Below are 68,266 nucleotides of genomic sequence, written 5' to 3' on the forward strand. Positions count from 1 at the left end.
AACCAAGCCCACATCTGCTGAGCTTCAACCAGCAGTACATGTTGGTATGGCTGCCAACAGGTATATTTAGAGGAGATTGGCATAGCCAGGGCTCATGACTGGCCAAACACAATAGGACGACTGAGAATAAGGTCAGTGGATCAAAAATGAAACTAGCATTGGCATTCCTGTAACACATTCTGAGAGAGACAACCAATTAAATTTTTGGTGCCACCAAGGAGTATCCAATTACTTTAATTTGTACTGGGAAAAATGACAGGTAAAATAGTAGGGAGACAAAGGCTTTCATAATGGCATATGCCCCCACCTGGACTGGAGGGGAATAACATAGAAAATGTTTTAACAGACTTAAAACTTCCGAGTTTTCATCAGCGATTCTGCTTCCTGATCGGATCTCTTGAACGTAAATTTCAGGACCTGCTGCTGTGTTCCCGTTGGGAAGACCGGAACCGTCTTTCCAGATCCAGTTGCATAAAAATATGTTGGAGACTTCCAAGATCTTGTGCTGAGTTCAATGTCACCATCTCAGTGTTACTCAGCATTACTCTGAAGAAAGAACCCTCTGGTATCTCTGTATAAATTACCATGTCTTAGAGACGCATACTGGGGTGGGGGTTGGGGGGGGCTCATTAGTGAGCTTCAGGTACCAGAATAGACATCATTGTACATATTCACAGACAGTGAATACTGCATTCTGTACATTTTGTTTTTTATAGCCAAGCTCAGGGGAATTCTGACATCATGTTCACTGAGACTGTTCAGAAATTGAAAACCATGCCATAGCATATATCAGGCTATGAATAAGAATAACAAAAATCACTGAATCTTCAATTAGAGGTGTGCTCTATGACACCTTGGATCCTATTTTTAGACTGGGGAACAGCTCGATGTTAGTGCTTTTTTTTTGTTCTTCTTTTTTGTTGTTGTTTTTTTATTCAGTGCATTTGTTTGCAGTACTGATCCATTTTCACTATACTGTCAAGTTTGGTTGTTTACACAGTCTAAAAGAAAAAATATTTGCACTTGTATTGGAGAGGGGTTATTAACAGGGATGTCTTATTAAAAATGATCTGATTAAGTGCTGGTTTTACCCAATCCACCTGATGGAAACAAAGCTTTACCATGTAACTGCAAGATCACTGTGTTATATTCTGTAGTCATAGGTTGAATCTAAAATGAATCTGCTTAGCTTACTAATAGGTTAACAATACTACTTTAAAGGCACAGTAACAGTCACAACATTGTGGTTTCAGAAGATGGGAGGTGGTGTAAGTGTGCCAGGTTTTGTAGTTTTGTCAGTAAACCCAATTCCATCAACGGGTTGGGTGGGGCCATAGAGGGTCTGTCAATAGTAGCATTCAGCACTGTGCATTTGCGTTTAAACACATTTTTACTGGGGTCAGGCCATGACAGGTTACAGGATCCGGAGACTGAATGTTGGATGGGGAAGGAGAACAAACAGTGCAGGCGGGCAGGTAACTCCTGTCCTGTCTGCCTCACCAAATCTGAATAAACCTCCGCTCGTCTTCAAAGGCTTACCCGGCTCAAAGCGGCGTATAACCAACCCCCAATGGAGATCACGTATCCTCCCAGGATCGCCTTGAAAAATAATAAAGGAAAAATAATAAAGCAAGATAATATAAAATAATAAATTGTGTCCCGATTGAAGGATGCAATCCAGCTGAAGACACACCAATCCGGAAGTCTGGTAATGCTAGCACATTATGACATTTTAGTGGTGTTATGAATGGACACATTGCAGGACTTTCAAACAAAGAGAGGCAGTTGCATGTGGTGACTGTGATGGAGATTTTACTACTGCAATGACTGGAGCCATGTAATTATCTTTTTGGACACACTCTAATTTGCCAGTGCAGTTAGATACTGCTATAGTGTTAGGCATTTCTGCATTCACTGCAAAAAATGCCCCTCTGTTGTCAATCATCAAAATAGTGTCCAATGTATACTTTCAGCCATACATACTATGGCACTATTATAGGAAACATACCTTCAGAGAGAGAGAGAGAGAGAGAGAGAGAAAAAAAAGAAGACAGACCGAAGGAGGGAGAGAAAGAAAAAGAAAGAGATGTAACATAGCTGAAATGCTGGTTCATATTTTATTGATTATAAGTTTGCATATATTAATATTTAATAGACATCCGGCCTCATAAAACTTTTCTAAATTAAAAAAATCTGGATTGGTTTTAACTTTTCTGTGCCTGCGGCTCGAGCTGCCTCTTTGGGTTCTGGTGTCCAGAATATGAATCCTCACTTTCCATGGGAGCAGCACATCATCTCTGTCTCCATCACGCTGGGGGCTATTGACCAGCCCTCTGCACCAGGGGACCGGAGCTGTGAGCCTTCTTCTGGGTCCCCCAGGACCGAGTCCAACACTGAAAAAAACTCACATCGCTCCAGTCTCTGCAGGTAATGGAATTCCAGGGACACACCACAATACTCTGAAAATGGGCAGACATAAAAAATGTATCTTTCTTCAGTAGCACAAGAATGAAATAAGTTACAGTCTGTCATAGTTCATTCAGATTTCTCGTGTGCCATTATCCAACCCCACCTCGGTGTGCCATACAGGTTAATTAAACCACACAACAGAAACTTCGCACGAGCCTGTGAATGCATCGAGCAACACTTCAACAATCTATGTCTAGTCAATCCACCATAAAAATAATACAATAAAATCAGCACATACAGTACTTTCTCAGTTTTCAAAGCTAATCATCGATTTATGCAATCCTTATTCATAAAGTAAGCTAGTACATTTCACCTATTTCATCGCTGGTTTTAATCAACGTTGTCACTGCAATTCAACCTTATTTCTCCACCTGTGTTAGGCCCTGTGGTAGTTAGACAGTGAAGACTTTTGGTGATTCTATGGGCCCCGCACCAGTTCATCACTATGGAAAACAGTTTCACCAGCGGGTGTATGGGCCAGTGATCCCAAATGAGGGAATAACAGCTATTATTGTTATGGATGGAGCGAAGATCAAAGCGAGACTCACCTTAAATAAATCACAGTATCAGTTATCAAAAAACCTATCTTGAATAATTGGTACAGAAATGTCACCCTCGGATAAAAAATTGTTCTTCGTAATTAATTTCATTTGGACTAGTATTTTCTCCTTTTTTTTGTATGTAAGCATCCATGATTTAAAAAGTTTTGAGACAGTGGTGGTAATTAACATGTTGAAAAGTAAGTATGTAAGCATATCTGGTTCAAGGCGAGCATGGAAGAATACACAAAAAGGAGCTAGGCCAGTGCTTCAGAACTGAAATCAATGTGTACAATATGTTTCCTCTCCTCTGACTCATTCCAAAAACCATGGCATTTCTAGATGGAATGTCAAAGGCAGCCTTTCCAAATTAGGGTGGAATAGCACTGAGGCACATCGTGTTTGCCAAAAGCAGACAACAAATTAAAACAAAGGTTTCACGCCATCGACAATTTTCAAAGCCTGCTTAGAGCAATTGACCTTACCAGTGGCCTTTCAGCACCCATCCCTCCATGTACGTGTCCGCAGAAAGAGAAAACACTCTCGCTGTGAACGTGGAGGGCCTGCAACTCCCACGAGGCACGAGGCCTCATTTATAACACTGTTCTTGGATTTAAACCTAAACGGGACATAATTGCCCGTATTGTGCTCGCGTTTGATTTATTTTTAGAAACCTCATGGTTTATAGAGGCATCTGCATCTTACACACCTGCGATATACAGCAGGTGATAAATATCAAATGAACATCAGTCGACAATGACCCGAAGCATACAGCCAACACACCGCTGCAGTGGCTTCAGGGCAAGTCTTTGAATGTTATTGAGTGGCCCAGCCAAAGCCCAGACTTAAACCCCATAGAACATCTGTGCAGAGACCTGATGATGGCAGTTCACAGACACTTCCCATCCAATCTGACGGAGCTTGAGAGGATCTGCCTGGAGGAATTAGATAAACTGCCCAAATCCAGGTGTGCAAAACTTGTAGAGATTTACCCAAGAAGACTCAAATCTTTAATTGCTGCCAAAGGGGCTTCTACGAAGTACAGAATTAAGGGTCTGAACACTTATATAAATGAGAGATTTCAGTTTTTGCTGTGCAAAAAGTGAAGGGGTCTGAACACTTTCTGAAGGTATATAAGTATAAATTATGTAGGGATACAATCATATGCATATCATAGTGATAATTTTAAATGCATATTTAGTCATGGTTGTCTGAGTAAGCCATTATTTCAAATACAATTTGATTGTAAGACCATTTCATAACTGAGACCACTGGTAGGCCTATTTGACTTTTTCTATTCTTTCTTGCAGAAATGAGATATAGAGTATGGTGTCTACGTTTAGGGCTATTTTGCTGTTGGGCAAGCTGTTTGAATGGAGAAATGCTGAGCAGCCATTTACAATCAAAATTTGCAGTTCATTTTGTTAAAGGTGTCCGTGCCAACTCAATATACTCCCGCAACCTGACAGCCATTCAGAACCCAGCCTTGCCACGATATAGGCTATTAACATTGGCCAATGCTATTTAAATTTGTAGATGGTGAATGGCTTCATTTACATAATGGCTTTTTGTTTGGCAAATACATCGCTAACCTGAGAACAAGTGGCTGCACAGATTTCCGCAACACTCACAACGATTCACAGCATGGAATGGGTCTCTTGACGCACATTCCCCCAAATTCCACGTTGAGTATTTAGACACAGTCAGAGAAGTAGCCATAACTGTCCTCCGCCACACTTAATGTGCGTTCAGCCAAACTGCTATACACATTAGTGTTAACATGTATTGCGGTTTACTGAATAGATGCAAACTGAATTTAAATTGGATTGTATATCGAGGCCTTCAGTTCTTTCACCTCACATGCCTTTTCCTTCATTTAAGTCTCATGAAACTAAGCTGATCATTTTACATTTGAAAAATTAATTGTGTGTGAATGTCAGTTAGACAGTCAAGCACCAAACAATATTATTTACGTCATGCTGCATAGAGATTAGCCCATAGAGCAATTATTCTATCCATTTATACCATGATCTATTCTAAATCTCTCGGGTCATAATTAAAAATGTCAAGGCCATTCAGTCTCTCAAATAATTGGTTGCAGTTATATCAATCTACCCCAATCTTGAATGGGTGGTCTGGAGTTTAGAAGAAATGTTAAATTGTGATGAACTGTTCATGATGGAAAACAAAGCAGTAAATTATAGACCTTTAGGTTAGCCAGAAAGCTGTTAGGAGAGTGCAGAGCCAATCCATTACCCAGATGATATATGGTCACTGATGACAGCTGTAGGATTTGTACCTATGGCTGAAAATGATGTGCCCTCACTCAGCCGCCAGTTCAGCGGAGGGCTTTCAGCAGCCGGAGAGAGGCGTGTGGAGACTGCGGAGGTGTCTCTGCGATGCAGGCAGATACGGAGGGAGAGACTGCGTCTCTCCTTCGGGGGTCTAATCCACTATATGCACAGATACAGAGGGAGAGACTGCATCTCTCTTTCTGGTGTCTAATCCCCTATATGCACAGAGACACAGATAAACAGAGGGCTACTCCTTGACCTGAGATGGTGGAAGGATTTATGAGTGGCGCTGTAGAGATTTACTCCCCCTAGTGTCCCATGCGTGTATGACCTGAGATAGGGAGACCCTTGCAATCAATTATTCATTGCTGAGGTATTATTCAACTGTATTACACAGTCCACTGTTGTGTTTATGCCTGTCACTGTGCCTTGGAAATGCAGGAGATTGTTATAGGGATGCCTTGTCCACACCACACTTATTGACATTCACTCTAACTAAAATTAATTCCTCATACAAGACAGGTAATCGGAGGATTTTCTCAAGTTATAATTTGACGGTAACTGAGTAGTACACAGAAGGTGCGTAAATTTCTAATGTTGGCAGGGGACAAGAAATAATTGAGACCTGCAGTACAGTGGCTGCTGAACAGTACAGCTGTAGAATTAGTCTAGACGCTGGATGAGATGACTGAAGGAGACAAGAGAGCAGAAGGAGTTGGGAAGCTGAAGATAGAGGGAAAAAGAGCGATAAAGATGGGAAACGTTACTCTGTGTTCTCAGTGGACAATGAAGAGCCCTTGGCCCAAGTTTAGCAACCGAGAATTACGTGAAATAGGCAAGGGAGAAAAAGGCGGAGGAGGGAGGCAGAATTATGTAGAATCGAGTTTGACGTGACGCTGAACATAACGTTTTATACCAGGGCCTCAGTGGTGTGTAAACAGACACTGAAGGAGATGGGTTTGATAGAATGCAGTCAACCGTTCTGCGAGTTTGTGGACCGCACGCCATGGTGCCATATTGGGTTTTAGTACTGTGTGTCAATGCATGGCCGCGTGATACACCCAATCGGCTACAGTCGGCTACACCCAGTCGGCTACACCCAATTCTAATATTGGCATTTTTTTAAGTGTACATAAAAAATGAAATCTTTTTTAAAAGAAAAAATATATCCAAGAGATTTAATTTTAACAATATTTAAAACTTAATCAAAACGACTTTGCAACTCAGCAGATTTTATTTATTTATGTATTTATTTATGACAATGGAGTTCCAGTAAATTATCTAGCTTTAATACCCATGTCTGATTTTAAATGACTTTTATTCAGAAGTATTGTATATTCCATATAAATACATCTTTGGTAACTCATGAAACAGGTCATGTTTACTTCTTGATTAAAACATTATGATAATGTGATTGCCTAATTTATGCTGATTAATGATTATTTAAAGAAGCACTGTCATTTGCAATTATTTACCTTGTTTGCATGGTAACGGGATATCTTATGGATGACCCATTTTCTGTACTTAATTAGCAGATGGATTTGTTTAATAAATACACATAAATACAAAGAGAGGTATGGAGAAAATATCTTCTTTGTTTCAAGGGTAAGTGAATCAAACTTTCAGGATGGCTATGAAAAGCCAAGGTGGTAGGAATCACGATTTATTGCAATCTATCCAGGAAGGCAGGGTTTCAAAGGGGAATGAGTTTATAAAGTGATATCATAAAAGTATCTTATCTCTCATAACCAACAAAAACCAAAACAGAGTTTTATATTCCATCATGAAAAGCTCAAAGTTGCATTGTTCTTCATCAAATTAGACAGCTATATAATAAAAACATTTCTTACAAATATTTATAACAAAGCATACATCTGACCTAAAAAGACGAAGATCAACAGAGCTGTTCTGTTGAATCCCAAGTTTACAGTAGTGCGCTACATATCGCTTCAAAGAACAAATGCCTTGGGACCTAATTTATTTAGCTTTCGGTAGACCCACTGTTATTGTTTTCCACAGTGCATCTGCATCACTGAAATACTGTATAAGTTTTCCGTGTGTGCTTTGATACCTTTATGGAATGAAACATTTATGTTTGACTTCCTTTCCTACAAAAAGTGTAAAGATCAATTTAGGTAGGAATTGTTCATACAAAATATATGTGTCCCAGGATAGCCCGAAAATGCACACACACTCGCACTCGCAAACACACGCACACACAAACACACACACACACACACACACACAGCGACCCCCCTTCAGGGCTCTGAGGCCAAACTTTAATAATGGAGGCGAAGTGGCAGATTGGGAACAAACAGAGCTTGCAGCGGTACAATGGCAGCCTGGCACCCCACTAGAGACAGATGTCATTGTTCCTGACTCATGCAGCTGGACTGACCTGCTGTTTCTGTACAGTTCAAAAGTCGATCTTAAGCAACCATCGCTACAGTATGCTCCCCTACGCTCCTCACAGTCGAGATGGGCTGGGGCAATCTGTAGTTTTCTCACGCATGTCAAATCAGCCATTTTGTTTGCTTCTTTTTTTGGTAAATTCGCTCTGCAATTATATCAGCCAATTCTTTTAAATGCAGCTGTTTTATGACAGTAACTGTTCATCATGCACAAATGTATGAGGTTGAGTTAAAAATGCTTTTTTTGGCAATGTTTCTGCATGTGTAATATACAGAATAACGGTTATACTATAACTATGGCTGTATGTGTGGTTTATCAGTTAGAAGTCATTGCAGGTACATGAACCAGACAGGCACCATTAAGTTTCCTGATAAACTGGTTCACGTAATTCATTCATTCATTATCCTAACCCGCTTATCCTGAACAGGGTCGCAGGGGGGCTGGCAGGAATACACCCTGGACAGGTCGCTAGTCCATCGCAGGGCACACACACCATTCACTCACACACTCAATTAGGCAATTTAGACTCTCCAATCAGTCTAACATGCATGTCATTGGACTGTGGGAGGAAACCGGAGTACCCGGAGGAAACCCACGCAAACATGGGGAGAACATGCAAACTCCACACAGAGAGGCCCCGGCCGACTGACCAAGATTCAAAATAATTGGCTTGTTTATGAGCTTTTCAGGCTTTTGAATCATGTGATGAGCACACAAATACACACACACACACACACACACACAAGCCCTCACATGTGCACATACAGCACATACACATGTGTTACAATACAGTATAAGAACCTGCAAGCAGGTAGCATATCCTCACTCATTTAACAATACCCACACAGGTCACTCGTGTGTACCATCAGTAAGTACTTACACCAGTAGCAGGGAGGTTAATTGCATGCACAATGGATGCCTTTAAACTGAAAATGTACCAAGAGCCAAAATGGAGGAGATATGCTGCTATAGTTAAGGTTGAAAATGGCTAATCCTGAGGCGCGATGAGAAGTAAATGAAGCCTGGCGGATGCATATCAGGGAGGCGCTGAGAGCAGGCCATTAAAAGATTTTGCCATTACTTAGCCCAGTTGGAAGAGAGCAACATTGATGGGAGGTATTGACAGGGCTACCCACCCTGGCTGTGCTGAGATGATTGATTTGGGAGACAAAATTTCAGGCCTCGCTGCCCCCCCACCACCACCACCCCCCCATGACTTCACTTACACACAGGCCACACTTCAGTGATCTATCTTTTTAATATCCTCCAAAGCCAGCAAAATATCCCTCAGGCCTTTTAAGTCTATGGTTCACTCGGAAGTCCACTAAAACCGTGTCCCTCTTTGATCCAGGAAATTACGGTCGCTTCGGGAATCTTGCTTGTCCGGGGGTCTTTGCTGTCGTAAAAGAAAACAAAACAAAAAACAAAGAAAGACCGGACGCGACGTGTTTGTGTGGTGCGGTGGATTTTTATCGGTTCTCTTGAAGGGTCTTTAACCGCAGTCTTGGGAGACCGCAGTGTCTATGGGTGTCTCATGGGTTTCCTGTCAGTCAGCAGCCATTTTGGGTTTTGGAAACGAGGTGTGTGGTCCAATCAATGACTTAAATTAGGCACCTGAGAGTGAGAACACGCCAGAAACCAGCAGCCATTTCAACTCGAGATCCCTGCTGCACAGCGACTGATATATAAAACTTGGAAAGAGGCCAAACTATGTTTTGCATGCTCTTGCTTGACAATAGAAGGTGCTGGAATTGTGGAAACACCTATTAAACTGAAAAGATTTTACAGATGACTAATTTTAATGAACATAGCCACTCAGTTGGAATTTTAAATTTTTAAGGTAGTGCTTCAAATGACAATATTAAAAAAGCCTGAAGAAAAAAAACATTAATGAGGAAACATTTTGAAACAAATTGAAGGGACCCTATTCCGAGGAGCCAGGCAGAAATAATGTTATTGGTGGTAAGAAAGGAAAGAAAAATGATCACGGATGTTAAGAGTAACTTCAAATATGCGTTGCATTTTGATGCAAAGCCTAATATTTCTATTATTGCCTCCTCTTATCAAATCCATTGTCTTCATGCATTGTGTTAATCCATTTCCGCAGCTCTTACACACTTTTCATGCTCCGTTATTGAATGGGATTTTGAGATATACGTACGTGTAATTATTTAATTCCACAGCACGCTGCCACCAGCAACAGATGGAGGGAGCAGAGAATAGAAAATTGATTTCATATCATACAAAAAGGCATTCACAGCATCCAATGACTTCAAAATACAGTTTGTATTTTGGAAACGCACGGTGGATATTGCCTGCAAATTTCATCTTTCATTCCGCTCACTCCACACAGAAGCTAAGCTCGATTCTGAAAACCCTCTTCCTTTTCATTTTCAGTACAAGAACTCGCTCTCCCTCCGGAGACAAGTAAACCAAATATTGAAGCGAAATAACAGAAAAACTAAAAAATAAAATCAAAATTATATGCCCAACAGGCTTTTCCATTTTTCATTATTAGCCGTTATGACACCCCACCCACCAGCATCCTCAGAACTGGGAGCGGCAGGAAGATATTATTAAGATGTAATGATCCACTTCAGTGAACTGTTCCTCTCCACTGGCACCAGTATGAAAACAGTAAGGGGGGGGGGGCTGGGATGCTGTGTGGGATTTGGGCTGGGCTGGGCAGTGGTTGACTGCACCATGTAATTCGTACGCTGAAAGAGCAGTGGGCTTGTTTCAGCGATTCATTCAAAACAAATTAAGTTAAGCACAGCCAAATTAGAGGAAATCGATCAGGCTATCCATACAGTGAGGCACTGCAGCTGCCCAAATTTCTCAAGAAAAATACCGAGAGAGCAACATTAGGTGTGAAAAAAAATCATGATTCAATACGATTATGCTAAAAACCAACACCACGCATTTTTTAATAGCACTTGTTACATTCTGAAATCGGAAAACATTTAGGCTACAATTGAACAGGAGGGGACAAGTCAGACCTTCCCAAAATAAATAAGTGATTGAATTTTTAAAAAAAAGTTTAAAAAAAGAAAAAAAAGCCGGGGCAGGCTGGAGGAAGCACAGGGGGCTGGGGGAAGCACAGGGGGCTGGGGGAAGCACAGGGGGCTGGAGGAAGCACAGGGGGCTGGGGGAAGGACAGGGGGCTGGGGGCAGCGTGTGGGCTGGGGGAAGCACAGGGGGCTGGGGGAAGCACAGGGGGCTGGGGGCAGCGTGTGGGCTGGGGGAAGCACAGGAGGCTGGGGGAAGCACAGGGGGCTGGAGGAAGCACAGGGGGCTGGGGGAAGCACAGGGGGCTGGAGGAAGCACAGGGGGCTGGAGGAAGCACAGGGGGCTGGAGGAAGCACAGGGGGCTGGGGGAAGCACAGGGGGCTGGAGGAAGCACAGGGGGCTGGAGGAAGCACAGGGGGCTGGGGGAAGCACAGGGGGTTGGAGGAAGCACAGGGGGCTGGAGGAAGCACAGGGGGCTGGAGGAAGCACAGGGGGCTGGGGGAAGCACAGGGGGCTGGAGGAAGCACAGGGGGCTGGAGGAAGCACAGGGGGCTGGAGGAAGCACAGGGGGCTGGGGGAAGCACAGGGGGTTGGAGGAAGCACAGGGGGCTGGAGGAAGCACAGGGGGCTGGAGGAAGCACAGGGGGCTGGGGGCAGCGTGTGGGCTGGGGGAAGCATGTGGGCTGGGGGCAGCACAGGGGGCCGGGGGCAGCATGTTGGCTGGGGGAAGCGTGTGGGCTGGGCTGGAGGCAGCGTGTGGGCTGGGGGAAGCGTGTGGGCTGGGCTGGAGGCAGCGTGTGGGCTGGGGGAAGCGTGTGGGCTGGGGGCAGCACAGGGGGCTGGGGGCAGCATGTGGGCTGGGGGAAGCGTGTGGGCTGGGCTGGAGGCAGCGTGTGGGCTGGGGGAAGCGTGTGGGCTGGGCTGGGGGAAGCGTGTGGGCTGGGCTGGAGGCAGCGTGTGGGCTGGGGGAAGCGTGTGGGCTGGGGGCAGCATGTGGGCTGGGGGCAGCGTGTGGGCTGGGGGAAGCGTGTGGGCTGGGGGCCGCGTGTGGGCTGGGGGCAGCACAGGGGGCCGGGGGCAGCATGTGGGCTGGGGGAAGCGTGTGGGCTGGGCTGGAGGCAGCGTGTGGGCTGGGGGAAGTGTGTGGGCTGGGGGAAGTGTGTGGGCTGGGGGCAGCACAGGGGGCCCAGGCCGCACGCTGGGCGGAGGGACGGAGTGGCATCTGTGCCCTGTCCCCTGCCTCCTTTTATCCTGGGCTCCCGGCTCCACACCTGCATCGACACGCCGTTTAATTAGGGCCCGCCGCTCCCCGGGACCCCGGGAACAGCGTACACACGCAGCGAATCACAGCACCACGGCGGTCACCGGAACCCCGCCGCCCGCGGCCCTTCTGCGGCTAATTACCGCGAACCGCGGCTCGCCATTTTACATCTCCCGAGAGCCCCCTGCTTCAGCCGGCGGAGAAATGTTCCTGAATGCATTTTTCATTAAGGGTCATTCAGACTGACCATTACACTAACAACACTCTGAGGTGCGGTCCTCAGAGCATTGCGCCTGTTACAGAGATGAAGATTAGACTTCACGGCAGGCGTGACCAGGACCCCATATACAGGGCATAGACTAACGGTGATGCCCCAAGTTTACCCGAACACATCTCCCGGGAGCCCCCTGTTTGAGCCAGGAAAATGTACCTGAGTGCATTTTTCATTACAGGTCATTCTCATTGACCATTACGCTACGTCTCTGACTTGAGGCTCGGTCCTCGGTGCAGTGCACCTCCTACAGAGATGAAGATTGGACTTAACGGCAGGTCGGTCCAGGACCAAAGGCGACGCCGCAGGTGTAGCAGACTCGCTGGACCTGCCCGCAATACGACCACTGCAAGCCTCGCGCAGCACGTGAAGCGCCGCTGGCTGACCCCCTGAACTACAGTCGCCTGAGCAGAGAGTTCAGCTGCTCCACTGCTCTCTGGAGGAGGTCAGGTTCCGTGTCTGGTGGATACGGATGGGCTTCTGTAAAAGTGCTCCTGATGGACAGGAGCTCGCCGCCTCCATTTTGCACCCAGTCCTCGGGTGTGTTGACCTGTACGTGCTATCGCACTCACGTCTGATTGGCAGACTGCCCTGGCAGAATGGAACACAATTGGTCACAATCATGGACATCCCAAGATTGCTCTGCGGAACTTGTGAAAGTACAAACAGTGAGCAAGAAAAAAAAAAAAGTAGGACAACACAATGGTGTGATTTGTCTTGAAGGGAGTAAAAGGTTGTTTTGTTCTTACTTGTATATATTAATTTAATGCTCAATACGGTAGCTGACAATTTGATAATTAATTTTCTTGTCATCTCCCACTATACTTTCCCCGGCATGTATTTATAGTATGCACCTTCATTCCTCATTATAATGTTTCCATTGATGCTCTGAGACACTCTGGATAAGTGCTTCTTTGAGTGGCAGGTAAATTCAGGCAGATCACTTCAGTCCTGAGCCAGACGACACTGCAATCAAAAACTTACATCATTGCCTATTTTCTAAACGATACATTCACACATATGTATAGGTGTTGGTAATATATTATCTTAATATTATTAACAGCATGTGCTATCACTTTCATTCTGTCCAGTTTTCACTTACATTTCTGTTTTGGCTTGAGCCTACTGTATTGTCTTAGAAAATCAGAATTGTGCATAGAAAACAGTAAAATTACTTTCAGCGTTTCTGACTATAGGAAATGGACTATAGGAACTAGTTTCCCTGGATTTCTTTTTGAGTGGAGTAATGATATGAATGAATAAACTTATATAGGAACAACATAAACATGATAAAGTACAATAGTTCAGTCCTTCTATACTATTAGCGAACACGGTGTAGTATAAGTGAATAACCTGCACACAAGCAATGGCTTTTCTAAATAAAAAGATGTATGTTTTCTGTGACTAGCACATGTTTTTTGAGTGGAAAAACAGTGCAGAACACTGTGAGGAGTGGCTGAATTACAGAGGGACACGCTGGCCATGTTTATTGGCCATTGGAGGGGCATCTTGAATAGAGACACTTTTGACAATTGAATTCATATCAGTGCTTGTGGAAAGCTTGGTGAAACCCATGCAGTTTCCCGAACACATTCCAGAATGTTTGATTTCTGAAAATCATTTTATCCCCACAACACTTTTTACAGACAGAAATAGACGGTTGTTCCAAAGCGCATGTGATAGAGAGGCAATTAGTAAGAATTATGCGCATATCCAGCAGGTCGTGTTTATGCCACTGGCAGTGGTCCTTGGCAATGGTCTCGCCAGTACTGGCATGACTTCTCGTCTGTGTGGAGACCCTTCAGATCTGGTTTTGTTTGGGGCCAGTGAACAGTCTGTAGCCTGTAATAATGGTACCACTCACTCGGTGGAAAGGGTACAATTGAACAGCTTGCACAATCTAGCTCAATCTCTGCAAACATATTTGAAATTCAGAAATAGAGTATAGAACTGTGTGTTTTGTTGTATCCAAAGGATTAGACACTTATTTTAGATGTGCAGAGGAAAGTACACTCACATACTCTCTCTCTCTCGCTCTCTCTCTCGCCTGCTTGCAATTCCATTAAAACGTGTAATATTGTCCACAGTCGCTGTTCAAAGAAAGAACTTACGTTTTTTTTCCTGCTCATAACAGTTTTTTGTGAATGTTGAACAAGTAATTCTGTTAGCCAATACATTTGCACAAAACAATGGTCTTATTTGGACTTTAACTATAAACACCACAGAAAAGGATAGATTTAATCAAAAGCACATATAATTACTTAGAGTGGCACATTGTTTATATTGTAATAAAGGCAGGAAGCAAAACAACCAGTGAATTGGTAATTATTACCAATGATGCTGTTTTAACATTGTCTCATCTGTTTGGATGAGCTTCTTAATGAACACTTTGCTTAATGTCTTTATTTACTTGGATCAACTATATTCTGTTCCCCTGTCTCTGTTTATAAGGAGACTTAAACCTGGATTCTTGTGCCAAGACGCTGTGCTTGGATATGGTCCATTTCTTCTCTGATGGGCTTTCATAAACAGACACAATGAGGCGGAGGTAAATTTGCACCTGCCTGCCCCTCGACCTGTCCACCAGGCAAAGAAAAATCAATGATCCATGCGTAATTTTCCCAGATTATCCGTGAAAAGTCCTCTTCTGTACTTCATCCTCAATGATGAGCACGCATGAGAAATGTTCCTGTTTGCTTTTACTTGTGAGCTTGCATTAGTTCGTAGAGGAGGAAAAAGAACACAAATAGCGCAAGGGCAGAGCATGCATCATCTCATACCCCTCATGTGTAACGTTAAGGATGTGTCTGTCCGTTGAAAGGACAGCCCTCCTTGGGCATGTGCTATCCTTGCATGACATAGTCTGCCAGCGATGCATTGCCTGCCCTGTCCCTCTTGGCCGTGCGTCCGCGAACGTAATGAGAGAAAAGAAATCGCTGTGGAGGAAGAGAGCCTCCTTCAGCTGAAAGTATGTTTTTGTGTCTTTTGTTTTAAACGACAGGTCATTCAAAGAGCTATCATGTGTGAACTGAATCAATTCATTTATTCAGGTGTTACATTTCTGACCTATAATAACGGTGCTTCCGGTGTGACCTTACCAAATCCTTTCCTCTCTCTATTCCCAGTGCTCCAGCCTCAAAATCGTTCATTCGGTGCCGCTGACGAAAGTGCACAAGGTTTCGTTTCATCCCCACAGTCCCGACTGAAATCGATGGATCTCGCATCACAATTCCTGCGGCACACGGTCCAGCTTTGCATATGGCATTTTTTATTCAAGTCACAACTCATAGTCATGTACCCTATTGATTTTGTGTCTTTGCTGCAAAGCAAAATGGCTAAAACAACTGTGTGTTGTAATTATTGCCCGCCATTACTTTCCTATGAGGGAAAACAAGTGCTATTACCTTTAATAAAGTGTCCGGGATCATTGCAATATTATTTTCTGTTGTGCATTTCATTGAAAATGACGGATTTATAATGTCGGGGGAGCAAGACGAATGGTGAATGTCGAGAAGCTGCTAAAATCTCTGAAGGTGTGGCTTGGTGCAAACTGCAGTACTACTCAACACACTCTCTCATTACAGATACATGAATTCTAGCCTTTGACAAACCTGTCCTGTCGAACAATATGTACTACAATCCAGGGAAAGTACGATTCCAAATTCTGCATATCTGCTGATGAAAGCAAAAGGAAAAAAGTGGTAAATAAGTTTTGGTGCACTTCCAGGTCTTAATATATTTCAAATGTCTACCAGCAGAAAAAAAAAAAAATCTTAAAAGCAAAGGCTTTTCTTGAACGTGGTCTCCACCCAAAAATAGTATTGAATTAATTCATCTGAGATGTGCCTCAATAACCTTTTGCTGTGTTTTAAGTTTGAAAGACTTCTGTATCCATGCCAAGCTTTGCTGGACAGGCTTAAGTCCATCTTCATCTCTTAATAAGATGGGAGCCTTTACATCCAAACCTCCTCTGATCATGGGTGCAATGTGTCTAAATTATACATTAGTCCATCTTGCCATTGGGCATCTGAAATCTTCTTTTACCTTTTTTCCAGGGCTAGGTATTCTAAAAGGATTTTGATGGATATTGCGGTGTGAACATGCAGTGCAGGCGGTTATTAAGAGAGCCTTTGATTTCTCTGGTGTGCTTTCTTCCCCTCTAATTGAAATCTTAGTCACACCATTTTCAATTGACTTAATAATAGTCCTAAATTAAATGATGATGGATTGTATTCCTGATGTCCCAGACTATTGAATTGTAGATAGTGTGGCCCTGTTGCAGTGGAACGAACAGCTTCAGATATCCATTGTTGCACATAATTGTCTAATTCCATGTGTGGAGAGAGCAGAAATGATAATGTCATTCATTTCCCTTTGCAAACCATCAAATATGAAATATAATGTGTCTAAAGGGAGGGGGGAATAGTTGACAGACCAATTGCAAATTGAACCTGATCTTGCACATATAAAAACAAGTGAAGCCAATGAGCATGAAGACTTTCATTAAAGTCTCAACTGTGAGTGCCATTTGAATAAATGGATATTTATTAAAAACACAGCCCTTGCGTTGTCATTTTAATCAAGAATCCTATTCAAGCCCATACTGTGCTCTGCAGACAAGTGCTGTACCTTCAGTGGATGAGGGCAGAGTAGTTTGACAAGCTGATTACAAAACGATGTGCCTTTGAGGTGCACGTACTGGAGATATTTGATTGTTTGCATCTTTGCTGAAAAAAAAGGTGGGGGTTTTTTTGTCGGCCCACCACTGGTTGAGAGCTGTCTTGCAATATAAAGCAGTTATTGCCCTTTACTTTTATTCGCCAGGAATTTCCATCATCAACACACGCTCAGCAACGGTTAATATCCTCCTCTCGAATCCACGCTGGCCAGGGTCTGAGTGGAGTAAGTGGCTGTTTAAGTGGAGGCATCAGTTTTATATTCTCTTGGCCACAGGAGCTGAATTAAGTCATTCCTTATCCGGTTAGGAAGACTGGCCCTCTATCGCATCTGATGATCTCTCGTCCCTCATCCCACCGGTCGGCCAGCAGTCCGGGATGATGTCACTGCTCCTGGAGGGTTATCGCTCACGCTCTCCCTGACCGCACAGCGTACCGCCACTGTCGACCCTGACCAGTTAATCTGACCGTGCACGCTACGCTGACCGTGCGCTCAGACCAGCTCATCTGCACCACGCACGCTACGCTGACCGTGCGCTCAGACCAGCTCATCTGCACCACGCACGCTACGCTGACCGTGCGGTCAGACCAGCTCATCTGCACCACGCACGCTGACCGTGCGGTCAGACCAGCTCATCTGCACCAGGCACGCTACGCTGACCGTGCGGTCAGACCAGCTCATCTGCACCATGCACGCTACGCTGACCATACGCTCAGACCAGCTCATCTGCACCATGCACGCTACGCTGACCGTACGCTCAGACCAGCTCATCTGCACCATGCACGCTACGCTGACCGTGCGGTCAGACCAGCTCATCTGCACCATGCACGCTGACCGTGCGCTTAGACCAGCTCATATGCACCATGCACGCTACGCTGACCGTGCGGTCAGACCAGCTCATCTGCACCACGCACGCTGACCGTGCGGTCAGACCAGCTCATCTGCACCAGGCACGCTACGCTGACCGTGCGGTCAGACCAGCTCATCTGCACCACGCACGCTGACCGTGCGGTCAGACCAGCTCATCTGCACCAGGCACGCTACGCTGACCGTGCGGTCAGACCAGCTCATCTGCACCACGCACGCTGACCGTGCGGTCAGACCAGCTCATCTGCACCACGCACGCTGACCGTGCGGTCAGACCAGCTCATCTGCACCATGCATGCTACGGTGACCGTGCGCTTAGACCAGCTCATCTGCACCATGCACGCTACAGTGACCGTGCGCTTAGACCAGCTCATCTGCACCACACACGCTACGCTGACCATACGCTCAGACCAGCTCATCTGCACCATGCACGCTGACCGTGCGCTTAGACCAGCTCATCTTCACCATGCACCCTACGCTGACCGGCCACACGGACGGTACAGTATGTGATGTCTGGTGAATATGTACAAACAAAGGGATTCATCCTCTTTGTCTCCTAGCAATTTGTTTTCCGGTTCGCTCAGAGCTTATAAAAAAGTCGCGACCTTCCCACCATCGCCTGGGGCCTGGAGCCTTTTCAGCCATTCGACAAAGCATAATTGTGAGCCAAAGCGACGTAATTCTGGAAAATTCTGTTCAGTCGCAAAACTATCCTCTGTCTTCCACAAACTAGTTGCTCATGTAAACAGCCATAAACAGGATAAGGACCATTACCCAGAGTACTGCATATGTAAACAGTTATTGACTGCAAAATCCAGGCCAGCCGATGTTATCGCAGGTGAGCACTGTAAACTGTGTGTGCAATTGAAACCACTAAGCCCAGTGCTCTTGACTGCATGCTTACCTCTCTGCCCTACAGCTCTAGGGTAAGGACGGTGCTCATAAAAGACATTCATTTCGGCAAAGCTTTTATTGCAGTAAAATTCTGAGAGTTCAGACCAATCTGGACCAAGTAAGAGAAAAGATATGTCATTAGCTTTTATTTCTCTTTACTTTCAGGCTATTTAGAGTAATAGTGGAATCAAAGCAGGTTAATATAGCAGGTGGTTTTTATGCTAATTCATTTTTACAACAGAAATAATGATTTGAGAATGTCTTTATTCTGACTTTTTTATCATGGACCAATACACTCAGTGAGCACTTTATTACGTAGACCGGTACACCAGCTTATTAGTGCAAATATCAGCCAGTTGTGTGGCAGTAACTAAATGTATGAAAGCATGTTTTTCAGCAGTTTTTTGGGGAAGAAATCTAAGTGACTTTGACCGTGGAATGATTGTTGTTGCCAGACAGGATGGTTTGAATATCTCAGAAACTGCTTATGTTCTGGGATTTTCACTCACAACAGTCTCTAGAGTTTGTTGAAAATGGTAGCAGCAGTTCTGCAGACAGAAATGCATTGTTAATGAGAGAGGTCAGAGGAAAAGGGCCAGACTGGTTTAAGCTGACACGAAGGCGACAGTAATTCAAATAACCACACATTACAACAGTGGTATGCAGAAGAGCATCTCTGAACGCCATAACATCATAACAGCTGTAGAAGTCTAAAAGAATAAGTCCAATAAATACCTAATAAAGTGCTTGGTGTGTGTATAATGACAATTATGACTTTTAGAAGATAGTTAAAACATAAATCTCGATTACTTTAACAGGACAGTATTAAAATGTGTTTAAAATAGTTGGTGAGCAGTGATATCCTATGCAAATGCCTAGCACAGCATAAACAAACATTTTCAAAGAAGTCTTCCTTTGGCATGTAAGCATAAATGCTAGACTGCTTTAAAAATTAATGGCATAATAGAAGAGTTCTCACTTGGGGGAAGTTTGAATGTTACAAAATGTCAGCAGTAACTTAAATCATTAAATCTATGGTTAAAGAGTAATTTCATCATTTACAAAAGGAAATGGGTTTTTCGTATTAAAAAACAATGGATAATAGGAAATTGGTATGGAAAAAGCGGGACACATTAATTATACATTCTCATTCATTCTGGATAGAAATTAGTACAACACACAGACAGGTGCCTGTGAACCAGGGTGGGTAAAATTGCCATTTATTATTGAAGTGTTGTGTTTATTACACTTATTACAGCTGAAAAATATTTCCAAAAGATAAAAAATGGCTTCAGAATTCTTGTCAATATCTCGTATGTCAATAAGTGTTGGCATTGTCGGTACAACCCCTGCTAAAAGCTCCATTGAGAACAGCTTGTTATGCCCTGACAAAACAAGTCTCTGTCCCCAACCTTGTAATCTGCTTCACAGTTAAGCGCTGCAAAGTGGGGGAAATGTGGAGTATGTTGTAGATTTGCTCTGATGACTTATACCAAAAAGTGCCTCAGTGTTACTTTTGTATAGTGGCAAGAAACATCTATTTCAAAGTAAAGGATATCTTCACAAACCTGGGATGAACACTGCAAAAAAACAAGGCTTAACGGGAAAAAGCTGAAATGTCGGTGAGTCATCTCAGACAATAGCTACATTTTTCATGAATGGATAACCAACGCTTTTGGAAGTGGAGTGAGAGAGAGACAAAGTGTAGAGTGGTACACTTTGGGGTTCATAAATAAAATAATATTCACCAATTTTGCCTGCTTAGGCAATGAAACATAAAGCGGAAGGGATTTCTTTCTGTAATAACATAAATAGTTAAATTAGTTTTTCCTCTTGAAAAACTAGCCTGACAGTTCTGTTGCACAGGCTCTGTATTGGCACAGCTTTCCAGCCCTTTCACTGGAAAAATCAGACACAGAAATATATTCAATGGAAATGAGCCAAAAACCAACAAACAAAGTAAATCTATTTTCTTCTTATGAATCTCTTCCATTGAACATAGAGTGGCTTAATTAAAGTAATAAAATACTCTGAGTCGATTCCTTTGTTTCCAGCGCTGGCCTCCAGTCTAATTGATGTTGGCTTGCTGAACCGATGTGAGAACACTGAATCTTTTTTCATAAAGCTGTCACTTTTATTACATTAGCCTTGCAAATATTGAAATGGTTGCCATATTTGTCCTTAATGTGCTGTGTTGGCCAATCCCTAATGAAGAAAATAAAGTTCGAAAGGCAAGTCAGTCTTGACGATAAAACATTGTTGGCCGTTGGTTCTGAAATTCATCAGAACAACTCTGTGATTTAAACACACAACAGGCATTGAAATGTCTGATAATATCTAAACACTGTTTATGTGTGTGTGTGTGTGTGTGTGTACTGTGTGTGTGTGAGCGTGTGTGTGTTTGTGTGTGTATTCACACAATACCCAAATGGTGTTGGCCATTTGGGTATTAAACCAGTTCTAAATATATCATTAATGTCAACATCTTTGGCTTCTATTGCTACCAATGTTTGTCCTCACATCAGGCTTAAATCACTCAATCATTAAAGAAGCCAGCAATCTGTTGTTGTACACAAGATGCAAAAGGAAAGCAATTCTGAGCTAATTAGATAAGAAGAATGTGAGTGTAATGGATGAAGTAAAAAAACAGAGATGTTTCACAATTAAAAATCTGTCATTTTCCCCCTGGTTTCAGCTCACATTAGTAATTCGTTATTGGACTTTGCCTTGGTATAAACAGTGCATGCTATCTTTTGGATGGATCCTAGCTGTTTGTATTATATTATATCCAACCAAGAGAATAGGCTGTTCTGGCAAAAGAAAATAATTAAGAACCCTCAATGCAACTCGTGGTATTCTCCAAGCTTCCACAAACATTAGCCACAGCCATATGCTGAGAGTCTCTCTGTTGAATCTTTTTAAAATATACATTAATTTCACAGTTGCGGGGCTACCAGGAAATTTAATTGGGAGAGGCCAAAAAAGGTCTCTACTTCTCATTGACTCCATGTATGAAATCTGAAAAAGTCCATTCCTCTGGCTACGCAGCCAATTATCTGTGAAATATCTCTTGCCTGCTTTAGACCGAGCAATGGCTCTCATTTCTCTTTGCGATTTTTATGATGGTGCACATTCCACCACTAACAACCCTCTGATATCCATCCGTAGCCTAAACCAAAGCTGGCGTCAAATTACAACTTTTCTCAGAGGTCGTTTCATGAGCGACTCCCCAAAAGAAGGTGGATGGTGGAATAAGATCGTACAGAAATTCCTCTGTTTTCAATCTGTCATCGTTCGCTGCTGATTCGTTTAAATCGCCGCGGTGCCACATTAAATTAGCGCGTATGATTCTTGTTGTTTTTCTTGTCTCACGGATAAATGGATAAAGGTTGGAGGCTGGCTATGACTGCACGGATTTCTTTTGTGTTTTTACATGGAGCATCCTCTGGCCCTGTCTGCGGTTTTTCCTGTGGGGATCCCAGTTCCAGCGTTCAGTCCAGAGGCATTCTGTCTGGGTTAATTGGCACCTTTAAATTGGGTCCCCAGTGTGAGTGTGTTCATTCTGCAGTGACTGGCATCCTACCCAGGGATGTCTCCCATTAGCTGGCTGATGATTATTAATTTTAAATGTCTTGCATTTTTTAATACATTTCAATTCCGAGACATTTACAGCAGTGATTAACCAACCGGAAAGCATGGTCTATGTTTAAAAGGAAAATGTGTCAGTGTAAATGCTTCATACTTTATAAGGTAATGCTAAATGGTAAGTGCTCATTGCAATCACTGTAAGTTTATTTACTGCTAGCGTAAATCCCGAACCCATTATGTCCACAGGGCTAATAAAAGAATTGGTAGTTAGAGGAACAGCAGCAATCAGATTCTAGATGATGCATGTATTTTGCAAAAATGACTCTCATCTCTCAAGAATAAATAACATTTTCAAAGCAGCAAGGAAACACAAAACACCACAAACTCAATTAAGAAATATGCAAACATTCATGAAAAGGACATATTTGCATGTTCAATGACTTCATTGTTGTTAGTGCAAGTTAAATAAACATAAGGACCACATCCTTGATGCCTGTGAAACCAATACAAGTATGATATTGAATTACAGACGACCTATCAGTCAGCACACGGTGTATTAGGATAAAAACTGTTTGCACAGTTAACAAGACTATTTGCAACCAATGTCTGAATCTGTTGTTTTTACTTAAATGTGGTATTACCAATTATGTCGGATTTTTACTAAAACAAAGGAAGTAGAAGGCTTGCTCAAGGCTCCATTAAATAGTCTCATTCGCCATGGAAACGCATGTCCTTCCCCTCCAATCAGACAGTCACTGTGTAGTGTGAGCAGAGAAAGACTTGATAAAAGCTCATCTACACACAGAGGTGGGGTGAGGTAGGGTGAGGTAGGGTGGGGTGAGGTAGGGTGAGGTAGGGTGGGTGTAGCGGGGGTGGAGATGCTACTATATCTGACGCTGTTTGCTAACCTGTTTCTGGGACAGCAAAGATGCACTCTGCAGACTGTACTCTGCTCACAAGTGGTATTTATGAATAATGTGCTCATTTTTAGTTTGAATAAGTATCTGCTGCAACAGCACATCATTTTTATTTCACATCAGACTTAGATATCTCTAGGACAGGGCACTAGCCACTCACTTCAGGAAGATTTCTTTGTTTGGGGTTTTTTTTTGTTGTTGTTGTTGTTGTAATTTTAGGAGTTGCTAAATATCCCAATGTGCTGCTTAATTTACCCCAATGTTGCTGCTCAGTGGTAGTAATATGAATCTGGATCCATGGAAGCGTTCATGTTTCGGTGAGACGAGAATGTGTCGATTTCATTGTGTAAGCTTTTACCCAGCTCATTCTAGTGTTCGTATGCTGTAAATCAAAACAGGGCTGCTGTCACCTCCTGTGTTTAAGATTCCGGCAGCCAGACACTGGTGCACTGGTTATGTTTACAAAGGGATGTATTTGCCTCTAGATAGATGCTTTTAAGTGTGTGGAACAAACTCAATAGAAATATAATTTGAATGAAAATTAAAAGCTTTACTCTAGTGTATTTCGAATGTGGCAGTTGGGAAAATGAAAAAAGATAGGCCTGAGGACTGTGCATGGTGATCTCTTATGAACATGAAGGGAAAACAGCTTTTCTGTCTCTCCGCCATTTCCCAAACGTGGTTTAAGTCATCTGTTCATTGTTTTTTTTTGTTGTTTTTAGTTCAATGCGGTATTTTTTATTATGTCGTATTTTTATTTTTACATGGAACTAAAACAAAGGAAGTAGAGGGCTTGTTCAAGGCTGCATTGAATAGTCTCATTCACCATGGAAACGCATGTCCTTCCCCTCAGGCGAGCCAATCAGACGCTCGCTGTGTAGTGTGAGCAGAGAAAGACTTCATATGCACACAGAGGTGAGGTAGAGTGGGGTGAGGTGAGGTAGGGTGAGGTAGGTTCGGTGTAGCAGGGGTTAGAAATGTTACTTTATCTCAAGCTGTTTGCTAACCTGTCTCTGGGTGTTGGACAGCAAAAAATTAACTCTGCGGGCTCTACTCTGCTCACAAGTGGTATTTATGAATCATGTCTTTATTTTTAGTTTGAATAAGTGTTTGGGGCAGCAGAACATAATGTTTATATTACATCAGAGTACTTTATCTCTAGAGCTTGACTTCCAAAAGTACGAGAGGAACACAGGGTGTGGGAGTCGAAAGCGCCAATGTACACCTCATCAAATTTGTAATGTAGATGAATAAAATAGTTCCACTCAGCCTTATTAATCATACCATATCACTTTGGCATAGCGTCTAAAGTCATAATTACAGAGGCTGCATTAAAACCAGGGATATGAAATATCTAAGAGTCAGACCTACAGAGGGCACATTAAAAATGGCAGAAACCTGAGGTACAGTCATAATAAAATGCATATTTTTGTCTGTCTGTTATGAGGTGTTTTTCCATCAGTACAGACAAAAACAGATGCTCAGTTTATTTATTTGTAGTTAAACAAAAGAAGGCAAATATTAACATAGAGATATATCCTGTCAGCTCTGAAATGCATGATAATGTGTATGAATATACACTATTCTTCCTGCTTGAAATGATAATCCCAGATAAAGTGCCATTGCACATGCCGTGCATGCTGAATTATTCAATACTGGGGTTCATCTAAGTCACATTATATCCAGTGGGGGGCATGCCTGGTTTGAATGTCTGTTACAATGAATCTGTACGTGACCGAAAGCAAACCTGAACTCTCAGTGGTACAGAGTTAAACAGGAGACCTTTCTGCAAATTCTAAAGCAGAAAAAAAAAATTATATATATATATATAATAATAATAATTATTATTATTATTATTATTTTTTTTTTACTGTTTATAATTGATGAAAAAGGAAAAGTTTGGGATTTGGTTTGGTGATTTACTCGATAGGGCTTCAAAGAGTCAGGTGGGTATAATTCCTGGGCTGAACTTTTTATTCTGAAGTAACACCATGCCTTCTAAAGTGTCCAACAACAGTGGCTGTTCTGTCTGGTGTTAACCATGCATTCCTTTAAAGAATTGTCTAAGGATTTCAGAATGAAGGTGGTTCATTTCCACCAAGAAGAAGAAGGCTACAAAAACTTCTCTCAATGTTTCAAACTTCCTATTTCCACTGTCAGAAACATTATTGGAAAATGGAAGGTAAATGGAACAGTTGAGGTCAAGGCAAGCCCTGTAAGACCCAGACAAATTTCAGACAGAATGGCCCGAGACCTGGTGAGAAATGCTCAGAAGAACCCACACATCACTGCAAAACAGCTGCAAAAAAGAGTAGCACACACAGGTCAAGCTGTTGACAGGACAACAATACAACATACTTTAACCCATAAAGACCTACATAGCAGAGTTGCCAAAGAACTCCCTCAACACAAAACTAAGTGTCTGAAGTATGCAAAAGAAAACATTGAAAAGCCTGAAGCCTTATGGAACAATGTGCTATGGACTGACAAAACCAAAATAGAACTTTTTGGCCACCACTAAAGAAGGTATGTTTAGAGAAAAAAGGGTGAAGTCATTGCAGAGAAAAACACCTTGCCAACTGTTAAGCATGGAGATGGATCCATTATGCTTTCGGGTTGTGTCTCAGCTGGGGGCACAGGAAAGAAATTCTACAGGCTAATGTTCAAAGGTAAGTCCGGACATATTCCAGAAAAACAATGATCCCAAGCATACCTCAAAATCAGCCATGAAGTACCTCCAGGAAAGACGGATGAAGGTTTGGAATGGCCACTACAGTCTCCAGACTTTAATATTCTGGACAATCTGTGGAGAGATCTCACATGTAGTACATGCAAAGAGACAATATTTCTGAGCTAGAGGTGTTTTGCCAGGAAGAATGAAGAAAAATTCCAAAAGCGAGAATTGAAAGACTCTTAGCTGGCTACAGGAAGCGTTTACAAGCTGTTATTGTTGCCCGAGGAGAAATCACAAAGTATTTACTGACAGGGTTCCAAAACTTTTGCACAGGGCCTTTTTCCTTTTTTTATTATTTTGAAACAAAAAATTAAATGTAATCATGCCTTAAAATTTGAAGAAATATGAAATGTAAAAGTTTACACCATTTAGAGGTCAGGTTCGCTTCTGTTCACTTAGATAGTAATTGTAAAAGGCTTTTTGACCAAATTATTGCACACTACTGTAGCTCAGTCATAAAGTAAATGTATTTGCATGTGCACAGAATTAAACAACTCCTACAGTGATGCAGCACATGCTGGACAATGCTCTCAATGCCTGTCAAATGCCAGAGCAGCTAAAAAGTACAGTTTGTATCATAATTACTCTATTTATATCCATGTGCTCTCAGCTTCCTACCTCATGCTAACTTCAGTCTGTCAGTTAAATCCCCATAGCTATATTCTCCTATCAGTCTGCTGATGCAGCCAGTTTCTCCGGAATGTTCTGTGCTTTCCTCACCTTTTGCACCCCTAATATTATCATCCCACCACCTCTTGTCTCTGTTTTCACTGTTGCCCTTTGCAAATTTGCATACCTGCAAACCTATTATGCAACATCCATAAGTGTATCACCAGTCTGCCCTCCATTATATGATTATCTTCACTTCAGGAAGGCGGCTGTACCTACACCGTCGACCTTCAGTTGGCTAAAATTCAAAACAGCCTGGGTGTTGTTTTTGCCGAATACGGTTTTAAACGCGTGTTATTTGCAGATGAGCGAGCGGCGGCGCCAGTCCAGTCCAGCCTTTTGGACCTCACCTCACTCAAACTTCTGATTATTATGATGTTGACAGATTGACTCAGTGCTTTCAGAGTCAATTTATGGATAGGCGGAAACAATGTCCCCTCTCAACTTGACAAGGTCTGTTTGATTGATAGCGTTGTATATAAACCCAAAGCATGCTGTAGATATTACCATCCTGATATTTGTCCATGGGGTAAACTTCTGGGATACGATCCAATACTGCAATAAATTTAGTTTGGCTCTGAAATGTAAGCCTGATCACAGCCTGTCAGAATCATATTGTCGGCATCAACATTAAAACATATGCTTTAATTATGCTGTATTAACTGAGATAAAAGTATAGACTAGGTACAGTGTCTCACAATAAAGGCAAATCTTGAAGAATAATGCCAACAGCTAATCCGATAGCACAGATTTTGATGTTTTTTAGCTGATGCATACAGTATACTGATAGTTCTTCATAGCTAGGAACAAGAAAATGTAACTAAACTAGTAATAGGCAGACTAACAATAATCAGGCAGTGTAAGAACATCTTGGGGACAGGCAGACAGGAGGTTTCGTATGCCTGTGTACCTTACCTTATCTCCTGCATGGCCTCAGAGACAGTTTGATATTGGATTCTGGTAGAACACCAACAAGGCATTTTGGAATAGACCAAGAAAATGTGTGTGAATGGAATTGGGAAAAATAGACATTTTCCAACAGCCTGAGACCTTAGGAGAAGTTTCGATGCCTGTGTCTTCACAATGACGTGACAATGTGTGTGGAGAAATGTGCCACCCACAGGCTAGGGATATACTTTAATAAATACATTTTCCCTTCTCCTAGCACTTTACCATGAGTGTTTTTGGTCATCCAATTTAAAACTGTCTTGCATGACTGAAAACATTATTTTCTTGTCTTGTTTTTGAACGAGGTGTACTTGTGAGAAACACCATAGGCACTATTCTCCAACAGCAGTCAAATAGCACTAGCCTGCTATGCAGTGGTACAAAAACTGAAGTTTTATAAAAAGTTCTCAATTTTATTTATTCAAATACAGTGGCTGACCTAGCCTAAGTGTGAAAACTATCCAAATATCTGTTACCCCGATTGACTTATATCCAACATCTATGCTAGGCTAAGCAGCATGTCGGAAGACACCAAGTGATTGAATAAGGGTCTCTGTCTTTAAAGGCTTACACAAGTGAAATCCCAGTGACAGTTTTGTTTAAAAAATGCAACATTCCTCATTGTTGCTGCTAAGGAGAAAAAAAAAACCTAATCGCCACCTTTAAGCTTTCTGCACTGGTGCCTTGTCTGGGTAGAAGGTTTTGTGTATGAAGAATCTAAAGCAATGCAGACAAAACTAGAGGCAATCTGTACAAATAAAACACATCGGTCAAGACCTGGAAAGAATATGACGGGAGTAAAACCACAAGGAATTCCTCCTTGCTTTCCGTCTCTTGCATTCCTTAGGGAACAGGGCCCGGCAAGGCAAGAGGATTTGTTCGGCTAAGCCCAGCTGAGTTCCACAACCCACTAGGTTCAGATAAACTTATCCTTTTTTATCCTTGTTGTTAGAGAGCAAAACATTCATTGATTATTCCCTTATACATTTACATTTTAATTTCAGCCTGAGTGCATTACCACAGGGGAATAAGTCTGCAAAATGGTCTGTTCAAGTGCTTATTGGGTCAGCAAATAACAGCAAAAAGGAATCATTCTCCCTCTTAAAACTGCACAGAGCGATGTGCTATAACACTGGTTAGCTTGACACAAAGTCTTCTTTTAAATAAACTTACAGCTAAAAAAAACTCATCAGAGATTCCCGGTTTCGAGAATTATGTTCCGACAAGTAAGTTCTGTACAATTTGTCGCTTGTCTGGTGGTGGGAAATCAACAGAAGGTTTGCGGCAACACACTAAAGATTTACCGTACAGTGGATTTCTGAATAACTAACAGTCTGATATGAAATGACACATTTCTGATAAGAACAAATGGGGGCTAGGCCTTCTGCTTACATCTATGACCCTATCACCAAACTGTTTGTTGCGCTAAAGGATAATGTCCAATTGGGTTTGCTGCCGAAAAGGGTAATAAACTCAATACTGTAAGGTGCTATCCTTTACAGTGCACACAGCGTCGGTCTGTGGGTGCTGGAGACTGGTACAGCATGTCAATAATGAACGATAAAGCAGAAAAGTGACTCTTCTGCCCCCTGTGGGACAGAATTGGAAAATCACAAGCCTTGTTTTCCTTCCTTCAATATATTTTTTCATAACCAGGGCCTGGCATCTGTTCAGATACGCGTTGTTAAAGCCTGAAATGTGCGGTATGCAACTATTAGGCGTAATTAAGTAAAGTATAAAGCGCCTATACTGAACCTGAGTCAATCGAATGTCACATTCAGCTGTGTAACTTGCTTTGGATAACAGCAGGGACTAAATGCATAAATATACAGTATATCTGAGCATCTGCTAAATGCTTTAATGCACTGAAGAAATGTTCAGACACATAGTCAAAATAAGTCACATGCACGTCTCACTTGGTGAGTAGTCCTTTTCTTTGTTCAGTGTATATTGAACGTCACTATTTAGATTCTGCATCTTGCATGTTTTTGTTTTATAGCAGAAGCCAAGTGTGGTTATAGCTACACTTGGTTTCAGACAAATGCGCAGTGGTCCGTTTCTTATTTAACAGGTTCATGAGTAACTGTTCATTAGCAGCGTACAAAAGGCTCAGTTATTCTAGCAAGAAAAAGTAAAACAACTTTTCCCTTTGTTTCTGGAATTCTTGGAAGTCACGAAACTTCCTGCACTTAATTCCGTACATCGTGTCTTTGATGGTGTGTTAAAATTCTTTGTCTTACAATAACATCTGCGGTTGCTTCTGAAGACTGGACCAGAAAATTGTTCAGAATGCTAAGATGAGCTCCATGATAGAAAGACCACAGCACAGAACATCAATCAATCCGTTTGTTTACTTAATACAAGAGAAAGTTTTTTTTTTTTTTTTTTTATCAGGAAGGATGATTGAAAATGATATACTCATGATGAATAAAAGCGATTAGATATAAACAGGATGCTGGAAAGGATTAGCATGCAGAACACATGTAGTTTTACTTCCACGCAATTTGTTCAGATGTACTTCTGTTAAAAACAAGAACCAGAACACCATTTGCAGTCAAAGTGCATACCGTTGTATTGCAGCTTCAAAGTTTCGGTACAGAAACAACATAATCAAAACCTGTTCGGTTCAGAGCTGCATGACAGGATCTAAATATTTCTCTGTGGTTTCCTGCCTCGTGGGTTATGCCCCATGGGTGCCCGGGAAAGGATTTATTTTCCTGATTTCTATTTGTTTGAGTGCCGAACGGTGTGCTTTTAATTGTAAATGATGTGGGGAAAGCTCGTTATTTTCTCACGGAGCCCGGAGACGCTCGTGTGAAGCGGCACCATCCGTACCCCAGCTAATGCTCCTCTGTTCCCACAGGCGCTCTGATCATGATATTTCTCAAAAAGAGGAAGCTGTGTTGCTCCTCATCGTCTGTGACGACCCGAGAGGTGCTCGCCTGGGAGGGGGGCTCAAAACAGCACTGTCAGAGCCTTTCCGCCGAGACCTTCCCCCGAGTTCCCCCTGTTACCGTCATACCAAATTAGAGAGCTCCAGATACGGAAATGTTTCATTTTTCAAGAGCTGCTCCGAGCATAGAATATCCCGTGGTCTCTGCATTCAGAAACTTTAAAGCCGTTTTTATTACCCGGAAATTAAACAAATTAACCTTATTTATGGGCCGTTTCCACATCTGCGTAATAAAAACCAGCGGGTTTAAACAGTTATATATGAACCTTTTGGAAAGAGGGACTGCTAACAGGACAAGCTAGCTTATTAAAAAAACTTCCATTCGTGTAACATAGAAGAGATCAGGGTAAGTAGTCACAGTTAATTAACCAAAACAAGAGGCGCTACCTCAGAAATTGAATAGCCATTTTGTGACTTCCGGTTCTGATGTGAACTTACTGTTTACATGTGGACAATAATAAATGAAATGAGATAAGAAGTTGTAGTGAATACAACATTTGCGCCCAAGAAATGAAAAGTGTGACAATATGCCCTGCTGTCCTCTATTATAGTCTGAGGATATCACTTTAAAATGGCTACATTAAAGTTGCCACAATAGCATGCTCAAAAAATGCATGCTGTGCGTACACCTTTTACATCCAAATCTCACATTTATTGCCAACGTAGCCTACAGCAAAACAGACATCTCCTCCTTCCTATTGTATTATTATTCCATGTGCTACTCTTGTAGCCATTTTAAGTTGCTAAATTCAGAGAGTGATAGAATGACCTGCTGAGCAAGGCACAGGGAAGTCTACATGGCTGGACTTGGCCTGGCATTCGTAGGAGTGAGGAGGAGAGGTGTAGAGTGAGGAGAGGCTGAGTATGTGACGTGTCATTCTTCAGTTGCCGTTCATGGTGTCAGATGCACAGGTGCTTGCCTGGCTGTTGTGATGACACATGACTGTTTTTCCCTCTATCACACCCCCTGGTTGTCAGAAAGCAACACCCAGGGATAGATTCTGACACAGAGAATGCTTCCCTGTTTGCTTTATTTGAGGATAGTGGGAATAAAGTGGAAAAAAACTGGCAGAGAAAGATGTTTTAGGCAACCTGACGGTTTGGAGCTGTTATTCTGTTATGGGAGAGTGCAGTGCCACATCTGTCTAAATAACTCATCAGTGTATCGTTCGGGAATTATATAGTTACTCAGCGCAGGCCGTTTTTTGGTTATGCATTCAAAAAGCCACACATCAATCAATCATTTTCAAAGGCTGCATGGTCTCTGACATTTTCTTAATTCAAAATATCCAGCAGTGTGGAGAAATCTGCCCTTTAGATGAGGTCTCTGTCTTCATTCAAATAGTCTCTGCTCCTTGATGCTGTCATCTAATAGCCGTTCCTTTCTGGTGTTTTGCGATTCACACTTTTTTATTCTGCGCGTAGTGATATTTTCTAGCTAGTTACTGGAGATGGGTGCGTGTGAAGCCACTGAAGGTTTGTAGTTCATTAAACATCAGCTATACTCTGGAGAGAGCCATTTGGAGGCCTTTATCACGATGCTTTAAAAACAATCTGGAAACGCTCATGCAGTTACTACAGCTATTGGGCTGTAGCCCTGCATAAATGCAAGTTAAAAACTATTTATACATTTTATTACAATGCTAGGAGCATACCTATTAACTTCCCATTTTCAGTGGTTAACAAGTTAGAGATCAGTTTAATGCCTAAACAAACTGCTTAATAGAAGTCACAATCCATTAGAACCTGTAGAATACATGTGTTTTTTTCTATAACAAAAAATATCATCTTGGTTTTACTATTTGAAGGTTTTTGGTTGATAGGTGACAGACACTGTATTAAACACATCCATCTTCCTCCGCAGTTTTTGATGGAGTAGCACTTTTTTCACATCGGCTACATATTGCTGTAGCGTATGTTCGTCACTTCATTGTTGAATTGTTGAACATTTTCAGTTCCACTCCCTCTTCTCTCGTCTCTGCCTTCAGCAAGGTGGGGAGTGAGCTTTCATCACCTGTGTCTGCTACCCCGGAATGTGATACCAGAAGCGTCACCTTCCCAAGAATGGGAAAGTCGTTTCACTTATTTCAATTTCATTGCTTCTATAAGAATCTTTAAAATAATTTAGACAATTAGGCACAATATGAACCTTTTGGTGCAGGGCATATCAATTGTTGACTGTATTATTTACAAAACTTGGCACCATATCTGTCTTTGGGAAATCAACTAAACATGGTTTACTTAAGTGAGCCATCAAATCAGAAAACAAAAAATATTTATTGATCAACTGGATTTTATCATTCAACAGTCTTAATGATTTATCAATAATGGGCAGCTTCCTCATACTGTCTATTCTTACCACCATATTCTTCATTCTGGTAGTACTTTATCAGTAATTAACTCAGCTAGGAAACTTGGCAGTGACCGCACATCTTATTATTATGGTTGTTCTCATAATATGTCTCTGAAAGTCATGTCGTTGCAGGAAACTTTTGCATTGTCCTTAATGGATGATAGCCACCTAATTTAAACTCTGAATGGGGCACATTCTGAAATAAAAAATGATGTACAATAAACATATCCAGCCAGCTGAATTCCTCTTGTACTGGGCAAAACTATAGACAATTGTGCTTTATCCTGTAGGACAAACAGCATTAGTATGGTAATCATTTTCTTCCAGACTGTGAGCAGTGTCCATGCACAAAAGAGTTTTGCTTTGCCATTTGGAAGGCCCACTCATACAGTACAACAATTCTACAACTGGAAAGCAATGTGAACACAATAAGTTGAGTGCATATCCAGAACAAACTGGGATTTGTAGGACGTCATTATTTGGGAGGCTTACAAATATACTGTTTTTTAAATGTCATTATTGTCAGTTACTGCAGGGACTTTTTTACTGAGTGAGGTTACTGAAATACACAGTGATAAACATTCTGTTTGTCAATGGAGTCCAGGAACACGAATTGATTGTGTTTGACCCCACTGGCCTTAAGGAGTCAGAGGTCAAGTTCCTTTCGATCGCAGAATACAACCTTGTCGCAAAAAGAGTTGTTTATGCACTACATTTTCTCATAATCATGGCAGCATGTTGGTGAAAACAGACATACAGTACAGTACTGTCGAGAATAATTATGTGTTTACGTCTGACAATTTGTTGTGAGGAGCCCTGAACCTGTAATAATATTCTTTATTATTCTTACTATAATTTGTTTTATCCTCTGTATCACACCTGTCTAAATTTTAATGAGAAAAAGATAGATTTGTGTCCCATGTTTTTGGAACAGGGCATCGATTGACCACTGATACTTTCATTCAAGCAGTGAAAATCGATCAAGAGATCCCTTCCGTGCTTTGTATTTTTTTGTATCTCGATTGAAATGCTGCGGAACAAAGACGCCTTTGAAAAGTGAGTTGCAGTAAAGGCGGTGTTTATCCCCTGCCTTGTTTATCCCTCTCTCCGCATGCGTCTCTGCTCGCACTAGAAATGGCGAGCCATGCATCTGCGCAGCTCCGGGATCTGAAAGTGGAGGCACAAAACAGAGAGGTCAGACATGGGCTGCTGCTCGTCAAGCCATATTTATAATCCGTAGTCGTGTGATTGACAACGTGAGAGACAAAAATCCCTCCCGAACCCAGCCTGGGCTTGGTGCAGGAAATAGTACCAAAAACAAAAAAACATCAAAAAACATCCCGACACCTGGATGGCAAGGTGTTGGCGAAGCTCTATTTATAGCGCATGGGAAAAACAAACGGTCCGCTAATATTCCGCACAAATGTTACTGTTTTCCATCCGCAGCTGTTTAGGTGACCGCGTGGACCCCGCATCAAATTCTGTTTAATTGCAGCGCAGTTTTCCTTTTATTACACAGAGTGCATGAAAGTGTTGTAATATTGATCAGCATAAATATTGCATAGCATGAATTTATTAAGGCAACTTACACTTTTTTCTCGCTGACAGCTACATCAACAAGCAGTTGGGCATATGCCGCGTGCATAAATAAAATATCACATCAATTGTTTGAAAAGTTCCTGCACATCACACGAACAGCGGGAGTTCGTCGGACTGCACAGAAGGCGATGTCAGTTCTCTCTCCGCTTTGATGCTATCTGGAGTGAGAGAGCATTAGTATAGGGGAGACAGCACACTTTTCTCATCTATATATAAACTTCAAAGCACAAGCAACATGAGACATAACATAATGGAAATAAAAGGCAAACAGCTCTCTGTGGAATTGTATTTGCTGCAAAATATTTAAACACCCGTACAGGGTTTCAGAAATGTGAGAAATCTTTAACAATTAAAATACATCATAAAAGAATGGCTCGTGCTGTATATGATGGATGTGAAATATGGATGATTTATTGACATTTAATTTCTCATTCAATCTCTTGCTCCTGGAACAGCCTGGGAAAACTGCTGCAAAAATAAAGAACGTTCTCAATGTTCAAGGTGTAAATCAGCTATTTGATGAAAGACGTTTTTCACACATTGGACCGTGATTCTCCATGACCACGGGTGGACGTTGCTCATTTGAATTGCGGGTTCATGTTGAGTTCACCGAGGATCTTCTCCTCCTCGTGCTAAAGTGAAACACTTGGGCGGGCTGTATAGCAGCCTACAGAGTGTAGGGAACTGAGCTCACAACTTCGCTGTGAGGCTGCAGGGTTAGATTCCCTCATGGGCCAGCCTGCTGTAACCTTGAGAAACTCATTATTTACATTTACATTGTCTAAAGTGAATAGCCCGCAGTATAGAGTTAATGTCAAAATGTTGGTCAGGAGAAGTCTGTTAAATGTATGCATGTTTACTATTATTATTATTTACTAGAAGTAGTAGTAGTAGTATTAGTAGTAGTAACAGTAGTAATAGCAGTTGTAGTAATAGTAGCAATACAAGTTGTAGTAACAGTAGTAGTAGCAGTAGTTGCAGTTGTAGTAATAGCAGTAGTAGCAGTTGTAATAGTAGTAGTAGCAATAGTTGTAGTAATAGCAGTCGTAGGAGTTGTAGTAGAGTAGTCGTAGTAGTTGCAGTTGTAGTAGTAGAAGTAGTAGAGTAGTAGTAGTAGCAGCAGCAGTAGTAGTACTAGCAGTAATAGCAGTAGTAATGGTAGTGGTAGTAGTAGTAGTAGTAGTATTAGAGTAGTAGCATTAGCAGTTGTACAGGACAGCAATGCTGGCTTTGCATCCCCAGAAGTGCAACCCCATGGATCAGTTTGAATGATACAATGTTCTGCTATAAAATACAGTTGAGTAAGTGAAACATAGATTGTACAGGCTCCTGCACTGGCCCAGCACCACCTCTCCCCCCAGCCCGTGCCATGCCTCATGCGTTATTTAACATCCAGATCCCTCCCAGCGATGCTCTTTGTTTGTAATTAGATTTTAAAGCCAGCTAGCTAATTTAGCTTTATTATTATGGTGAAACTCCTTGAAAGAGCATAAAAGTAATTTACAGTGTGGGCTGGGCCAGTAGGTGCCCGGAATGGGTCCACTTGTAAATGATAGAGTCTGTATCCACCTTTAGCCTTTTAGTTAGGATTAGGACTGTGGGCAGTAAACATGCAATAAACAGTTGTTTATAAAACATTTTGTGTCGTGGTTGATATACAAAACCGTAGAACTCATAATTTTATGCGAGGTCGGGGAAGAGGGGGGGGGGGGGGGGGTGAAACATCTCCAGTGAGAGCCCAATTAAAGAACTTTCACATTTAATTTTACAGTTTGCACTTTATGGTGTCACTCAAGTCACCAACTTAGTAATGACTTCATTGCCTTCAGTAGCCAATATATTCCCATTACGGTGACCTGAAAGCAGCAGTCAATTTCAGAGAGATACAGGCAAGCACAGCACAGCCATCCGGAACTTCATCTTCAGTTCCACTGTTAGGCCAGACAGACACAGTGCTTTAGCCCCATGAGGTCTTTTAAGGACTTGTCTTTGCTAATACTTGGATAATAGACCCTGATTCATGTAGTATTGCTTATTTTGCTGCTAATGTTTAGAGTACACGTTTTGTACGTTAAGTGTTTTCCTCAAAGTCACTTTTAGTTTCCATGCACTTCATCTTTATTTATACCTGTAAAAAGCAATGGGAAGGCAGACCTGGAACATCCCCAACTGGCCTACAAACAAAAACAGAAAAAACGCTCATGCCATTTTTTTAAATACAACAAAACAGAATAAATAAATAAAATGGGACCCCTACTACACTAACAATAAGCAGTGTAGCAGGGTGACCAACAGACATGTGGGCAGGAAGGATGAATGTAGGCTCCATTTTATTTTGCTGCTAATGTTTAGTGTACACTTTTGGTGCATTAAGTGTTTTCCTCACAGTTTCTTTAAGTTTACATGCACTTCATCTTTATTTATGCCGTTAAAGAGAATAAGAGGGAAGGTCATGCAGACCTGGAACATCCCCAACTGGCCTACAAACAAAACCAGAAAAAACTACAAAACAAACAAAATAAATAAAATTGCGGGATCCGCAGGGTGCCAGGCAGACCAACGGGTATTTGGGTAGGAAGGATGAATATATAGAATCCAGAAGACCAAGGCTGCATCCGAAGCTGCATACTAGCATACTACTTGTACTAAATTTCAGGCTGATTAATCATGCGTAACTATACATTTATACAGAAATAATAATTCTCCCAGTTAGCAGACATGTGGATGTCCTACAGGAGGCATAGGAGAAAGGGCTAAGATGAATACTTTTACTGTGTTACCTCCTCTACAGCCTTCTAAGCTACTGCCTCAGAGTCAGGGCAAGAATGCATAAGAGCAGGGGAAATGTGAAAAACAAGCAAAATATCCTTCATAATTAATCTCAAGCATTAATGTGATTAAAAAATATTAAGGAATTATTAATCGCATGCATTAACATGATAATTCTGACGCCATCTAATTATCACTGTTGTCCATTTAGCTGGATGGATGCTATGCAGGCAATTCAACTACAATGATTTTAATCAAGTTAAGATGATGGTTGCATCTATGCTCTGGGAAGATACAAGAGAAATGTAGAAAGCAAAAAACATTGGACAGACAGTGCAACAAGAATGAAGGAGAAGCCTAGATATCTGATCTGATTTCCCCCGTGTGGAGCACTGAATATCTGAAAGTTTTTCCTCTTCAAAGTCTGGACCAAACTCAAAGCAGCTAGGTTTGCAGGATCAAACAGGTAAGCAGATTGGAAACGCGTATTTATATTGCGGGGTACTATCAATAAACTATTATTAATTATTGTTTGAAAAACAAAAGAGCAAAGATAACAACATAGCGTTGGCAGTGACATCTGGGACTCATGGTTCACGCCAGTGTATTCTGTTTGAAATCCAGATTAAAGGCAGCATCTCTATGCCAAAATTATGCTCCCAGCTTAAAAGTTTCATTGGCTCGCTGCTTTGTTAAATCTGGAATAGGCTACTGTACCTAGAGTTCTGCAATAAAGTTTATTTTTAGTGTGTAGCTTTAGACTGAGTCGTTATGAGTTGTAAAATACCTCCCAGGTAACATGGTCACCTGCACAGACTGTTTAGTGAAAAACAGCTCCAGGGGCTTGATTTGTCACATTATTCACATTATATTGGACATTTTATGCTACATTTGAGTTTTCTTGCAGCTTAGCTTACACATGGTGGACCAATGTGATGTGTCAGTCAGTCATGAATCTTAGAAGTGTGCTATAAAGAAGTAAAATTTGGTAGAAATTGAATCCTCTTCACTTGGCTCTCTCTGTGCTAAGAGAAGCAGTCAAGGAAAAATATAGTGACGAATAATTGTGTTCAAACTGATTATTTATTATGAAAACAGAAACAGAATTTAAAACCATTACTGCTTGGCAAGACTTCTCTAGACCAAGTAATGCAGCCAACTCTCAAGAATCCAAGAACATAATTACGATGTGTACACTAAGGAGGTTTCATGTCTATAAACCTCCTTGCTTGTACCCTGTAATTGATCATGCCAGTACAGGCAATAGGCCACATGACAGAATCATTACTCTATGTGTCTACAATAACCCAAAACATGCAATATCTGCTCCTTGTAATTCTAATTGTAAACTGTAATGGGATTATGGCTTGATGGATGATGGTGAATTTCATTTGACACTGAGGACTCAAGAGAGTCCTCAGTGATTTTATCTTAAAATCTTAAAAAAGCAAGAGATGTTGTTTTTTTTTGTGAGGGAAGGATAACGGGGGTAGTCCACTTTGTATACAATCCATAGCACAGTGCTTTCAAATGCATCTTGGACAGAAATAGGGAGACCTGGAGGCTTATGGCTTCTCATTGTGCCAAAGGAGCCTTTGAGTTCGTGAAAAAGATTTCAGTGATTGAAACAAAGTGATTTACGCAGGCCGCAAACTTTTGTGCATATACTTATGTATGTCTGGACTGTGTTCTCTCCTTTACAGTAAGCTATGCATACCTGCTAAAAAATCACAATGATCATTACACAATGATTAATTCAATAATATATATTAACTTCAATAATATATAAGATTTAAAAACTCCTGTTGTTGTGTCTATTTTTGCCACAGTAATAGAATAACTGGTAGATTTAAAGCAGCAAGATGATTGATTTGATTGCTCGCATTGGCCAGTTTACATGCAGTCTGTTAGTACATTTTTAAATGTTTTATATATCTTGCCATAATTGTATCCACAATGGTACAGTATCATTCAGCTAAACAGTACTGTTGCCCTGATGTCCTATTGCACTTTTTTCAAGAACCAACAGGGAGAAGTTAAGTTCCACAAGAGGGCACTGTTTCACAGTATTTTACATGATTCCAGTATCCATTCAAATGTGTATTTAGGACAAAAATTGGTACATTAATCTGAAATAAACATTACGTGTCTCAGCGAGGTGCCTCCTAAAAATCAAATTTTATCTCAGTGGGGCTTCCTAGTTAAATAAAGTGTAAATAAATAAAGGTTTTATTTTGTCCATTTAGTTAGCTCTTCTCAGGCTGTTTTCTGTTGCTGTAAAGTGCTTAGACTTGCCATTAACTCTGTGAAAGTCTGAGAGACTTGATGCTAATGGCTGTGTAATCTCCCCCTGTCCCTCAGCAGTTGAAGTAGTTAAAATATATCCAAAGCAGACTGAAAAGCATGGCAGCTGATTTAAACTCATTTTCAAACTGTCAGAACCAGAACGATGCTTCATTATCATTTATCTGCTGTATAATGATAATTTAAATATGATCTGTTCTGTACAGGTGAATATTTCCAGGATAACCCAAGGGTGTTATCCATCATGAAAAAATAATCCTCCATGTTTGTTATGCAAAAGGTCTATTCGTATGTTGGAAATTCCCCTCCCCAGTTTACACCCACCATTTATGCCCCCACTTATCTGCTCCCATAGAACAAAGGGGTTATCTGCAAAAATCAGCGGAGTGTGCCAAAATCACATGTTTTGGATAGTAATCTTGTTCGGTATTTCTAACACACTCAGAGGGGATAGAAACAGGCACTTTCCTAATGGTACACCGGCCCAGTACAAGGAAATGCTGAATAAAAACTATTTCTCTTTATGTTATTTTAGTGTGAGGGTTTAAGAGAATTCCCGCAGCGTGCTCTCTGTGTGCTACCAAGAAAAACTTTATTCATGCACAAGCACAGCATTTCAAAATATGAATTTTCACCGGGAAAAAGGCGATGCATTTGAATACACAGACCAGCATTCAGTCAGCTCTTGCTCTGACAAATTAAGAGTTCCTTTTTTTTCCCTTACATGCTGCTGAGATCAGCAATCTCCTGAATCAATGTGCTACATTTTGCTTATCAAGAAAAAAAAAAAACTGTTTTAAGCACATTTAAATACAACTGATGTCCAGTCCACTATAGAATGAACTTTCACTGAATATAACAAAGGCAATGAATATTTTTAATGGTCAGCTCAATGGTCAGTTGCTTAATGCACATTTGCTGAAAGGGAATCACTTGATTATGTTGATATATACTGTACAAACACAGCACATATTACATAAAGAAATGCAATTGACAGAATAATCATGTAACAAATGGATATTGTTCACATTTCATACTGTCACATATTTGACTAAATTAATCAAACACATTAGACATCACAGTATGTACACACTGCATGCTACATAACAATACAATTTTACATGTGAATCTTTGGTCTCCTCTATGTAAAGACTATTGGCAATGACCTATTTTACCTATAATGCAAATTCATTAACCTTATTGCAAAGTGTGACCAGTTTGATTTTCAGTCAAGACAAAGCCATCGTGTCCTTGAGTAAGGTACCTGAACTGCTTCAGTGTATATCTAGCTGTATAAATGTAAAAAAATGTGAGTGAATAAGATCATCAGCTAAATGCCTGTAATGTAATGCAATCTGGGCTATTCCTCAATAGCCGATTTCCAAGGATTATTGTACTGAATCTGCCAGCAGCCACTCTGAGATGAGAATGAAGAGATATCTAATCATAAAATGTACAGTTTCATTTAAGAAGCTGGAAAAAAAATGATAATAGCCCAACCTGCAGGGTCCCGGTTTTTTCATACAGATGGTTAACTGAGGAGCAATGTCCTTATGCATAATTATAATGGAGACTTGTACTTGTTGCTTTTAGAGGAAGATTTAAGTTGCTCTGGACCAACCAGGTCAAAGCCTAAATCAATAAAAGAACAAATGTCCATTCATCAAAGAGGGGTTACCCTCAGAGGGCGTCTCTATATTCTAAAAACTCCACTTTTAATTCCCAGGGTTACATCTCCCACTCAGTTGACCTTGGCTGACGGTCCCTTGTGCCTAAACCTTGCAGGACAGGAAGCAAGGACAGCAAGGCGTGGAAATGAAGTGACATTGAACAACACAACAATCCTTCAGGTGGCACTTTACAGGTACATTATAAGAAGATGCAGAGGCTTGTTAATGACAGGATTTCTGTCCTATTTTATGAAATTATGAATTCATGAAATTATTCAAAAATGGGTGCTTTTTAAGTCTTTAAGTGGAGTGTAAAATAAATCCATAGTTTTTTTGTCACCGAAACAAGGATGGTGATCATATTGCAAGAAAAATAATCATTTAATAATCATTAAGTTTGAAAAGATCATTTTTCTGATGGCTGAACTTAGCAAACTGTGTTTGTGAAGCAAACAATGCATTTCATCAGGAGTAACATTAAGAACAAATGTAGACATAATCTAGGCCTCTTTCTTAACGCTGAAGCATTCAGTATCCCAAAATACCTTTATGTGTAAACAGTCATCAATACATTCCTAAAATAATTTGTTTATTTTGTGATTATTATTGAAAGAGGTGTGCTTTTTTAGCGTCGGAGTGAAAGCCTACAGGACAGCAAATGTGGGTTATGAAACACTGGTATTAACAATAATAATGGTCTGTGAGGTAAAATCCTGGTTTTCTTGGATTCAATAATAATCGTTAGTTGCGTTTCACAGATGCTCAGCGGGGGAGATAACTTGTTATCTGTGAAAGGGACGCGCATTTCCCACAGGTTACAACGACCGTGTTCAGTTCTTGGATCTCCGCCGTTTGTGTCGTAAGCACGCTTTCTTTCTTGTTTGGTTTTCGTAGATTCTAGGAAATTAAAAGAACGAAAGGACTGCATCATGGACTGAATGCTGTCATGGACTGAACACAGTCTGGCCGTCTCACTCACTGGTCATCGTCATGTGTTAAATCCCGACATCTATCTTCAACCGTTTTAAAGTGTCAGAAATACAAAAACATTATTTGCGTCATTAACAGAACAAATTCCTAAAATCAAGGAATAGATGAGGCTGAAATAAATATTGCATTGTAGAACACTGCCATGCCTCTAGATGGCGATGTTTGCAAATCAAATGTAAACGTGTAGCCTGTACACGATCAACATTTGTCTTAAGCATGGATTTAAATTGAGATTTCTTTTCAATTAAGAACACTTAATTTTCCATTAACTTTTATGACTGTTCTATGCAATGTCTTTGTAAGTGAATAAAAGCACATGTGCTTAATTGTTGGTTAAAGGTAAAGATGCAGGTGATTGAATTGCTCAGTAAGCAACACAAATATGTGAAATGCATTATCAGTTTCATGAATTTACAGGTACAGTATTGGAGAGAAGAAATGTTGCTCGGTAGATGAACTAAAGTAATGATAACATTTTGATTTAGTGCAATGGTTGCATGGTCCAGGTAGATTTCCAAATGGCATGTTCAGCACAGAAATGTTTGCACAGAAAGTGCCCTGACAGTGCAGGGTTAATATCTGGGATACATCCTTATTGATAGATTATGTCCTGTTAATATTAACCTATTAACATGCTTTGATATTATTAAACAGCTCAAGCTTGTTTTGGAAACAACTGGTAGCTGATTGACCAGTTCAGACCAGCTCCCAGCTGGACTTGGTTTGACCAGCTCAAGCTGTTTTGAAACAGACAAGCTACCAGCACTAGCTGATTGACCAGCTCAGACCCTGCTAGACCAGCTTCATGACCAGCTTGGCCATGCTGGTTGACCAGCGCATACCCAGCTAGACCAGTTTATGACTAGCTTGACCAGCTCAATTTTTAAGCTGGTAAAGTTGGCATAGCTGCATTTTATGGCAGGGTAGTCACTGTGATGAATACATTATTTTGTGATCTGTAAAGTGAAAATTCACTTATAGTATGCACAGAGCATGGGCCATGCCATCTGCCGTGCTACTGTAGCGTGTTCAAAGTTTAATCATAACCTGAAATTCAGGAGGCAAAGTCAGAACTTGGAACACACTGCAAAAACAGAATACATCAATCTCAAGAATTTTAGTGCATTTAAACTTAAATTACTTTTACTAGCCAAGTAAGACTAAAATATTGCCAAAATGAGGTGAGACTGTTTGAAACATTTCAAGATTTGCAAATGAGATAAAATTTATACTACTTATCAAGTACAAAGTAACTAAAAGCAAGCAAATATTTTCTACCAGAGAGAAAACAAATAAGATATTTTGTGTTGTTACTAATTTCTAAGAGTAAAGCACTTCTTTTGCAGTGTATCTGTCTCTTATCTCATTACTTGATCCATGTCAAAAAATGGCACAAAGTAATTTTTCTGTCAAAATTGAGATTCTTCTCCAGACATGCAGCAGTGGTTTCCGAGAATTAAGTGTTCTTTCAGAGAGTTCCCATGAGGTCTGTGACTTTCCACAGATATATACAAACACTCAAGTCTGTGTATCTGTAAAAAGTCTGAGAAGCTATTCATCACTGGCTTTCAAAAGAGAGACTGGCCACCCTTCTTCCACTGTTGCTAACGGAGTACTGTTCCCTTAACGCGGGCCCAGATGTCGTACATGAGCACAATGTGATCTGTTTATTCTCTCCGCTGCGTGTTTACCTCTGCCAGCATTTCTGCAGTCTCTTCCCCTGCTTTGAGTCTGGATTCAGGCACACTTCTTTCTTACCCTTCAGATAGAGGCTGGGGACAAAAACCAACGCAATGTAAGAAGGATGCACAATGCACAAGCACAAGGGGGTGGGGGCTGGTTGGACAGCTTCATGCAATGAATGCTGAATAAATATGGTTCTTGTACCCCAGTAGGATAGTGTAGTTATTGTATTGTATGTTTTTATGCTGACATATTGGCCTACTGTATGCAATATACAGTATGTGTCCTCATGTCCTGTCATGTTTTTAATGTGTTCCTGCATGCGAATGAGCAACTTAGCTATCTCTGCTGAAATTATTAAGTTGTGTAAGGTCCCTGTTAAATACATGAATAAATAAACTAATGGCAGATCCACTAGTCTTTTCTCTTGGCATGCTCAGAACACTCTGTCCCTGAGGGAGAGGATTGCATGTTACTGTATTTGATTTAGTTCTTCATGCTGTTGAGCAGACAATGTTAAGAGCTGTTCAGGCAGTCTGAAGAAGGGCTTTGTCCAATAGCATCAGCAATGGAGCTTCTCTTAATAATAAAACGACTAGTCCTGACTAGAATTAGTGAAAAAACAACACTTGGTGCCAAATACTTCTCTGCAAGGGGACCGGAGAAAACACATTTTGTTTCCCAACAATATACTTTTCAGAGAGTTGAATATGTTCTTATCACACTATTTTCTCAAATAATGATTATTAAGCATTTGGGGATTTTATGTGCCCATTTGGAAATTCAGAGATTACAAGGATATTCATATTAATTAAATAAAAGTAATCATCATAGTCATATCATAAAAGAAGAAGAAGTTTTATGCTTTCATTCCAGGGTTAAATGAGTGAGTAGTGCATGTGTAAACAGTAGAATAGTCAAATTAAACTTACACAATCTGAACGTTCTTGCAAAGAGCGCCCTTGTTTGTGATTGCGAAATCCGCAATCCGTCTCCAGGGCACTTTGTCAATGGTCTTCAAACACTCACATCTCTCCCGAATGGATGTAGCTCCTACCATGTGCTCTGAAGCAGAAAAAAAACCCTGCTGCAATGTTGTAAAAAACACACATACAGTGGATTACAGCTATACCTGCTAGATTTGCTTTCTTACCCGTCTCTGCGTCCATGCCACACAGGAGGAGAAGCACGATAAAACACCAGGAGACTTTGAAATCCATGTATCAGCCCGTTGTGTCTTGGTGTCTTTGAGGGCTGAAGTCTGTACCCTGGCAGATCTCTTTCCCTACTTCCTGATTTCCCATATGTCACATGATTTAGTGAAAGTCGGGTTGAAGATAAAATGTTTTGAAAGAAACACATGTTGGGTCAGGAGTTAGCAGTAGGGTGTCAACAGAGTTTGGGAATGAAGGGGGGAGTTCTAAATATATAGATGAGCTTGCTAATGGTGAGTGTGAATGAGAACCAAAATCTCTGGGGCGATTTAAGGGAGAATTCCTCCTTAATTAGCTGTTCATCTTTATCAGTAAGTGCACAGTCATTCTGAATAAACAGCTGCATGCTCCACAGACAGTGTGGGGAAAACTGGTATTTTTAACACAGTTCATCACACCATTTTATTTAATATCTTTTTTTGTGCATTTGGGAGTCATTTAGTCCAAATTACTTCATCAGAGAGTATCGAGCTGGGCAATAGGTGGATGACCATTTATTATTTATTGCTGCCTGAGATTATAAATACAGGTCCGTGAAAATGAAGACTCCCTTGTGTTGTTAATGAGGTACAGGTCAAAGAAATACGCAAGTGAAACTATCCCAGTTATACTGCAATAAACCTCAGACCTTCACTCACGCCCAAGCTGATCTCATTTTAGAGGTTAAAGGATTTTACAGTTCTTGTAGCAATGTCTTAATGAGTTATTATTTGGTCATTCCCACACATGTTCCTTTAATATAGCAATGTTTTATTTTAAATTTTCAACATCAAACATTTCTGACCATTGTGTGTCATTCAAACAAAAATGCACATACTCCTTTCTGAGAATAATTATTACAAACTTTATTATCAAACATAATAATATGACATATAATAATGACAATAAATAGAATAAATACACAGTAATCACTCATAAGAAATTTGTATGCATCATCTTCGAGACTTCATTCATGAACTTATTCACAGTGTAAGCAGGTCTAAACCAGTGCTCAAACAACACACAGACTTGCAGATGCATGCCTTGATGACAACAACGCCTATTCAACCCATCTCGGCTTGACGTTTATCTAATGTGAAAAGTGAGTGATGAACTTGAAGCCCATCAGACGATTAGTGTCCGGCGACGAGTGGTGTTGAGTGGAGCCTGCAGGTGGCTCTTCTCAGCATGATGCCGTGTGAAGAACTGGCCGGTCTGCTCACTGGGGGTAGGACTCCTGGTCACCCCCAACATTCAACATTTTCTGCATGTTGGGTGACATTTTAAAGTGCTCCTCTGGGACGTCCAGGGACTTTTTCCTCCTGTCCAGCATTACTTATTCTGTGGCTTCCTTCGTCGAAGACATGACGTCTTTTCATTCTCATTTTTATGTATTCTGTACAGGAGAAAGAAAATGAATTAATCTTCAGCCATAGGGTAAAGCATGCAAATGGAATATGATTCTACCCTCATGAAAATCTTCATACACTATGTAACATTAAATTAATACAAAATGTATTCCTTATTGAAATACATTTACTAGCAGGCATATTCTATGTATAGCACAATGTACAGTTATGCACCTGTTCCAACAGCTGATGAGGTTTTGGCCCTGTTTTCCCTCAGCATTCAAACAAACTTTCAAGTTGTCCTTCTTCAGCGTCACTCTGAAACCACAGAATAAATGAAAGCATGAATACAAATGATCATTTTCCTGTTGCCCACATTATATTGGTGGAATTACATGCCTTATTCTGTAACATTGTTAAAGTTAAAATGCATGCGCGTGTGTGACACACTTACATGATCTCATCATTTTTGCAGTGCGTTCCTTTTTCAGTGATAGTAAAATCTGCTATTAGGATGTCTCGGATGAAGTTATTGCTCTCAGGGCACGCGCATCTGGCAGGAATGTAGATGCTCTCCCCCTCTTGAACTGTGAGGAGACATACAGAAACACATTCACCTCCTGACTGCTGCACCCATAAACCACCAACACATCTGAATAGATACATACGCAGGCAGTGCATATAAGATAAATACATGTAAACACTTCTGCTTTAAATCACGCGATCATTCAGTAAGCAGTTCTTTCCTTTCCACCCTCTTATGTGTCCTAACACAGACAAAATGTGTCCATGAGTAATCCTAACAGTCATTAAATACCATTACACTAACAAAAAAGAGCAGTATGAGATGTAACCAGTCACATTCAGAATAAATAACGAATACAGAACAGTAGGCTATGTGTGTATATCCCTCTGCAAGCCCTTCAGTTGAATCTGCCAGTACAGTGTGCTGCTGCTGAAAGAGGCGGGAGCCCTTACCGTTGCTCAGAAGCAGACAGAGCACTGCGGCCAGGAACAAGCCCAACGTTTTAAGTGTGAACTCCATCGTAAAGCTGAACACTGAGAAGAGGCCACTTTCTCCCCGGTCTTTTATACAGATCGGCGAGGAATTTCCAAGGCTCCCTGGTGTGAATGGAACTTCCCGGCAGTCGGCCGTTTCAGGCTTCAGACATCTGGATCGCGGCCTGGAATTCCATGACGAAACTGGGGGGAAAATCCTGATTCCCGGAGCCAAGAAATGCTAATTCAAGAAAAACTGGTTTCAAGTTTCCAGTAAGAAGTGAAAGGAGGCAGAATGGAAATGTTATGCATTTAATTTGTATGGCTGTTTGACTAACTGTGTTACTGAATTGTTGCTTCTTCTTAATAATCTTGTGTCTCAATCCTGTATTTTTGAAAGCAGGTGCCCAGCATACATTAGGAATGCGAGTGTGAGTGAGTGTGTCATGCTCTGTATGGGAAACAGTGTGTGGGCCCAAGTTAAAATCTTTCATCATCACCATCATTTTCATGGTCAGGTGCATCCTGAAATGCATCATTCATGTTTTCAAGACATACAGTATTTAAAAATAATGCAAATAGTCTTAGGCACCCTAGTTTTTTATATAATATATAAACTGTTATAATATATAACTAAACACTATTGCTTGGAACAACCTACCAGCCGATTTTCTTATAAAACTTCAGGACAGTGTGCCTAAGAGAATTTATGCCGTTTTTTTTTTTAAGCAAAAGGGTGGTCATACTGTTGGTAACACAAAGTTTTACCAAATAATTAAAGTGACCGTTTTCTCAGGAAGCAGCAAATCCGATGTTTGTGTCTTGAGTATTGAGTATTTATTGCAGGAAGCCAGCATGAAGGATTCACACAAAAGTATCCATCGAACCATTGGAGTTCGGGGACTTTATACAGGTACATTTGCATGTATTCAAATTTGGGTGCTAAATACAGTGTGACCTCTGATTGGTCATTTGTAATACAGGGTTGCCCTATAGGCTGCAATTTCTACCGCTGTGTTTTATTGGTTGTCTATAAAACAATGGAAGCTTCCTGCGGACATTAACATGCATATGTGAAGTTTTTGTAATACACAAATCTGTCTGTCTCCCAACAGTCCCTCCTTTTTGACACAACATGAATCTCATGGTTAAGTCAATTTTACAGTTACATTTTATTTTAGTCATTGTTCAAGGTGAGGGCAAAACCTGTCACAACTTGTGTTAAGAATACTTCAGGCGAAATTCCCTCATGTCCCCCTTACGGGCGAACAAGATATACTCCAAGAACATGACTTGGACGAAAGAAAGTCCTTCTGTGGCTGGCTAGATGAATAGTGACATTGGTTTGGTGGGGTTTCTTGCAATCACTCCTGGTTTGTAGCAGCTTGGAGAGTGGTGTCCTTGGTGCCGGTATGGTGTCGTAGAGGTGTCCTCTCCGACATATGAGGAAGAGAACAGAAAACCATGTGAGGGTATTATCAAGTTATTACAACTTGGTTCTATAGTATGTATGCTGTTGGAGTCCTCTTATAGTGCACAACTTGTGTGGTTTAAAAAATAGGAACGTTTGCACCTGATTCGTGAAGGCTGCAGCCGTCCGTGGTAGTGAGGTCTTCAGGCTTTTTGATGTCTTCAGGTGATGGGCATGGTTTGGTCCGGGAGTGGTGGATCCAGACCGGGATGCCTGTAACTCGAAGAGCAGTCTCAGAGGTTAGTAAGACCTGATGGGGTCCTTGCCATCGAGGTTGGAAAGATTTAGGATGAGGGACTCTCTTATAGTGGGAGATGCATTGCTGAAGTACTGCCAAAACTTGAACGAAACAGTGAAAAACCGAACCACCCAGGCTTTGTCCGGATGAAGCTGCCAAAGCAGCAGCTTTAAATGAGTCACTATCCACCTATAAGATTGCAACTATTGAGATGTCGGGCCCAACTGAATTGGACATTGCTACACTACAGAATGACTGTACAAGAGCAGAAAAGTGGACTTGGATCGAAAATGCATGCACCCTGCATGATGATAACATTTGGCGCACACAGGATGGGAAAGTTGTCGCTCCTCTGTGCATCCTTTCACTGCTATGTGAAGTCTACCATGGTGTCGCACACAATGGTGAAAGAACAATGCGGCACAATATAACTCTCTATTGGTGGGCTCCCAAAATGACAAAGGTCATGAAAGATTTCATCAGACGGTGTATCATCTGTGCACGATGTAACCAAGGCCCAAAAATAAAAGTCATGATGAAACACCAACCACGGCCCACTGGCCCCTTTCAGCAAATCCAGATGGATTTCATCGGCCCTCTTCCAAAGAGCTTTGGAAAACAATACTGCCTCATCCTCATAGACCACTTCACGCACTGGGTAGAAGCTTACCCTGCTCGCAGCGCCAATTTGTTGGTAACACAAAATTTTACCAAATAATTAAAGTGACCGTTTTCTCAGGAAGCAGCAAATCCGATGTTTGTGTCTTGAGTCAGGAAAGTATTTATTGCAGGAAGCCAGCATGAAGGATTCACACAAAAGTATCCATCGAACCATTGGAGTTCGGGGACTTTATACAGGTACATTTGCATGTATTCAAATTTGGGTGCTAAATACAGTGTGACCTCTGATTGGTCATTTGTAATACAGGGTTGCCCTATAGGCTGCAATTTCTACCGCTGTGTTTTATTGGTTGTCTATAAAACAATGGAAGCTTCCTGCGGACATTAACATGCATATGTGAAGTTTTTGTAATACACAAATCTGTCTGTCTCCCAACAATACCAAATATTGATTTTTTTTCTATGTAAAGCCCTATATAGTAATTTCAATATTTAGAACATTTTCATTTCATTATTTTAGAAAACATCTTAGTGATATGTGTTTTTTTTTTTTTACAGGTCCCTAAGACCTTTGCACAGCACTGTATATAGTAAATATATTGGAACAAATATTTCTCTGGATAAGAGTGTCTGCCAAATACCATTAATGTAATGTAATATTAATTCTCCCCCCCAAAAAAAATGTATTTCATTGGTATATACAGGAAGCCTAAATATTAGAAAATATGTTATTACATGCCTGTCTAAGGCATGAATCTATTAGCTGGTGAGCTATAATCATTGTTCTCATCATATTCCTTTATTGACTCACCAGTCTACTTCCTGGGGATTACGCATATCTCACGCCATTAATCAGAGCTTGCGGTCATGCCTTGCCTCTTTTGCCCTAATTCCACTTAACTCCCTCCTGCAGATAATACAAAATCCAGCACGCTCAAGTGTCCAGTAAACTCTGGGGGGGTCGCTTACTGTGGGTGGGATTTCTGGAAAGCATCATGCGCTGTTCTGCCACGACAGTGCTCACGGTTTCGAAATTTCTGTACTCTTACCCAAGTCACTGGCCTTGCGGTTACCAAGGAAAGCAATACTATTGAATATTTCCAAGAAGAAGAAAGCCTCACAGACAGGTTCAGAAAAATATGTCTTGACAGTACAGAGGAGTGGTATTCTCTTTCTGACATCAGGGGCAACCACAAAACCCTTCCCCTGGGAACACAGCATGCTCTGGCCAATTTCAAAATGCTAAAAAGGGCACTCTTCTATTTAGGCTGTATGCAGTACAGAGCCACTGTCCAAGTATTTTGGCCCTATACTCCAACACATTGGATTTGAAATGATGATTTAATGTGAGGATATGCACATTCATATTGGATGAACTGTTTAGGAATTACAGCCTTTTGTGTGCACATTCCCCCAATTTAAGGGAATGTGTTTTTCAGCCTGCCTTGTGCCATCATTCCATTATTAGTTCATGCCCATGGAAGATAACAACATGTTGCTGTTGTCTCTCAACAAGAGGACAAAATAAGTGTCAATGCTCATAAAGCAGTTTATCATGAGAATGAAAAAAATCAGAAAAGGTCCATCAGATGCATGGCCATAGGCCATGTGATGAACCCCCCTGTTCAGTTGTCAAACAGACCAAGTACACTACCCAGGATGTAGGCATAGCTGGAGCAAAGACATTACCTTACATGTTATTTAGCTGACACTTTTATCCAAAGCGACTTGTACCTTATTAGACTAAGCAGGGGGAATGCAGGGTTAAGGGCCTTGCTCGAGGGCGCAACAGCTGTGCAGATCTTATCTAGAGAGTGGACCACCAACCTCGTGGGTCCCAGTCATGTGCCTTAACCACCACCCTACAGGCTGCCCATGCAAGACAACACCATCAGAACCTCAGAGGGTTCACCACAAGACACAAAAAGAAATTATCCAAAGCACATCACATCACTGTTAAACATGGTGGAGTTGGTTGTGTTATGGCTCGGACATGTATACAGTATGGCTGTCACTGGTACTGTCTCGCTTGTCTCAGTTGATGTTACCTTATGTTTAAGGTATGACAACTTGGACATTACTTGGGTCCTGTGCCTAACTTTGAAGAGAACAGAAAGATATTAACCTATATGATTAAATATAGGCAGCACGGATGGTGCAGTGGGTGGCACTGCCGCCTCACAGCAAGGAGGTCCTGGGTTCGAATCCCGGTTGGCCGGGGCCTCTCTGTGTGGAGTTTGCATGTTCTCCCCGTGTTTGTGTGGGTTTTCTCCAGGTACTCCGGTTTCCTCCCACAGTCCAAAGACATGCAGGTTAGGCTGATTGGAGAGTCTAAATTGCCCGTAGGTATGAATGTATGAGTGTGTGAGTGAATGGTGTGCGTGCCCTGCGATGGACTGACGACCCGTCCAGGGTGTATTCCTGCCTTTTGCCCAATGTATGCTGGGATAGGCTCCAGCCCCCTGTGACCCTGTTCAGGATAAGTGGGTTAAGACAATGGATTGATAGATGGATCGATGGATGATTAAATATAGTGAATAATGGGTTTGTAGCTTGCAGTGTAGGATGTGGGTGGAGGACACTAATGGAGTTTCCAAAAATAATTATCAAAAAATAATCCTCAAGGAGAAGACAGACACTTTCACTTTCGCTCAGGCCCTGGGAATTTCCGAGGTTGCGAAATACTCAAGAGTGAAAACATATGTCCGGGCCTGCAATAACATGACACTTTAGCTGCACAACACAATTGTGTATATGGGATTGCCAGCAGGTCTATCACAGAGAAGGCCTTTAGAGTCCAGGGGCCTGTTTCAGGAAGCAGGATTACGGGGTTTGCTGAGTAAAACGTGGAACCTTCCGAAATCTGGAACATGGACTTGAAATAAAGAGGTTCCAGGTTTAACTCGGTGCAGTTATCCAGCAAATTCAACAGCCCTGCTTTGTGAAATAAACCCCCTGGTGAGCAGATTCAGGTGTATGTGTCTCTGGTGGCTGGCTGCCATCATCTCTGGAGAAGGTCTGTATTAAATATTCTGTTTGTGCTGTGCTCCCTTTGTATAGTTGTGCTTTGTTGACCAGCCTGGCATTGATGTGTCTTTTTCAAGGGGAACCCGGTCTGTTGTTGCACAGTCGATTAATCCAACGCAGTGAGCAGCACAGAGCAGATCTTTTGGCTGCCACGTTCCTCTTTTTTTCTCCGCCAAAGGCTTGTGCTTTAGTTCTTGTGGATGGTTGAATCTGGGAATTGTGAAATAAAGAGGATTTCTGTGTCCCCTTCCACACCTTCCACCTCCTAAAAAACCCATGGGGGCATATACCTATTTTCTTTTCCTGTTCAGTTGAGATGTCTGTGACATACTCTATGCAACGGTCTTCAGAAGGGGTCACTGGCTTCTCAGTACCAATCCATTATATCAATTATTGGAAAGATTCTATTTTTTCAAGTCTAATGGATGTTATTTAGCTAAGCCTTGAACAATGTTGTTGTGTTACTTTTTTTTTGCTTTGTTTATAACAGACCACCTGCACTTTGGATCATGGATCTCAGGTCAGGACAATAAACAAGAAATGCCTGTAAAAGGTGTTTCAAAATGCTTCAGTGCACTGAATCAGATTTGGTCGTGATCTATTAGACTTGTTCCCGGATGAGTTGTGAACAGGTTTCAGCATGTCAACATGTTTTCAGAATTTTGTTAAAGGCAGACTAAATGTGCCTTTTTCCAGTTTTTACATAGCAGGAGCAAGAGAATGAGTAAATGGCAAATTTGGAGGCCTAAGAAAAATAATCATAAAAAGTTGGTCGTAAGGCGGAAATGATTAAAATCTGGCATTGTCACTCAGGGCGCTGGTCAGCTTGCTGGCTTCCTCTGGTAGTGTGGCAATATCTAAAGTAATTTAACCCCAGGAGCATACACCATTAACCCCCACCGTCTCCGCACCCATACGGGCAGGAGCCTGTGGGGAAAGACTCAGGCATCTGTTTTCTTGAGAAGCTCTCTTGTCCCAGGGTTTACTCAGGCCTCCAGCCGTAAAACTTGTTACGACAGGGGGCAACATCCTTTACGGCACGGGAAGGTTTCAGAGGGCACGGCCTGTTGGTCAAAATTATCAAAAGTCAAGATTGTCAAAAGTCAAAATTATAAATACGACATCTACCAAATGTGGACAACTAATCTAAATTATTATTCTAAAATGGAGTCAGATAAACAAAGGTGAATATATTGGCCCTATTGTGGAGATTCTTGGTCAGCCCGAACCAGTAAAGAGTGGAAGGCAGAGTGGTACTACTGTCTTTGTATCGTGGTTTATTTATTGGCTGATCTAGACCCTCCGCATAGGGGCCACTCATTTTTAACCCTATTAATATTCTTTCAGCAACACCAGAAGGACAAGCACACTGATACCTTCAGCCCTCGCTAAATTCCGTTGTTGGGTTAGCGTGGGGTTTTACATGGTTAAACTAAGAGGCTGAACAGCACATACCATTCTTAAAGTATGCATTTATGATACATCTATACTACAGGGGTATCTAGGGATGGTGAGACCAGGGGGGCTGCAATAAGCAAATATATCTGGAAGCATAAGTGAACTTTGAGCTTTTTTTCCATTTACAGTATTTTACAAATTCTAAAGAAAGGGGTAAACTTTGAGACCTGGGTGGTTTCATACTCTGGAGGTTATGTTTAGAATTTACAGTTTAGACGTGTAAAAGATGTGTATGCTCATCCAGAATGACCTTATGAAGACCGCATTCTGTTTTTCATACCGCCCGCTCATACAGGTGTTTCCTGCAGCTGTTCCAGTTAGGTACCTTGCTGAAGGATACAACAGCAGTGTTCTGCTTTTGAATCGAATCTGGAAGTGCAAGTTTAGTTTATGGTTCCCTATTCTTTACTGCCACCATTTTACATATACATTTTTGTTGAATTTGACAGGCGTGAAAGCCTGTTTCACACCATTTGGCACTCCCCATAATTGGACCAGCAGTTCAAACTAGCTCTTGTTCAAACTAGCACTGTGTGGCATTTTGACATGATTTCTAGTGATGTCAACACTTGGCAAACTGCAAAAAAAAGGATAGTTAGCTTCCTCTTCACAGTCATGTGGAGTCGCTCTGCTATGCCTGTTGGGAGCTCGAGTACAGAGCACCATTGTTTAGCATGCAGTGTTGTTTTGCTGCTCCTGTCCTGTGTTGCTATGACAATGGATTACCAGAAACAGCTCTTTTTTACTTCAGTGCTGTTATCCCGCTCAGTAATCCTGCTTCGCGATACAGGCCCTAGGTGAAGGCAAATGCCTCAGGCCGAATGAGACTGAACAGCAATAACCTGGAGATACCACAATTTCAGTCTGCTGCTGATAAGGAATAGTTTGAGAGAGCCACACTCATGTGAGCATAATGACTCATTCTGGCACCACCTTGTGGCTGGGATGTAGGCTGCATTGCAGAAAGTGCTCTCCTTTCTCACTTGTATGGCTGCCCTGAGGCATAGATACCTCATCCAAAGAGGGGGCCTTCTTGGAAACCAAAAAAGTGTGCTCATAAATTAAAGCCTACTCAGGCCACAGGGCGCTGTTCCAAAGTCTCTTTTATGGTTTCCTCTGGCAGACATTTAATCCACAAGCCCCAGTAAAACACGCAGGAAATCCCTATCTGAAGGAGCCGTGTTTTAGTGCTGCGGGTACGCAATGCATGTAGCAGTGATGGTATGAATGAGAAAGAGACAGCAAATCATACAGTGTCAACTTCATGTCGCAATTTAATTAATCATTTCAGTACAGCCCCACCCAAGTTATGCTATTTTGGAGGGATATGTTAATGTGATAACTTGTTATTTACCATTGATCATGTACAGTAAATTGAGTTTCTGCTATTGCATGTCCTTAAAAAGTGTGTAATAATGACTTAATCTAAAAAACAGGCCTTAATGTTGCTTTGAATCATTTTTATTTTTTTATGGCTGCCATTGCTCTGCATTGTTTTCTTTTTGGTTTGCACTCTTGTTATTAGTTGTATGCTATAAAATGAGCTATATGTCTGTTGTGGAAGTAAATTCACTTGTAGTCTCATCCAGCAGAATAATTAAGAAAATACAGTTTAGATACTGTGCTACAATGAACTGTGAATGTATTATATCCGGTGGTTGGTATTTAAAGTGAGCCAAAGAAAACGTGAGGGGTGAAGCCAAAATATGGCAACCCCTACTAGTGCAATAATGTGTTTTATTTCTTTCTTTCTCTCTCTCTGTAAAACAGTGTACCTTTGCGAATATAGTATAATAAATGTGTGTTGGCTCTGTTCTCAGGAACAGAAGCACCAAAAATAGAAAGCATCATGTCAACAACACCGTCAAAAGGGTGTGTTAATATCCAACACAGTGTTTGTGTTCCTATAGTGTTACATTCAAAATATTTTATGTAAATGTTAGTACTATTGCTTCAATGTGTAATGTGTTGAAAGGGGAGACTGGGTTTAATGGTTTCTTAACTAGGTTTATTAAAATGAAGCGTTATTTAGACCAAAGATTTCATCTAATTAATTTCCCTTGAAGCTGAAGTGAACCATGGGAAGCCGGTGCAGATTGCCCTTTTTAGAATGATTTATTCATGAATGGCAAAGGTCTAATCATGCTAACAGTATCTATTGCGTTAAGCACCACGTGCCATTAGAGTCTGACACGCTGTTTACATTACCCCACCTTCCTCTTGTCAGCCGCATGTTCCACCAGACAAAAACATTGTGTCCCTTTGAGAGGACGCTGCCTGATGTGCAGATGCTGTGGCCGCACTGGTCATAATTCAGCGGGAGCACTGATTGTTGGAGGTGTGGGTGTCTGCGGGCGATAAGAGCGATCGTGTGCTGCTTTCAGGGGCAGGATATCCTGCCAGGGCTGGGAACAATGGAGAGGAGCAGCTGCATCTTAACGGGGGACTGCAGATGTCATGAGAATCACCCTGCAGAAGGCAGGTGAATGCCCTGTTTCTGCTAAAAACACACCATTTCAGCACCGTCGTATAACCTACTGTGCAATAGGAGCATTACAGTGCAGTACAATGGCACACTGCATGCCCAGTGATAATAAATAAACCTGACTTTTGCTACACTCAAGCAACCACAGCCATGACAATAAAATCACAATAAATATAATAATATAATAAATATACATATATTGTGCAAAAGAAAAACGTATCTTAACAAGTACTAGTGTAGTGATGTTGATTTATTGTGTATCTTGAATCATTCATATGGGACTTGCTGGACGCTAGTATATACAGTAAATTGAAGTTTAAAATGATTGCTTGGAGTTTGCAGCTCATGGTCAGATAGAAAACTGCCCCTATCTTCTTGTTCGCTAAGGTCAGCATTCCCACCCCTTACCCCATGTCTACGTACCTCCTTCAGTTTTAACAGTAATCCCATATGGTTCTGTTTTTTGAGTAGGAAGGAAGTATATTTTTACCAGGCGTGGATTTCTGCAGCCTTATATTTATTCCTTATTGAAATGACTTTCTTAGGTTATTATGTGACCTAGAATGAGGATATCAGTAACCTCAATAAATATTGCAGACAATTGTGAATATGTGCAAGTGGTACTTATTGCAATGCTGAAAGTGTATATGTTTAACTTGTCTGACTCCCAGATGGTGAATTCCTGAATGCAGAATATATTTAGAATTCTACAAGATATTCAAAATTCACGCAGTGTCATTTTATGGAAATAATTGCAAATAATTTAATCTAACTCTGGTTGTAATTATAGTTAGCTATACTTTGTAATAATTTGTGCATCCAGTCAGACAAATACTGAATACATGCCACAGCATTAACCATAAATAAGATTGATTGTTGTCTATTTATGGCCTATGACACAGCAGCCAGCAAACCACAACTATACTAAAAAACTGTTTCTTAAATTATAGCTTGTTAGCTCATTTTTACTGTAACCTTTACCAAAATGTCCATGTTCATTAGTACAAATGATGAAAAAATTTAGATTTCAACGATCAAAGCTTTATTGCTGAACATTTAACAATGTTAGGGGAGCAGCACTAAAATGTTCTGCTTTTAGAAGTCCACAGTGGTCCCATATATTACATATATAACAAATTTCACATATATCCTGGCCGTACAAACGATATGACTCCAGTCTCTTCAGCATGTCTCCTCAGAGAAGGACGGTCCAGCTCCGTTCGGTCCAGCCCGGGGAGCGTTCCGTGACGAGTGTTGAGGCCCTGATCACAGCAGACACAAAGCAGCGGTGGTGTTTCCAGCGAGCGACAGGTCTCCACATTCCGTCTGAGCGAACAGCCAGTCCAGCGGGTCCCGGGAGGCCGCGCCCCGCTTGGCGTCCGCGGCGAACGTGAGCGTGATGCTGTCCAGGGCCGCCGGCAGGCAGGGCTTGCAGGCCCCGGGGATGACGTGGGGCTGAGCCGGGGGGGCGGAGAGTCTGGGGTGGGGGAAGGAGGCCAGCCGGGGCCTCGGGGACCTCGACACGCGGAGCGGGGCGCAGGAGGAGAACGCGGCGGGCTGGGACAGCTCCTTAATGGAGGCCACGTACTCCTCCAGGGACTGGGCGGAGTGTCCGGGGTGGCGCGTTTGGGAGAGGTCCTCGTGCATCTCGTTGATGGTGGGTAACAGATCCACGGATAAGAGCAGCCTCCTGGGCTTCATGTTGGAGGACACAAGCAGCCAATGAGCATTCAGCCCAAAACCCCTGGTGAACACACAGCGAGAGAAATGTCAATACTTTTACAAGCAAGGCACTTGAATATCACACTTTAGTATCACGCTTCACTATCACACGACAAGTATCGCACTTCATCAACAAAACATTTGCATATGAAACTAACATCAGTGTAGATAGAACTGCATTGTGTTTAGAAATGCCGCACAGTAATATATAAAATAACTCTATATAACTATAAATAACTATAAAATATAAAATAATAAAACCTGCAAAATACCATCACTTTTCTCTGCCCATTTACCTTATCTTTGTGTTTAGTAATAATATATAATAATAATGTACATACATATACATGGAAATAATATAAACTCACACTCACCTATATGTACTGTTGTCTAGTCTTGCTAGCTTGTTCAGAAGATATAGTGAAGTAGGTTATTTTGGTATAGCAGTGGTGCATCAGTGGTTCAGACTGTCCTAGCAGGGAACTGTTGCTCTCTTGAGGCTGTAGTGTTATAACACCACCTGAGGAAGAGGTGGGAGGGGTTTTATACCCAAACCCTATTAGAGGAGTGTAAGCCAAGGCTAACAGCGCTAAACATAGTGCAGGACTGACCCTGCTTAGCTCTGCAGGAAGAGAGAGAGAGAGAGCGAGAGAGTGTGTGTGTATGTGTGACCCTGTGGTCTGGCCAAAGAGCTTCACACTAGCCTCCTATTGTTTACCTTGCTAAAATTAAAATTTCCATTCCTGACCGATAGCTCTTCCCCTCTTCCTCTCCTCAATTAATTGGCCGGCCATATCTGTCTCTGAGTCTCTTTCATCTTATTTCCAACTCGAAGTTTTTTAAATGCTTCAAATGAGATCATTAAGTAGGCCATGTGTCTTTGCGGAGCAAAACACAGCGCACTAATCTTAGACCCATTAAACTATAACCGACCAATTTCCTGACCAGTATATGAAAGTAACCAAAATAACTCTTTTGTATTCTGAGAGGTGTATTGGCATTCCTCCCAGTATACACAAAAGCGAGCTTTTGTTTACCAATACCACGTGCTTGTAGAGAGAAGCAACATCGTACTTAGAGGGTTTATACATGACCGATTTTTTAGTGTCGAAGAGAGGGGTAGAGGTCATTGGAGCACTGGGGTGAAATGTCTTTTACAATGCACCTCTGAAACCGGTGTGGTTCTCTTTTGTGAGTATACCTTCACAAGATATGCTATATAATGTGAAATGCTGGCACTTGAATGAAACGAGTTCAAGTAAATTTAATATGGGAAATATTCCCCTTCAATAACAGTTTAGAAGGTAAATATCACCCCCCCCCCCCCCCCCAAACAAAAGGAGTGTCCCTCTGTCCTTCACCTGAAATACCATCCTGCTCATGCCAGGATGTAACGGCCTTTGCCCGTAAAATATTGAGACGCCGAGGGAACAAAACAGCAGGTTTGGGATTCCAGTGGCTCTATTTATACGCAACACTGTCAGCGGAAAATCTGGCAGTGCGCTGACGATGCATGGCCCTTTCTCAAGACCTCACAGATCACCCTGCTTTCCAGGATCACTGGCAAGATGTCTGGAATATTCTGGAACTATTTCACAACCACCACACATTAAAAGACACTGCATACAAATGAGTGTAAAACAATCTGCCAAAAATAAATACTACTGTTATGTTTTTCTTCTTTATGCTTCTCTTTGACTATGTGAGAGAGTCATATTTAGAGTCGCAATCTAGCCAATATTTATGGCCAATTGTTTAAAGAGTGATATGATTTGGAAATTATTTTGGTTCTTTTGTGTTCAGTCATGATTCAGGGTGTTGTGTTAGACCACAGGCTGTGCTAATCCCTGAGAACTAGCTTGCCCAGCCCTACTTGCCCTGGGAAAGGAAAGAGCAGATTAAGCCTTGTTAATTTGCTTATTGGATTGAGTCTGCTGGGTGTTGGACAGGGATGGTGGTGCATAGCCTGACCTAGAGACACAGGCACCTGGCAGCATTTCTGTCCCCAATACACTATATTTACCATCTGGGTGATTGTCAGGGCTGGACCTGGGTTTTTAAGTTTTCATTGCCAGCATTCTCAGACAGGTATGCAGCACTTTAAAAGGTTCAGTGGATTGGAGGTTCAGTGGATTAGAGGTTGAGTAGATTGGAGGTTCAGTGGTTTGTAGGATCAGTGGATTGGAGGTTCAGTGCATAAATTAATGGGGAATTAGGTAGATCAGAGGGTAGGGTGTAGCAGAGTTATCTGCCATGAGTACGGATACAAATCAATTCTTAGTTAATAACTGTACAGTCCATATGTACATATTTTGAGAAACAGATTTTGATTCGTATTGAACAGTAATATAAGTATTCCTTATTTTGTTGTAATCATACCACGATCATAATCAGTGTGTGTTTGTGACCTGATTCTGGATTTTTGGATTACATTTTTTCAGTCCCTGACATTACCTCATGACATTTGTTTTGAGAAGAGTGAACCATGCCCAGATTTATATAACGCTATTGTCTCCAGACCCCACAAAAGTGCTTTTGCATATGGAGACCTTTAAATGTGGCTGACCTGCAATAAACCCTCCTATCTTAATGATGTTTTGCAGCACGGCGGGACTAAGTTAAATTAATTGTTAATGTTTCCGAACAGATGTTTCCATCAGAGATGCTAAGATTATTTTCAGTGTGTGTGTGTGTGTGTGCGTGTGTGTGTGTTTGGGCTTGTGTGTGAGATAGTGTGTGTGTGTGTGTGTGTGTGTGTGTGTGTGTGTGTGTGTGTGTGAGAGAGAGAGTGAGTGTGTGTGTGTGAGAGAGTGTGTGTGTGTGTGTGTGTGTGTGTGTGAGAGAGTGTGTGCGTGTGCGTGTGTGTGTGTGGGTGTGAGCGCATACACACTGTCGGCTGTGTGTTGCAATAGCTAGTATATGCTGCTCTCAGGTTTTCAAGGTCACAGGGTCTCCTGATTTATACGGTACATTATGCCTGAAAAGGATGTGAAATAGACTGGATGTGAAGTAAACTGATGTGAAATAGACTCGATGTGAAAGAGACTGGATGTGAAATAAACTGGATGAGTAATAGACTGGCTGTGAAATAAACAGGATGTGAAATAGACTGGCTGTGAAATAAACTGGATGTGAAATAGACTGGATGTGAAATAGACTGGCTGTGAAATAAACTGGATGTGAAGTTACCTGGGTGTGAAGTTAACTGGACATGACGGTGCAGACTGTCTGTGCAATCTTACCCAAAGTATCAAACAAGGAGGGAGTGATTCAGTCAAGCTGCTTTAACCCATCTTCTCATTCTCTAGCAATTGCTCTGGTCAACGGGAAATCTTAATATTTCATATCTAGAAATATAACAAGCTAACATGGGTTAATTAGCCTGTTTCTCCCCAATACAATGTTTTTTCCTTAGTGTCTGAATAATAGACACACAGAAGTTCATATTTGGGTCAGATGGCAATATAATGCATTTTCTTTAAAAAGGTCTGAAGACCCAGTCACTACCAATTCCTGTGCTTACCCAGTCTATTTTGCTCTTTTCCTTTTACAGTGTAGTCACTGTGCTGGAAGCTATGTGGGATTAATACGCCTGTCATGTAGTACGTGTATGAGTTGATTTATGTTAAGGTTATGTTTTTGTAGCAGCAACTCAGGAGCATTGTGCACTGCAGATATATTTTGGGAGATGCAACCCGTGTGAAGTAAAACTGCAGAGGTGTTGAAGATCATCAAGTTCTTGACAAAATAAGTGTGACAACTGCTTGTTCCGTAGTATATCAAGGATGCGCTCATTTACGTAGGCTGGGGGCCTCGACAAGGCCTAAGGTTACCATAGTTACTAAGCCAGCACTGACTGCACTCGCACAGCTAGTGAGATTTACAAGTTAGAATTGTGAAGCTTCAAAGATAAACACATGACTTATGAAAACCTATGAATTTTATATATATATATTTTTATTTTATTTTTTTTTTCATTTTTTTATTATTATTATTTTTTTGTATCACCTTTCACAGGCATGTCCTCTGCAAGTTCTTGACAATCAAGACTCAATCAGCTAGCTCATAATACACACACAACCTGTATATGTAAGGCCCTGTATCAGCCATTAGCATATTTATCTCTGTCATCATCACCGTGCCCGAGAGCCTAAAATGCACCCTTTTTCCCGAGTGATAAAATATATCGAAAAGTCAGCCATCCCTGTAATACTGCACAATCTGTTATTTTAAGCACCCATCTGAGTGTGGTGTTTATGGCTTTAATCTTCATGTTATTTGTGGACCTGTCTGGGCCGGGCCATAAAGACCGCTGACACACTCCGCTCTGGCTTAATCCCAGTAAGAACTTCTGCCCAACTTCGCTGGCCTGGTGCTCATAAAATATGTTATGGAATAAACCCAAAAGCAAATGAAAAAAAATAATAATAATAACTCCTGTTCCCTGATCCAAACTCTCCATGCAATAGGCACAGTAACAGTAATATTAGGAATGCACGTGTAATCACACAGACACATAAAATATTGTGTCACCACGTGGATTGGGCGGCACCCATGGTGCAGTAGGTAGCACTGCCGCCTCACAGCAAGGAGGTCCTGGGTTTGAATCCCCATCGGCCGGGGCCTCTCTGTGTGGAGTTTGCATGTTCTCTGCGTGGGTTTACCCCAGGTACTCCGGTTTCCTCCCACAGTCCAAAGACCTGCAGGTTAGGCTGACTGGAGAATCTAAATTTCCCGTAGGTACGAGTGTGTGAGTGAATGGTGTGTGTGCCCTGCGACCTGTCCAGGGTGGATTCCTGCCTTTCGCCCAATGTATGCTGGGATAGGCTCCAGCCCCCCTGCGACCCTGTTCAGGATAAGCAGGTTAGGATAATGAATGAATGAATGAATGAATGAATGAACGTGGACTGGTGCTGGAAGGCAGATTATTTGCACACCACTGGCTGCACCTTTTACTAACTGAAGGCCTTGCCCCCTCGTTGAGCTCACCTGAGGGCCATTTCCAGCTCATTAGCTAAAGATCAAAAGAGCCCACACAGGCCCTTTCATCTATCTATCTATTTCCTCTGTCTATTTAATCTATCTAATCCATCTGTATTTAATCTACTGTGTCTAGTAGCAGCATATTGGAGAGGATTCTGGGTTATGGAATTTGACATTTATGACTGGACTTTGGCCATTCTTTTGAATCACTTTTTGGCCTGGAGTTGGAGCTGAGAAACAGTGCGGTTGCTTTGGAGTGTAGACAGCGACTGCCAACTGCATAAGCCAGGCTCGGGAAAGCTGGGACATGTTTACCTTTCAACAATTTATGTTGTCTATTTAAATGCATTCTATTGCACCAAATTATATACCAATTACATTTCCTTAGCGAGGTGTTCACCCCTCAACTTCACTCTCACCAACTCAACTCTGTGTCAAATTATATTGTTCAACACACAGGTACAAGGTTCACCCATTTATTGTTTCCTGTATTTCTAAGTTTAGCCTGAAACAATAGGTTTTTATAGTTCTGTCCAGTGACCTTTGAAACTGCTCCCTTGAGCTAAGCCAGGGTTGTTTTTTTGGAGTGTGTGCTGTATTAGCATTTGGTGCACAACAACAGACTTCAAAACACAAAACCAGTGAACAGAGATTTCACAGGGAAATTATAGGATGCAAAATTTACTAAGCTTAGGATGATCAAAGCACCATTGCAAGTTTCAAATAATTGTTTGTGAACACTGGTTGGGTATTTAACTCACAAACTGCATCACGACTAGTAGAGTATTTCAAATATTACAAGATAAAATAATAGTAACTACACATTAATTATGTGTCATTACCGGAGAATGGAGGAATGTAATAGGAACCAATCCCAGATGGCCTGAGTGACCACTGTGCAAAACTGACTCAAGATCAAAACTTTGGGGTTGTATATGCCACACATAAACAGGTTGTTTTGTCCTTTATCCCAAGGTGATAAAAACAAGTGTTAGACATTTATGATTTATGACTTGTCTTTATAATATAAGAAAGTGTCATTTCAGGGAACCATAGAACAAACAATTGATAGCTATCTACATGAAATGGTAATAGTATGCATCTTACCACCAGGAATGTGCCTTCTTGGATAGGAGATGGAGATGAGAATCGATGCTCATAAATTCTCTCAATCCTCTTGAGTGGAGGAGGATGCTGTTAGTTTGAAGGTTTGAATGAAACAGAGAGTACATAAGTCACAGTGCAACAATGCAATAGATGTTCAGGTCTGTAACAATTTATCAATTTGCTAAAGTTTCTTGTTTGGTGATGAACTAGCGATTTCCTGCGCAACGCTGCTCCCTTCTGGTCAGATGATTCAGCATGACGTCTCAGCGCAAAGGGATGGAGGGTTTGGTTACACCGTACTTTCGTCCTTCCAGTCCTAAGACCAAGATTAATGCAAGCCAGGGGTGTCATTCCAATCCCTTATTTTCCCCTCTCTTTTATTTTTATTTCTACTTTTCTTGCCCCTAGTTCCACCCATCGGGAGAGGAAAGATGGGGAAATCGAGAATGTGTGAATTAGGCAAACAGGTCACGCTTTCGGAAAAAGTACTTCCGCAAAGGATACACTCGAGTTTCCCCATTTCAAATAAATAAATAAATAAGACATATGTACATGTGCATTTCATGAACAGTACACAATTTATTTTAAAGTATAGCGAATGGACAATTGCACACATCCTCTTAGTGTATTTATGTATACCCGTATGTATACCCATAAGCATATACCGCGTGATGTTCGATTCGCAACTTCTGCCCACCAGATATTCCAATGGATGAGCTGAATACCTGTGCAGAAGGTGTCGACTTTTCCCCGTTGATTTACGTACGTCATCGCTGCCACACAGTGTAAATCCAAACTTGAGAATTGCCACGAGAGGGAACCAGAGGGTCACCGTTGAGCAGGGTGCAAGCAGATTGAATTGCTTGAGCTTGAACTGCAGTTAATGTACTCATTAATTGTAAAGTGATGTAGCCAACAGTGTGCTTATTGTCACCCAGAATGTTTACTCAAGTGCTCTCTTGCCTCTTGCGGCTGGGGAGTTTAACTGGACCTGTAAGGAAGTCCATGGCGACGGAGAAAGTCCTCCACAGGGCGGGGGTCAAATGAGTCAGGTCGGCTTTCCAGTTTCTCTCTCTCGGTATGTCATGGGGAAGACATACTGAGAGAGATCCACTTTTAAAAGATAATCCTCTTATTGCTAACGTTCACCAGTTCAGTGTCATTACTTTATGTGGAATTGTTGAATGCTTTTACTTTGATACGTGAGTACTTGCCACTGCTTTTTTCTGCCTTGAATTCTACATCCGGATTACTCAGGTCTAGGTGAAGTGCATCGGCGAGTTGCAGGGGTCAGTTGCGCGTGTGTGCATGTGCGCACGGGCGTGCGTGGTCGCTTGCGTGCGTTGAGATCTTCAGAATGTAAAAACAGATATGCGTTGGCTACACGACCTATTATGTTAACAAACATAGCATTAGCATATTGTCTTATTGCTTATGGTTGTTATGAATTGCACTTTTTAAAGCTGCAGGTACAAGTCCGTCTGCCCATGAGGTGGTAGTAGTCATAATCTACTTGTCGCCTCTAGATGGCAATGTTGCACAGAATATCCGTCGGCACTACTGACTAATGTCCGGTTATGGCAGATCTAGTGTAATGCAACCTAGGCTATTCTATGAACCCTCATTACTGCGAAATATGATATCATTATAACGTTCTTATGTTTGGTTATTTCTCTCGTGTAACTGTCGATATTACCATCAGGGCTTTAGTTTCTCTTCATGGCATATGCTGTTTGTTTATTTGTATCCTACAGATGTTTACATTACAGTCATGACTATCTCTTTTTATGATCTACGATGAGAGGAAAAGTTAACTGTATCCTGCAGTTGTTGTTCTCAGTTCTTAATTTGGTATTTGCCATATGATAACCCCCATTCGGGCATATATTTCCTATGAACGAAGGAGTAGTAGTAGTAGGCTATAGGCCAGTAATAGTCGTAGCAGTAGTACTCGTAGTTGTTGTTTTTGTTGTAGTACTAATGGTGGTATAATGATAAATTTTTTTTTTTTAAATATACAAATTAGCGTATAGGCATAACACATAGCCTTTCTGGGCTTTTAACATAGGCCTACGTACAATATGGCCGTTTTCTTCTGAAACAAATGATGCATTTTTTATTTCAGCTTGAAACATAATGATGGTCAAGGCTATAAGGCTCAATACTGTACATTTTGTAAATTCTTGCATGAACTGCCAACACATTTTTTGCATAGAATTTTCTGTGCCTATGACTACAAAACCTCTGCATCTTCATTGGAAATCCCAGTATCAACAAGTGTCTTACTGATGAGCAGCTACCGCGGATGTGTGTAGCAAACTCTAAAATTGCCTGCATAAAATTATTTTCGTGAGCACTAACCCGCATCTATTCCGTGTCATCTGGTGGTCAGATTGAAGAAAATGGAGAGAGAATCTGAACGAGCGCATAGGCCTACAATTTCTAGTTAGCGGCACAAATACCTAGGTTAGAGTACCTGAAGAAAATAAGAACCGATGAGCCTGAGCATGAGTTATTGTCGGTCTGTTCTCTATTCATTGCGCACTCTTTTCCAATGCAGAATTCCTGTTTGTCCATGCCAGATCATTTTTGTCAATTGAAGTCAGTTGATCCTTAGACCCATGGACCTGTTGCCATACATATGTATATTAATTAAAATGTTTGCTTGCGTTTTCGCCCAATTTATTGATTTCTTTCAACCGAATAATACAAAGAATCAGTCGGCAGAAACAGCATAACTAATTGAATTGGGCACTGGAACAAACTTAAGTTGGCTCATCATCACCCTCTATAGCTAAAAGTTAAATGATGAACCAGCAATGTTCGTGATGTTCATAACAAATAAAGACCGAGGTAAAAAATTATATAATGTTCACACATGGATTGAATAGGCTATAATGTAATGTAATGTAATGTAATGCAGTAATAATAACAACAATAATAATAATAATAATAATAATAATAATAATAATAATAATAGTCGAAATATGTAGTTTATCAATTGTTTATGTTCTGTTCTTAACATTTTCACAAAGGGATGACTTGGTTTGAATAGTTAACTTTTCCTAAGACTATACACGCTTCATTTTGAAGGAATATTAAAATAGCAATATATAGTCACGGATGGAGCAATACGCATTGAAAGATTACGATGCGTCCACATTTCATATAAAAGGAAAAAAGTGATTATTATGGAAGGCGCTTTTATTACCATACGATCTTTAACCAAAGGCATTTTGTTTTCTGTGATCTCAATGTTTCTTCACACGGAGCACCCAGGTCTTCACAGGCCCGTAGCCTAATTGATTTTTATTTTCATTCAATTTTCAGCGAGAGTCGGCTTTCTTTTCAGCTCCTGGGACAAAACTGGAGGAGGGGGAAAAAAGTCTACTTCTCACATCGAGGAGACTGCACAAAGGTTCCCTTAAAGAGGAAAAATACAGGGGTTCCTCTTTGAAGTCTATCCCCTGCTAACTAAAGGTCAAAATAATAAATGTAGACCCAATTGAAGCGTTCAGCCGAGACAAAGGAGGCAAAACGTTACATTTTGGCAGAGGCAGTCCCTCATGGCGTGATAAACTCATTTAAAAAAGCATAACCAAAGGGAGAGCAGCATGGGTCCCCAAATGAAGAAAAGAGCTTTCAACTGATCAGACAGTCCTGGCTCCTCCACTCCTCTTTTCTTCCTTCCATCAGCCTCTCTCTCTCCGCTCTCCTCCGCATATTGCAGCTGCAGCGCCTCC

General features: G+C 41.3%; 3 protein-coding genes across 3 annotated transcripts; all 3 read right to left on the reverse strand.

Annotated features, from left to right (window-relative positions):
- Positions 1–40,096: 40,096 nt before the first annotated feature.
- LOC133122014 (C-X-C motif chemokine 9-like) lies at positions 40,097–45,156 on the reverse strand. The gene is made up of 4 exons (XM_061231663.1): positions 45,024–45,156; positions 44,803–44,935; positions 43,879–43,959; positions 40,097–42,094 (listed from the first exon to the last, which is right to left on the reverse strand). The coding sequence occupies exons 1-4, from the start codon at positions 45,088–45,090 to the stop codon at positions 42,028–42,030; spliced, it is 348 nt and encodes a 115-aa protein (XP_061087647.1). The 5' UTR covers positions 45,091–45,156; the 3' UTR covers positions 40,097–42,027.
- Positions 45,157–45,904: 748 nt separating this feature from the next.
- On the reverse strand, positions 45,905–47,569 carry LOC133122878 (C-X-C motif chemokine 10-like). The gene is made up of 4 exons (XM_061233124.1): positions 47,391–47,569; positions 46,867–46,999; positions 46,647–46,730; positions 45,905–46,459 (listed from the first exon to the last, which is right to left on the reverse strand). The coding sequence occupies exons 1-4, from the start codon at positions 47,455–47,457 to the stop codon at positions 46,396–46,398; spliced, it is 348 nt and encodes a 115-aa protein (XP_061089108.1). The 5' UTR covers positions 47,458–47,569; the 3' UTR covers positions 45,905–46,395.
- A 10,242-nt stretch (positions 47,570–57,811) lies between these two features.
- LOC133113950 (protein DEPP-like) lies at positions 57,812–58,929 on the reverse strand. Its single transcript, XM_061223121.1, has 2 exons — positions 58,808–58,929; positions 57,812–58,455 (listed from the first exon to the last, which is right to left on the reverse strand). Exon 2 carries the CDS (start codon positions 58,410–58,412, stop codon positions 57,978–57,980), a length of 435 nt encoding a protein of 144 aa, XP_061079105.1. The 5' UTR covers positions 58,413–58,455; positions 58,808–58,929; the 3' UTR covers positions 57,812–57,977.
- Between the last annotated feature and the right edge of the window lie 9,337 nt (positions 58,930–68,266).

Source organism: Conger conger, chromosome 2 (assembly GCF_963514075.1).
Source record: "Conger conger chromosome 2, fConCon1.1, whole genome shotgun sequence".
In the NCBI taxonomy this organism is placed as follows: Eukaryota; Metazoa; Chordata; class Actinopteri; order Anguilliformes; family Congridae; genus Conger; species Conger conger.

Excerpts from the sequence above, each read along its gene's own strand:
- LOC133122014 (XM_061231663.1), bottom strand. The coding sequence starts at position 45,090 with ATGGATTTCAAAGTCTCCTGGTGTTTTATCGTGCTTCTCCTCCTGTGT. Across the intron at positions 44,936-45,023 it reads TGGCATGGACGCAGAGACGG|AGCACATGGTAGGAGCTACA; the intron begins GTAAGAAAGCAA and ends TTTCTGCTTCAG. Across the intron at positions 42,095-43,878 it reads CTGCAGAAATGCTGGCAGAG|AATCTACGAAAACCAAACAA; the intron begins GTAAACACGCAG and ends TTAATTTCCTAG.
- LOC133122878 (XM_061233124.1), bottom strand. The coding sequence starts at position 47,457 with ATGGAGTTCACACTTAAAACGTTGGGCTTGTTCCTGGCCGCAGTGCTC. Across the intron at positions 46,731-46,866 it reads TGCAAAAATGATGAGATCAT|AGTGACGCTGAAGAAGGACA; the intron begins GTAAGTGTGTCA and ends CTGTGGTTTCAG. Across the intron at positions 46,460-46,646 it reads CTCATCAGCTGTTGGAACAG|AATACATAAAAATGAGAATG; the intron begins GTGCATAACTGT and ends TCTCCTGTACAG.
- LOC133113950 (XM_061223121.1), bottom strand. The coding sequence starts at position 58,412 with ATGAAGCCCAGGAGGCTGCTCTTATCCGTGGATCTGTTACCCACCATC.